This window comes from Cyclopterus lumpus, chromosome 14 (genome assembly GCF_009769545.1).
Source record: "Cyclopterus lumpus isolate fCycLum1 chromosome 14, fCycLum1.pri, whole genome shotgun sequence".
Taxonomy (NCBI): domain Eukaryota; kingdom Metazoa; phylum Chordata; class Actinopteri; order Perciformes; family Cyclopteridae; genus Cyclopterus; species Cyclopterus lumpus.
In genome coordinates, this window is record NC_046979.1 from 7,220,062 (window position 1) to 7,290,771 (window position 70,710).

A 70,710-nucleotide genomic window follows, 5' to 3' on the forward strand; every position below is an offset into this window, starting at 1 on the left:
GAAGATGAAGATAATTATTCCTTCTAGCACCACACCTGCTGCCAACACAGCTACAGGTACAATCGCTGAACTGAAGTTCTGAAGTCATCTATGCAATATGAACAGCCTCTGTAAAGTCACTTTGTAGGAGATGTGACTTTCTTTGTAATATAGCATTAGATTCATTTTAATTAATGTTTTGTTTCTAACCTTAAGAGCTCAAAACCACTGAGCAGTAGTTTCTACTATATTATACTGTACATTATATAGCAGGTTAAAAAGGACAAACACCAAAGAATAAAACAAACATGTTCACCATATGTACTGTTTGATTCTGACATTTTTTTCTTTATTTTTTGTCTGTAGTGCCTGCATCAACCACACCGGTACAATCCAGTGGCTTAACCCTGAAGGTTTCGACTACAGTGGTTACCCCACAGCTTCCTCCTGCCTCCCAGTCTCATTCCTCCTCTGCAGGTGTGGAGCAGCCCTCTGCCTTTTCTCATGTGCTGGGTCAGGTCTACAAGGTTTCCAGCAACACTCCACCTGTTACAGGAACAGGCCTGTTTGGATTGGCCAGTCAGATCAGCACCCCCGCTGCTTCTTCAGCTTCTTACCCGGTCACTGCCACTGCGACTGCTCCAGCCAGCAGCTCAGCGTCCGTCAGTAATGCCAACCCTCTGCTGGCTTCAGGGTTCAAGCCCATTTTTTCCGTCACCACTAACTCCACCTCCGCAGCTACATCAGCCACTGAGAGCAAACCTCCTGCCCAAAATTTCAAGTCCATCTTTGGAGCTGCCACTGCAGGTGCTGGCTTTGGACAGCCTCCACCCTACACAACTACAAACCCAGCTTCTACAGTTTCTTTAAGTAGTACATCCTCTATGTTTGGTGGATCTATAAGCAGCACCATGGTTACCCCATCTGGTTTCCCTGGCATGACCAATGTCCCCACTTGCACAGCCTCCACTGGTTCCATCACCACAACACAGCCTGCAGTCCAGCCTGCTGGGAAATCCCTCTTTGGAAACTGGTCAGCAGCATCCACAACAAGTGCCAGCTCAGCCCCAGTGCAGGCCCCTAATAGAGGGAGCCCATTTCCATTTGGAACTGCTACCACAGTTGCTGCTGTTACCACAACCTCTAGCAACGGCGCCTTCTCTTTTGGTTCCACACAGTCAGACCCTCAAGCAGCAAACCAGAAGGTATTTCCCTTTGGCCAGGCAGCTCCTGGCCAGAACACGACCACTGCTTCATTTGGAGGTTTTGCCATTACCAACACGGTCTCTGCTGCTGCGGCTGCTGCTGCGGCTGCTGCTGCTGCTGCGGCTGCTGCTACTACTGCTACTACCCAGTCCAATTTTACCTTTGGAAAGTCGTCGTTTCAAGCACCGGTCACGCAGTCAACCTTTGGCTCCTCGGCGGCACCGGCAGCACAGTCGGCCTTTGGCTCCACGGCGGCAGCGCAGCTGACCTTTGGCTCCTCGGCGGCACCGGCATCAAAGTCAACCTTCGGCTCCACGGTGGCCACGCAGTCAGCCTTTGGCTCCACGGCGGCACCGGCCACGCAGTCGGCCTTCGGCTCCTCGGCGGCACCGGCAGCACAGTCAACCTTCGGCTCCACGGTGGCTACGCAGTCGGCCTTCGGCTCCTCGGTGGCACCGGCAACGCAGTCCGCCTTCGGCTCCTCGGCGGCACCGGCAGCACAGTCAACCTTCGGCTCCACGGTGGCCACGCAGTCGGCCTTCGGCTCCTCGGCTGGCACCGGCAACGCAGTCGGCCTTCGGCTCCTCGGCGGCACCGGCAACGCAGTCGGCCTTCGGCTCCTCGGCGGCACCGGCAACGCAGTCGGCCTTCGGCTCCTCGGCGGCACCGGGAGCGCAGTCGACCTTCGGTTCCTCGGCCGCAGCGCAATCGACCTTTGGCTCTTCGGCTGCAGCGCAGTCGACCTTCGGCTCCTCGTCCGTAGGGCAGTCGACCTTCGGCTCCACGGCCGCAGCGCAGTCGACCTTCGGGTCCTCGGCAGCAACCTCAAAACCGTTCTCCTTTGGAGGCAGCAGAGCAGCCTCATCCATACCAGCTTCTAACACCGCGCCTCCTCCTTTCCCTTTTGGGTCAACTGCTGTCACCAAAGCAACCAGCTTTGGGACCCCAGTTAAACCTGCATTTGGAGCCAGCGCCACTGGTTTTGCTTTTGGTGGCACCACTGCTCCCTCAGCTGCACCGAGCTTCGGTGCAGTAACCCAGACTCAGAGTTCCACCTCCTTCACATTTGGCAGTGCTGCTCCTCAGCAGGCTCCCGCCGGCCCTGCTCAACCAGCACCCAGTGGATTTAACTTCAGTGCTAGTATGCCAGGCCCCCAGTTTGGAACCCCAGTCTCCAATAATCCTGCACCGCAGATGGGAAGCTTCAACTTTGGGGCTGCTGCTACTGACAAACCTGCTTTTGGTATGTTTTTTGTTGTTGCTTGTTTATATTTTTAACCCAGGTATAGTGAGATTTCTAGAAGAAGCACGATAAGTTGGTAAATCTTGAGAGAGTATGTTATCTTGCAGACGGCCCAACACTCTGGGGCATCATAGTTCACTATTTACAGAAAACCTTTAAATTAGGATCACTTGTTCACATTGTATTAATAATTGTGCATGGAATCTCCCCTGTGGTCTAATTTTGATTTTTGATTTATTTTGATTCAGAATAGTTTTTCAAATGTCTAAAGATGGCACCATGTTCTGGCTACCACCTGGCAACTATTCACTAACATTTTTAATATGAAACACAAGTAGCAGTTCAGCAAACTGGTCTTCTTGCTGAAGGTCACTGTCGGACAGAGCAAAAAAGAAAAAGCAGAGTAAGAGATGAGAGCGCACACAGCTTTTTAACATTAATATTTAGAAAACACGTTTGTGTTCTGACTGAAATAAATTATTGGAATTATATGAATGATAATGGCATTTCATTCAAAGTTAGAGAATTTAAAATCCATCCTTATTCACAACGCTTTATAGGCACCAGTTTGGTACCTCCATGTTTCAGTGTCTGTGGCTTGTTGTGTTTAGTCCATTTCTACCCTCTTGGTCAGAACGATATTTTGATAGTGCTCAAAGGACCGGTCTACATTTGTTTTTGTCTCAATAGAATGTATTTGTGTATCTGCATGTATTTGTTTTATTCAAGTTATGTACTTATTCTTTCTGTGCAGGGACGTCTACCCCATCTTTTGGCCAGAGTGCTGCTGCTGCAGGTCCAATTCCCTTTGGAAGCCCTGGAACTCCAGTCCAAAGCTTCAACGCTGTTCCTTTTGGTAAGTTAAAGCTCTTTGTTTTTGATAGAGATGGCCATTCTGGAGCCCAGCTCAACCCTGGGCAACCAAAACGGCATGGTAACAGGATTAGTAGAAGCTGTTAGATTAAGAGCTGCAGAATCGCTGCAATATTTAAAACCGATCCATGGACCAAAAAGCTTGAAATATATTTTATAATTATTGAATAATAGTGCCGCTAACTTGGTGACAAATGCATCCTATTTCCTTTTAACTAGTTAACAATGAAAACTTCCTGCTGGTTAAGTACTGAGAGCTGAGCAAGAAACTGAGCTTTCTTTTAATGCGGGACGCAGCTCTGTTTTCAGGCACGACAACCTCACTGGTTTCCAATCAATGGCTGTGGTGGGTTATGTACTGCTTTGAGGAAAGAAATGTTAATTTTGATCGTAAAAATGAAATGCCCTGTTTGGTTTTTACCCACAGGGTCTCCAGCGGCACCCTCTTTTCTCTATTGGAGCCGGGTCAAAGCCAGCTGGAGCTCGCCAGAGGCTGCAGGCGCGGAGGCACAACATCAGGAAGAAGTAAACTGCTGCAGGCGTCCAGCACCGCTTTCAGAGGACTTCAGCCATTGTTGCTGTCGCTGCTGTGGTTTATCCGGCGAACATCGCTCTGTTATAAGCCCAACACTCCCAACAAGCAGGCTGACACCATGCCCTCTGCTTCCTTCCTTTCCCTCCTCCCTCCTCCCAGTGGGGCGTGCTCGTCCGGAAAAAAAACAGGAGTTAGAAAAAGCACACTGGCTTTATGAGTTAATGCTGCCTGGATGATGACATAACCCAGTAAGGGAAAGTAGCAGTGAGGAGACAGAATCCATAGCAATGTACTATACTTGAAGAAAGAAAAGACAATTCAATAGTTTGATTTTGAACAAAAGCATATCCAAAGTTCTTTTTTTCCTTTATAGTATGTGGACACTCTCTTTGGTTCGTCTTAAGGAGAAAGTTGAGTCAGGCAAAGACATTTATTTTTTTACGTGAAGCGCTCACTGGTTTGTATGTTACAGAATATTTTGAGTGCATTATCTGAATGAGTCGGAATAGGGTGAAACGCACGGTTTGATTCGGATAAGGTACACAACCATGCAGTGTAAATGTAAAGTTATGAGACGTTTGATTTTAAATTATTTTTTAATTGGCTCTCTGACCCTGTAAATGTGTTTCTGCACTTAAAAGGGCGATAAATGTCTTACGGTAGTTGGTGCAAACCCTTTTTTTTCATACTCTTTGTCATTGCAAGCATTCCCAGAGTCCTCATGGACGGCCTTCTTTTTTTGATAGTGATTGCCAACACTGATGTAATTAGCAGGTCAATATGTGATTAGGATGACTACTCTTAACTTGTGCTGACTAAACCAAAGCCAATTCTTCAACTTTATGCCTGTGAAAAGAATCTGATCTTTATCTCCTCTTTTAATCCTGAGACGTTTGTTTGTGCCAGACTACCTCTCTTTACTCCAGGCATTGATTCTGTTACTTCACCGAAAAGAAATCTGACCACATTGACTTAGATTTGACCTTTAACTGCTGTTATTACAGATGTACCTTTTTTCTTTTAAATAAATATAGTGAGTTTTTAAACATCTGCAAATCAACACATCCACATCTGGGATATCTCTATTATAATGGATTACACCACATTAACATAACTTACAAAAAAATACAGTGATTGCAGACATTCTCATGATGATCCAGGGATTTTTTGTCATCTCTAATGTCGACGAGTTGAAGAATATTGTTCAACAAACATGTCAGTAAAACGCTTTGTCGGCCGTCAGTTATTTTTATCAAAATGATGTCTAATCTTAAAAATTATACCTCTTGTGAAAAGTGACTGGTATCTGATGCAGTTTTTTGATGGTGAACTTTGAATGAATAAAAAAATAGATTTTTGGACATGAATGTTCCAATAAGAACACAAATTCAAACTTCACAGTCCATTCTTCTACTTATCTCCCATGATATGTCACTCGTGTTTACCAACCATACTACATACTAATATTAGCAGTATATTGTTTTTTTATAGTTGGTATACAAGATACCTTCATAGTTTTACTTGTCTGTACTGTTAACAGGTAATAGTGCAATATGCCCGATATACAAATAAAATTGAATTAAGACTTTAAAATGCTGTTAATACACTTTTAAAAAGGTGAATGTTTCTCCAGGATTTCAACAATTCTGTTTCTTTTCTTGAGATTTCTGAAGATTTTTTACCACCTTCAACATAAAGGGTTGTGAGCCGCTTTAGCATTGTTATTTAGTCTGGATATGGGCTCATTTTCACTGTGTTTAAACATAAGTTTACCGCTTTTGTTTTTAGAACACAAAACTTTATTGATATGGCTAAAACTAGCACATTTTGGCAATGAGTCAATTGTAGCGATTTGCATAATACAAAAGCTTCTGAAACAGTCATTGTAAAAGGACATTCAAATGCAATTGTAACAGTCATTTAATAGCCTAGAAAATCTAAATAAATAAAAAAATAATTAGGTATGAAACACGAGTAAAACCCCTCTGCAGTGTAAAAACCAAACGCTGATGGAGACCTGTCACAGACAATCTGAGAGGTTATCCTAAGGTGTCATAAAGTAGAAGATCATAAATTCAGTGATTTTAAAACCAACTAGTATTTTTAAATCAATTATTTGCCGGACAAGAAGCCAGTGTAAAGACTTTAGAACTGGGATGATGTGATCTACTTGCTTGGCCTTGGTTAGGACTCGAGCAGCAGCGTTTTGAATCAACTGCATGCTGTCAAATATTCTTTTTTTAAGGAGACATCTAAAGACACAGTAGAAGTCGAGTCCACTGAAGATAAAGGCCATGGTCTCCACAACATGCTGTGACATTGGTTCTTTAATCCTAGATATATTCTTACGGTGATAGACAAGACTAGATTTACTTTGTAATTGTCTTAATTAATGTAGACATTTAGGTATGAGTCCATGACTGCACCGACATATTGGCCTGGTCTGTGGTTTTATCATTTACACTTGAAGCTGACTTAATAATTTATTTTCGGCTCCAAAAACAACAACCTCAGTTTTGTCTTTATTTAATGATATTTTGAATGCTAATTGAGGTGATGAAAATGTGAACTGTTAACAGGTGTAGTTATTACAAATGTAAGGTAATTTAAAGGTAATAAATAAGTAAAAACAATAGGTACTATGGATAATATGAAATAGACATTGAAGGATACATGTGTATATAGGTGTATATTCAATCATTCAGGTACTACTACATTCTAGTAGATATATGTACTCATTAAAGAAGCTGACTTATTCCACCCGTCATAGTTTAAACAAACAGGTTTAGCAAAGATACAGTTTTGTTTAGTTTTCTGCTCTTGCAGGGCACCAATGTTCCAGTCCGTTACGTGGCAGTAAAGGTGGCTGCCTCGGTTTGCCGGTAAACATTTAAATCGACGAAGAAGAAAACGCGCAGCTATTGACGCAGGCGCAGTGGCCTCAGTTGCAAATAGTAGCCAAGTAAAGACGTTAGCAGTTTAAAGTACGTGGCATAATACTTTAGGCATGGAAGTAGCAGCGCTGTTCGCCGTAACCCTGTTTACTGGGTGCACTGGTAATGCTGGTTGCATTAGCGGTGGCGCGACGGAAAGAAGAAATAAGGGAGGAAATAGAGCAGGCGGCGGAATTTGCCGGTAAGAGACACGTTAGCTAACGTAACTGTAGCCGACGCGATGAGTCAACAACTCTGAATCTCACTATGTGGTTTTTGACACCTTGAAACACTCACGAATACCGAAATATAGACACACACTAGTGCATTTATTCATAACGAGTGTGAACACCGGGAGGTGTCACGTCACCTGCTCGTTCACGCGGATTTACGAAGCGAGAAACTAAAGCAACTTTAAGCGACTGTCACCGTTGGCCAATGGGCAAAGGTTACACTGTAGGACCAATAGGGTGTTTGCTTTGTGTCTGGTCATTAACTATTAATTATGTTAACGTGGATGGAAAATTGTAATATGGTTCTCTTGGACCGTTCTGAGCTTCACAACGGTTGGAGAAAGTCCTCTTTATGAATAGTAGTTTTTCTGTGAAGGGTTTGCTTTGTACTTGGTAAACAAAACGCTGCACAATAGTTCAATCCGATTGACAATTGAAAGGGCAGAAGGAGACAAAGATCCATCTGAGCAACAGTTAAATAAGAGTAGAAGATATCACCAGTTATTGGGAAAATAAACTGCAAGCTTAGCTTCAAAAAGTGAGAAGATTTAAATAGGAACAGGTTCTTGTTTCAGTGCATCTGTGCACAATAGTGCAGCCTAGAATTAAAAGGCAAGTTGTTGCTTTAGGAAAAGCTATTCTTCATACTTTGACTGAAAAATGTTAGTGTCTGATGTCATTCATATTACTCCAGAGGCTTGTTACCGAATGCTACGAGATCCAAAATCCATGTCATCGCTATGTCCGTCACCTCCTGTGTGTCAGAGACCTTCTACAACAGTGACACGATTTTAGTTGAGTTCAGTAATCTCGTTATTCAAATGTATTTGTGTAATCTCAGCCTGTTTTCTTGTGTCTTCCAGCAGTAGGCAGTGTTGTGAAGGGCCCTGCATCCAAGAAACCAAAGCAGGAGAAGCAGCGCAGCCGTAAGGATAAAGCTACACAGCACACTTTTAGTCATCAGTTGTTGGCGTCCTCACTGAAGGTAAAGTGAAGCACACAATGATGCTGTAAAACACACACGAGTAAGAGCCTCTGAGCACAACGAGGATTGTTGGTCAGGGACATGTTTATAGTTATGAACGCCTCAGAGGCCCCCATTGTTAGTGTTTCTGTGAGTCTAACCTCATTGATGGATTGGGGTCGACAAATTGTTTGAGGCATCTCAATTTTATGTTCAAAATAAACATTAAATACTAAATCGATTTAAATTGCCTCCAAAACTGCACCGTTACAGGACATTCTCTTAGTCAAAAATGAATGTCAGTATATATCCACTTTATCTGCTTTACTTTCAAAATTGAGAGCTTCAATAAAGTATCTATCAATATGTCTTCTTAACACGTGCTGAAGAACTTCCACAGTCCACACTCACTTGTAATTGAATGCATTGATTCATTTAGATGGACCTAATAAACTGGCAACTGTATTTGTGATGCATTTTTTTAAAAAGGGATCAAATGGTGTCTTTCTTCAGGTTCCTTCAAAGTAATTATTTTAAAGTATGTTTGTGTTGATGTACATTTCAGAGCCACAGTGCGAATGTGACGTGCCTGGATTTCAGTAGTAACGGGAAGTACCTGGCGTCATGCTCTGAAGACCGCACCGTCCGCATCTGGAGCACCAAAGACTTCCTGGATCGGGAACACAAGTGCCTGAGGGCCAATGTGGAGCTGGATTGCGCATCACTAGTCCGCTTCAGCCCAGACTCCAGGTCTCTTGTGCAGACCCTCCTTGACATAAAGCATTCCTTTTCTATCTTCAAACTTCCCTTAATTATCGGAGCCAAATGCCTAAACTTAACCAACGTCAGCTGTTTAGATTTTTTGTCTTGATTTGTTGGGATTATTTCTTACAAACTCTTGACAGCTACTCGCGAAATCAGGATTTTGTGTGTTGGCCTGCAACTTTAAAATGCAGACTGTTTTAATACACACCAGTAATAAAGATAAATCCAGATCAGAATTCTGCGTTTGTTAAACAGAAATGGTGTTTGTTCAATTTGAGGTAATTTTTAGATAATCCCACCACCTCCTTCACTGAGTCACCTGTTTTTACTGCAGGGCATTTATCACTTGGTTGGCCAATGGAGACACCATCCGAATCTTCAAAATGATCAAAAAGGAGGACGGCACTTTGTCCTTCAAAGCTGCTTCTGAGGACTTCCCACAGAAACACAAGGCCCCCATCCTCAACATTGGCATTGCAGAAACAGGTACACGCAAAATGTTTTAAAGGGATAGATTGGATTTGGGGGATTTCTTGAAGTGTGAGGTACCATAGTCTGTGTATTACTACCTACAGTAGATTGCGGTTTGCACACTCCCAGTTTGGAGAAATAGACCGTATCAGCAAGGAAGGAAAGGATTGTACTGCTGTGAACAGGGGCAGCAAGTGTAAGCAGTGAACATAGCGAACACTGAAAGTGATATTTATTTATTTATTTATTTATTTATTTATTTTTTAAGTGGCTAAATCGGGTTTTCTGCTGCCCCCGTCCACAGCAGTACATTGCTTTTCTCCTGTGCTTGTATTCCTGTCTGTTTCTCCAAACTGGGAGTGTATTATAGTCAATACATTATGGTATATATGGTACTTGGTATAGGTTATGGTTCTTCTTTAGTATGCAACCATTCAACATATACGATTTAGTTTCTGTCCTTCATTCATAGCTTCTGTCCTTCAGTCATAGCTCTTCCACACATGACTAGGCAGCCAGCTGACATGATTGATTTGTTCTTCACATCAATAAACATGACACTACATTATTGTGGTATGTTTTCCATAAATTAAATAAATAATTAAGTGGAAGCATGTAGATGTTAAACAAGAGGATGGAACATGTACATGTCACTAATTCCCCCGTGACTTGTAAACGCACATCAGTGAGCTAGTGCTGCAACGGTAATTAATTATACTCGTACTACTAAAGTCTAAAAAAACATGTAATGCCAAGATGACCTGATTCTTTGTTTCTTTACAGGCAAGTTCATAATGAGCGCCTCCACCGACACCACCATCCACATCTGGGACCTGAAAGGAGACATACTGGCCTCTATCAACACCAACCAGATAACCAATTCTTATGCTGCCGTCTCCCCATGTGGCAGGTCGGTCCCGCCCCCTGCCATTGCTGCAAATGAAAACTGATCTCTACAAAGTGATACTTCCTTTTAAGGAAGTTTTCTCTTCAAGTATGATGTAGAAATGTAATCGGATCGAGTAATGGCATCAGTTGAACATACTTTTGCTTCAGGAGGCACTCAAAACCTATTATTAACTTTCTTTACGTTTTGTTTAACTTTTAAACTGAATTACATTTACTTGTCATTTTCATCAGCAGACGAGATGTATTCAGCCCTTCATTTGGTTTGAGAACAGTTGGGATTGATACAGGGCTGAATTTGGACTGCATTTGTGATTCTCAGTTACAGTACTTCTGCAGTATACTCTGCTGAGCAGCCGCATCACGATTTAAAATGTTACTTTTCCAACAACGGATAAAAAAATAAAAATGAAATCCTGTGTGACTTGCGTGGTGCTGTAATTGTGTGTGCCTCTCTGTGTCTCAGGTTTGTAGCGTCGTGTGGCTTCACTCCTGACGTGAAAGTGTGGGAGGTTTGCTTCGGGAAGGGAGGAGAGTTCAAAGAGGTGGCGCGAGCTTTTGACCTGAAGGGCCACTCGGCAGGAGTTCACGCATTCGCCTTCTCCAATGACTCTCGCAGGTAAATAAAGGCTTTTCTGATTACAATACAAAGATGGCCCACACGGTTGTGACCTTGAAGGAATAGTTCATCAATTTGGGGGAAACCTCTATTTGCTTTCTTTCTAGTACTCACTCATGTCTGTACACTAAATATGACATTAGAGCCAGCTGAATAACTTGGCTTACTGTAGATTAGTCTGTAAACGGGGAAACAGCTGTCCTTGCTCAAAAAGTTCAAAAATACACTTAGGTTTTTGTATGGATTAAAGAAACCAATATAACATGTTAATAATTAATAAACTTCAGAGTTGCTGGTAGGCCGATTGCAAATAAATCAATCAAATAATCTCTGTCCTCAGCATCTCTTGTTTAATATGTAACGAGTATCCTTTCCTTTTACTCATTAGAATGGTAACCGTCTCCAAAGACGGTACGTGGAAGCTGTGGGACACAGATGTGGAGTACAAAAAGCAGCAGGACCCCTACCTCCTGAAGACGGTTCCCTGTGCATCGTCTGAAGGCAGCCTGGTGGCCTTGTCTCCGGACGGACGTGTAGTGGCCATCAGTGACGGCTGTAACGTGGCCATGTACAGCGCCGCCACCGGCCAGCTGGAGGAGGAGCTGCACGGCGTCCACAGCGAGGAGATCAACGACCTTAGATTTGACATTAACGGGCGCTTCTTGGCGTGCAGCGGCGACAAAGCCATCCGACTGTTTCACAACACCCCGGGCTACCGGGCAGCCATCAGAGACATGCAGGACATGCTGAAGAAGGCCCAGAACGAGGCCATGAAGCAGAGACTGCAGAAGCAGATCAGTGACGCTCAGAGCTCCCTGGACACTGTGCTGGCTGCTCCAGTTGACTAGAAGAGAGGACTCTGACTGCTAATCTTTTTTTTAACCTCAACTCTGCCGCTCAACAATCTGGTCCGGGAATAATGGAATTTGCATGCTGTTTTAATAAAGATGATCTTTTTATGGAAAAATAAAATAGTTGTTCGGGTCTTTTTGTCCCGTTTCATTTCCAATAAGTTTGTTCTCTACTGTGTCTGTTTTTTTAATATTTGCCTTTTGCAACTTTCAAGTCGGACTCCACTCAAATGTGTTTTGCCTCTTGTTCATTTAATCTGCTGAAAGTTTCTCTGCGCTCACCTCTTTCATTACATCCCAGAAACTTCCACGGGTGTGACGTGTAAACTTTATTTATTCTTTTACCTTTACTTTTCTAAAGATATTCCAATCTTTTTAACAATGGAGCATCACACATCAAATTCCATTCATCTAAATCTATGATATTTAGTAACCTGGCCAATAAAAATTAAAATGAGTGTAGTAGAAGTGATACATTTATCATTTAGCTTAACTGACCCTTTAAAATTACATTAATAAAAAAGACCATCTACCACCTAAAGGCTGTAATTCTTACATGAGAAGATACGCTCTCCAAGAAACTTGTAAACCTAAAGTAGAATCAACACTACACATAGTGGTTTTAACAACTGCCACTTTATTTTTTACCTGTTAGCTAAATATATGATATGATATTCTATAATACAGGTGTTTACTTTTAATACTTCAAGTACATTACTGTAATTTTATTTTAAATTCAGGACTTTCTTTTTTTGCAGACAGTATTTCTACTTTTACTTTATCATTATTATTATTGTTGTTAATAATAATTGTATTTTTTTATATTGTCCAGTTTTCTGTAACACTTCTGTTTTTCTGTTTTGCATTGTTCAATAAAGTTTTTGCGGGGGAGTGAAAAAAATGGGTTGACCCGGAAGTGGTAACCGCGCAGAGAGACGCACGTGTTTTCCTGCTGCAGCTGCATGGACTGAGGTTGTGAGGAGATGTCTACAGAGATGGTGGCGCTCACCGTGACAGCACCGGGTCCGGTCAAACAGGCCGGAATCCTGCAGCAGAACCGGGTCTTCCTCGACTTCTTCTGGGACTTGGCCAAACCGGACCAGGAGGCCCGGCTAAAAGCGGTGGAAAACCTCATTCAGTACCTGAAAACCAACACCAAGGTGAGGCAGATCACGAGTAGCTGTGCGTGAACCCAGCGTGGTCATCCTCTGAAGTTGGGATAAGAACAGTAATAGTTAGTAGTACTTACAGTTGTAACGTCAGCAGTGGTACTTCTCTCCTCAAAGTAGTTGTAGTAGTGTATAAATACTCCGTTACGAGTAAGTCCTGCATTCAGACTCTTACTAGGTAAAAGCAAAAAGTACTAGCATCAACATGTACTAAACATACTAGGAGTAAAAGTAACTTTACTTATTATGCAGATTGCCTCATTCCTCAATTTTATATATTTATTATTGTATTATAATTATTGATGCACACATGTTGCAGCTGGTAAAGCTGGAGCCTATTTGTATTACTTTAATATATAATTTCTTATTTGATTTATATTTTCTATTAATAATCTGAATCTGAGAACTGACTTGTAAATGTAGTGAGTGTAAAAGTAGAAGTACTTCATAATTGTACTTAAGTATCTTACTTGAGTAAATGTATTTGGTTACATTCTGCCACTATACTATGACTGGTATATTATTATTATTCCCATACTGGGTAGATTAGCAGTATAGTACTACTTCATATCATATAAACACATCATGTTTATTTATGTAATAGTAAAATGTAACTGTAGTGGAGCACCAAGTACGATATTTCCCTCTGCAATGTCATTTTGTATAAATGATAAATTAGCAGAAAATATAAATATTAAAGCAAAGTACATGGATGTCATAACTGTACTTATGTACATTCCACATCGGCTAGTAACTACAGCTGTGAAACGGAAGTAAAATATTTCACTATGAAATTTAATTACGAAGTAGCATTAAATGGAAATACTCTGGTACTATAAGTTGTTTTATAACATAACCAGGAAGTTATTCTATAAACTCTCTGAACCCTGTTACGTATCTGTGTGCTGCAGGCAGATGAGTTGGAATACACCTTTAAAAGGCTGGTGGATGGACTGGCTCACACACGAGAGACGGCGAGACCTGGATTCAGTCTGGCTCTGGGACAGGTGAGTGGAGACGATTGCCAAAACCAGTTTAAGCAAAATTCATCTGCACAAAATTATGTTTCCGCCTGGCTCTCATTTTCAGATATCTGTGTGAAATAATCTCAAATCAAAGCTCCACTTAGTGGCCTTTTCAGCGAGTTCACCCACGACTCCCGAATCTTTATCTTATCTATGAATGCAAGACTTTGCAGTGGATTCTGAGCTGCAAACCACAAGTGATGCATTAAAGCAGTGAGCGCTCGACCATGAGTGTTAAGAAAAGGCTCGAAGCACCAAGTAATTGAACATTTATTGGCCTAGCGTGACACACATTTTTGTTTTTCAGGTCTTGTGTGCATTTGAAGACATCCCTTTACAGAGTGTACTGGACAAAATCAAAGTAAAACACAATTTGCTGACGGTGAAAAAGGTGAGTGCTTTAATTTTTACTCCGTAGTCTCCAAAAGCTTCACGAATGGGCTCTTGATGTCGAGGTCTTTGCTTTTTTCCCCCCCAGAAACTTTTGAGAAATGCTATGTTTGGAAACTTGTTTGGCGTCCTCGCCATTCATCAGTCCAGCCGCATCTCTAAAGTAAGTAGTCTTTTATTTCTTTTAATAGAAAGGGTTCAGATTGTTTTGTTTGCAGGATAAAAAGGGAGAGCTCATGCCTGAACCAAAGCCGACATGTTTTGTGGAACAATTCTTCTTGAGCTGCGGACTCTAATGCGTGTGACGGTTGTTGTGTTCTCTAAACTCTCGTTTTGTGCTTCTTCAGGAGCCGCAGGTGGTGTTGGGATGTGTGCAGCTCCTGCAGAGCCTCACCCAACACAGACAACACCTGAAGGACCTGCCCACTAAGACCATGACGGACATCCTCAGCGAGGTGATACAGGGTTTTGATTTGCTCTTGTCCATAGTCACTACAGGGAACTTTTACCTGGGTTATGAAACCCTGTTCTTGTGGTTTGGTTCTTTTATTTCTGCAAACTAAAAGAACACATCCTTCCTTCGTTCTCCTCTCATAAACTGATGTGTATATCCGGTCCGTCAGATCCCAGAGGAGGTGTTTGAGGAGGTTCTGCTGAGCGCCCTAAAAACTGACCTGGCATCAGCCTTCAGCACTCCGGAGCAGCTGCAGCTGCTGCTGGTAGCACTGCAGCGCTTTCCACAAACTCTCAAACCCAAGAAACTCAAGAAGCTGCTGGGCTCCTCCACCATCATCAACGCGGACAACATCCCCAAGTAAGAACGCCGCGATTGGTTAGGGGTTGTCCCTTTCATGCTGTTCCCACCAAATGTAAATCCCATATTCATGTTCCTTGTGCAAGGTGCAAAAGAGAGGAGGGTCTTAACTCCATGTAGATCCATGCAACAAAGTCCACCTTTCCACCATTTATTTCTGTCGTCAATGAGCACTATTGCCGCTTTTGTACGTGTTTATGGAAGTGCCACATACGAAGGAAAACCAATGGCCTTCGTGTCTGGGATCACAACTTCATTCAGAGGCGCACACACAGGTTTATGGGTGTGTCAAATAATTTAATCAAAAAATGTTCACTGCAAGTCACACATGCTGAATTCATCTGATTTATTACAGCAGTATGAATCGCGCTGTTAAATAATTTGCTTTGCGCTTGGTGAGAATACGACACGTCCTCTCATTTAATCATTTTGTGAACAACTCAAAACACAATGTATGCTCCGTTTCCCGTACTGCACCTGCTGTGGGAAATCTAAGCAACGTGTGATGGCCGTCTGTGGGTCAGTGGTTAGCAGGTCCGTCTTTCAATCTGGATCGTCGGTACAATCCCCGGCTGTGCTAGCCCTAGTCGATGTGTCCTTGAGCAAGACACTTAACTCTGAATTGCTCCCCGCTGTGTCTATTGTGTATGATTTGTAAGTCACTTTGGATGAAAGCGTTAACTAAATGTAATGATGTTGTCTGGCAGGTTGACGGAGGTGTTGAAGATGGCGGCGGGCTCGGTGAAGAAGGAGTGTGTCCTCCCAGCGGTGGTCCTGGACCTCCTGAAGCTCTCTCTGAAGGAAGACAGCTTCCAGCTCTTCTGGAATAACGCCATCATCAACGGCATGTTAAAGGAGCAGCCGGGGCCAGCTCAGTGAGTGCAACAAGGGACTAAGACATTGAACCTTCATCCAGGACTCGGGGCAATTCTCAACTACATTAAAAAAAAAAAATCAGCTGCCCGTGTTTCCTTTAACAGGCACTTCAGGATTACATTACATTACATGTCATTTAGCTGACGCTTTTATCCAAAGCGACTTACAATAAGTGCATTAAACCATGAGTCCAAACTCAGAACAACAAGAATCAAGCAAGTACAATTTCTTCAATAAAGTTAAACTACAAAGTACTATCGGTAAGTGCCATTTAAGTGCTACTGAAGTGCTATCGGTAAGGGACATTTAAGTGCTACTGCGGCATTTAAGTGCTACCTATTCAAGGTATAGTCGAAAGAGATGTGTTTTTAGTTTGCGCCGGAAGATGTAGAGACTTTCTGCTGTCCTGATGTCAATGGGGAGCTCGTTCCACCAATGAGAAGCCAGCACAGCAAACAGTCGTGATTTAGCTCGAAGTGAAGGAGCTACAAGCAGATTGGCAGAAGCCGAGCGAAGTGAACGGGCTGGGGTGTACGGTTTGACCATGTCCTGGATGTAGACTGGACCCGATCTGTTCGCAGCACGGTACGCAAGTACCAATGTTTTGAAGCGGATGCGGGCGGCCACCGGTAACCAGTGAAGGTCGCGGAGTAGTGTGGGTAAATTTCGGGAGGTTGAAGACCAGTCGAGCTGCTGCATTCTGGATGAGCTGTAGAGGTCGAATGGCATTAGCAGGTAGACCTGCCAGGAGGGAGTTACAGTAGTCCAGCCGTGAGATGACCAGAGCCTGGACCAGAACTTGTACCGCCTTCTGAGTGAGAAGGGGTCGGATTCTCCTGATGTTGTACAGCATGTACCTACAGGAGCGTGTTATTGCGGCAATGTTGGCAGTCAGGGAGAGTTGACTGTCTGGATTACATTCTTCTAACATGTACCATGTCCTGTTTGTATCCAGTTACCTGAGCTTCCGCCTGCTGGGCAGCGCCCTGCCTCTTCTGTCGACCGCCCAGCTGAAGGACGTGTTGTCTGGAGAGGTGATGATCCAGTACGGGGAGCATGTGGTGTCTTCTCAGGTCAGTGGGCTCAGACAGCTTTTTAAGTGGAGGCGAGCATACATCCAAGTGTGTTTTGCGATGGGATCCATGTCAAATGCAGAGTTGATCTTACCATACTTAATAATATTGTCCTCAATGGCAGATGGAACTAGCCATTTATTAATCTTAAAATGTACTCCATCTTGTCTGTTGTCTCACCAAGACGACCCTAATTAAAAGTCTTCTAACCTTCCCTTATTTTAATGCAAGTAAATAGTTTTGACGATGGTAGCTTGATATTGATCAGGAGTACTTAAAACAATGTGTTATTATACTAATTCAATTGAGTATGAACCCATTATTACTGGTGAAAAGAGAAACTGAGCGGCAGGTGGTGAATGACACAAATGCAACCATAAAGTATTTATTGACGACTAATATGAATCTCGTCTATTGTTTTTCCTCTCCTAGAAACCGGACCGCTTCAAGCTGGTCCCGGAGATGGACACCTACGTGTCGGACTTTTTGCAGGGCTGTCAGGACGCCGACAAACAGCTGGCAGTGATGGTGGGCTTCTCCTCGCTGTCCAACCAGGGCTACCCAGTGGTGCCGTCGGTGTGGCGGGTGGTGCAGCACCTCCAGCCAGCGGCTCTGCAGCAGTACGTGGAGTGGCTGAAGGACATGTTCCTGCAGCCTCAGCTGGACAAGCTGCTGGAGTTCAGCACTCGCAAGCAGAAGGACAATAAGGAAGGAAAGGAACAGTGAGTGTATTCGGCTGTTGTGTTGTTAAGCAGAGTGTTTATCTCTCTGGATGGGAACTGGGTGTAACCGTTGCGCTTTCCGTCCTTCAGGAAAGAGAACTCCATAATCCGCCTGAGGAGGTGGGTTGTTTCTCGGCTCTCCTCGATCATTGACAACCACCAAGTGAAGAAGGAGGAGGATCTCATCATGGGTGTGGCCAGGTGAGACCTGCCACTATTTGAGCAAAGTCTCGGTGTTGGTGTTGTTGAAGAGAAGGCCGTCAGCTGGTGTTATTTCTTTTCCAGGTTTGTCTTTTTCCACGCATTCTTCAGTGCCAAGAAGGCCTCGTCCAGCATCCAAGAGACAAAGGGGACGCTGTCTGTCCCACTGGATGATAAAACCAAAGGAGTGCTTGTCAATTCTTTCTTTGGGTGAGAGCTGAAGTACTCTATTCTGCCCTGTTTTGTCCAAAGAAAGTCCATGTGACTTGTGGTGTCACTGCTGCCTCACTGACTTTCTGTCTATCCGCCCTCCTCCAGACTCCTCCTGTCCATGCACCACCTGCCTCTGGACGACGACCCGGCCGAAGGCGTGGCAGTCAACCAAAAGCGCACGCTGGGCGTCACAGCCGACGGCACCATGTGGATCTACCACCTGGCCCAGTACACTCAACTGCTGCTTAGCCAGCCGAAGTTGGTCAACCAGCCCCTCAGCCCCGAGCAGAGAAAAGCCTGGGACAGGTAGGCCCACAACAACAGCCACCCACATGAATGTAGTCACACAGGTTTACGGATAATTGAATTTATTACAACTGGGATCTTGTTTTCGTTCTTTGGGTCATCATTTCTATATAACAACAACACAGAAGTCATGAAAGTAATTTCTCGTGCTACTGACGAAAGTAAAGTGTTTGAATCTGGCTCTACACGTGTGTTCTTGCAGCATGATGGAGTCGGTGGCAAGCCTGAAGAAAAAGGCAAAAAAAGGCCCGACAGCAGGGAACGGCGCGTTCCAGCAGCTCTTCCTCTTGGTCGGCATGCACCTCTTCAAGGTACGACATACTACCAGAGACGGGACTATCGTAGTACTGTTGCTATTGCAGCCTGAATGATGTACCGTCGTTAATTTCCGAGCAGCAAAACAACCGCTCGTTGACATAAAAACGTTCTCCTCGAAGGCCCCAGAAGAGCTGCTGGACATCATGAGGGACCTGCAGAGCTGCGTGGACATGGCTCTGGCGAAGAAGGCCAAGAAGAAGAAGAAGAAACAAGGTGAGGCCTCATGCACGATGGTAATGCAGCAGTACTTTTAACGTACAGGATTTCTTATTCACGTGCTTATATTACAAGCGTGCCCTCTCCACCAACTGACATGCACGTCTTTGCTTCTGTTTTAGAATAAATTAAAGCACCTTTTATGTTTCATGGTATAATTTTAATTCCGGCTCCCAAGTTTTGTGGTTTTGGTCCGCTTTCACGTGTGTTTTGTAATAAAAAATATGAATCCGTTACTATGTGTTTTTAGTTTCATTCCACCACTAGTTTATAGCTTACAAATACTGCTTTGAAGTGTACGAATGTGCGTTTGCGTTTTCCTTTTGGTGCAGCCACCGAGCAGCAGGAGGAGGAGCCTGAGTGGGTGGAGGTGATGGTGGAAATCCTGATGGCCCTGCTGTCCCAGTCGAGTCGACATATCAGACAGGTCTGCAAAACGGTCTTCTCCTCCATCTGCCCCCATGTCACTGCAGAGGCCCTCACCGCCATCTTAGACGTAAGTAGCGCATACGATCTCGGCACCTGACGTCACTGATGTTTGTATAAAAAAAATTTGGAAGACTGTTTTGTATGAACATAATGCATCAGTAAAAACAATCACAAGATGAAATGACTTGTATTCTTCTGGAGCTTTCAGTCATATCTTCTGGCCTTCATCAGGCTGTCAACCTGCTGCCACTAGGAACGGAACCAGATAACTGTCATAAAATGGGGAAATGTCTTGTTTGGAAGCTTTTTAAGTGATTGTAATGTGTTTAGGTCCTGGACCCAGAGAAGGATGACCAGGAGGACGGTACTGTGGTCGTCACTGATGACAACAAAGCCCGGAAAAAGAACGCAAATGAGGAAGATGATGAGGAGATGGAGGTCAGTTCCTCTTTTGCTTATTCACAATTTGTGCTGCTGCCTGTCTTGACCAGAACTCTTGAAAACTAATCTCAATCTCAATGGGACACATCCTGTTTAAACAAAGTTTAAAAAAACACCTTGTAATGTATATCTTGCTGATGTCTTTTATGGTATTCTGATTGATTTTTTTTCCCATTTATTCAATCAACAAAATAAATGCATTGTTTACTGTTACACTTTATTTTTTATTACTAATTTTGCAATCCTAAAATGTGTGGTTATGGCTCTGATAGGATGACAAGTCTGGCGAATCAGATGACTCGGATGAGGATGATGGTGATGATGCAATGGAAGAGGATGATGATGATGAGGAGGAGGAAGATGATGAAGAGGGGGAGTTGGCAGTTGTGGACCAAAGTTTCCGCTTGGAGCTGATGAAGGTCTTGCAGCAGCAGAATGCTCTGGTGGGTTTTCAGGCGTGGTCTCCATGTGGTTTCTGTGATATGCCACACATGGGCTCTGGAGATTACCAGTTATACCCCAGCATAAATGTCTGGCACTATTGTACCACTATTGTAAGTTTTTAGGTCATCGGCTGAAATGTAATGTTAGGTCAGGGCAGCATGTCGTCAATTGAACAGAGTACCATTTACTGCAGCTGCTTATATATATTTAATTTTCTAATATTGTAACCATGCCGGATAAAATGAGTCTTGTCGAGACGTTTTTAAACGTGGTAAACAACAGCATGATCCCAGTTTATGTTGTGTTCAAGTCCTCTGCTGTGTCGTATATATATTCAGGCCACAGAGGAGGACGGCAGCGACGACGACGATCTGGATGATGACGCCATGATGAAGCTGGATAAGGGCCTCGCGGCGCTGTTCTCGGAGCAGAAGAAAAAGAGCCAAGCCAAGAAGGATGAGAAGACAGAATTACAGAAAGAGAAGGCGCTGGTCCGAGACTTTAAGATCAAGGTAACTCATCCAGCACTTATACTTGTTTTCCTGTCACGCCCAGAGTCAGATAGTCGGACTGATATCAGTTTCATCTCTGTTCAGTACGGAAATATCTCCAGGACATGGTTAGCCTAGCGTAGCACAAAGATGAGAGGCTGGGGCAAATTGCTGGCCGAGCTCCATCAAATGGAGCAAATACACATTCCATAAGCCTCAACGCTGCATCTCCCTCACCCATTTGGCTTGTTGTAGGTTTTGGACCTGGTTGAAGTGTTCGTGGCCCGGCAGGCTGGCAGTCCGCTTGTTCTGCGTTTGGTGGAGCCTCTGCTCACCATCATCGACAGAGGAATGAACTCCAACAGTGACCAGCAGGAGCAGGACTTCCTCCGCCGTGCTGCAGATATCTTCAGGTAACGCTGAGGATTCACAGTGTCTGTCAGTCACTCACTTAATGTTTTTTTCCCCCTTTTTTTATTGTTTTGCTTTTGTTTGTTCTCTGCTAAATCTGCACGTCTGCCTCCGAGTTGTATTTCAGAGATATCAGGAATCTGAGGTGGGGACAATGTCTTCCACTTGGAGATATCAACATCTGGCAACATGGCCTCAACGCCTCCTTCGCTGGCAGTTACATCTAAATAAAATCAAAATGAATGACTTTTTTGTCTTCAGGAACCAGCTGTGTAGGTCCAAGGTTTACTGCAGGACTGCCGGTGACAGACAGGGGGAGCTCCATGACCTGCTGGAAAAACTGATGGCTAAAACCCAGAAACTGTCTGACTCCTCCGTCTGCCTCTACTACTTCAGGTACAGCTTACTGTGTTAATGATGGAGCTGAGTCGTAAATTAGACTAAACTCTCTCAAACACCATGATACTCCTATGTGGGGGGAAAAAAGGTGTGTGTGTGTGTGTTATATTAGATATTTAATGATCCTGTAATGTTGCTTTTGCTTAGAAAGCCTATTACATTCCCACCCCATCCAACATATTTTTCATTGTTTGTGAACACACTCTACCTCTCCCAAAATGTACAAAGTTACCAATCTTAAAAAATTGTAGATGGCAGAAGAAAGAATATTGGGCTGATGTATGTTTTGTAGTCCATCCCAAATTAAAGGATGAACAAAAGCACCCTACACATGCATGGCTAAACAATCTTAAGATCTACTTTCTGGCCTTTTCTGAGCTTTTGGATGCACCTCGCAGTCCTCGTGAGCAGATTGGCCTACCTTTTTTAGGTGTTGAAACCTTCTCCCACTGAAAAGTTTGGAACCAGCAGTTTTAGTTACTATTACTATTTTAACGAAGATAAAAACAATACAATTCATACTCCAAATGTTTTATTTACATTTCGCAAATACAGTGCAGAAAAGCAAAAGTGACCCTCAACCCTTCCCCAATGAATGGTGATATGTTCTACTCTTATTGAACTGTTGCTCAGATGGATGTTTGACCATCTCAGTGTTTTAGTTCTTAATGTGCAAAACAAAGATCCAAGGGTCAAGACTGAAATGATCTGTCCTGCAGTGCATCTCTGTACGTGGTGAAAGTGCTGCGAGGAGCTCCACCTGCTGGAGCCAAAGAGGAGCACAGCGCCGATGGGGCTGCAGCAAGTGACGTATGTTTCCACAGACTGATTAATTTGTTTTGTTAGTTCATTCACAGCTTGTTTTCATCTAATATTATGTCCAGCTTTGTCATTCTAAGTAATGTTCTGGGTCATGAAGTAGGTCAGTTCCGGATAACTTGTCCCCCGTTTACCCAGAGTGTCCTCCTCACAAATATTTCCTGTTTTTGCTTTGATTAGCAATAGATAATTGTGCACGATTTTCTGTCAAAATCCCAAAAGTCCCCTCCGTTCAGATATCTCGCACCTATTTTCACAGTTGCAAGAGCATTGTGCAATCGGATGTTTAGGGGATGTTTGGTTACGAATTAGAGTTTTGAACGGATTGAAATATTAACCTGATAATGGTGCTTCTTGTAAAGTTAAGGAACCACCAAGATTATTACAATTCATCCTGAGGGGGACATGCACCTTATTTTATTTTAGTTACTTGTGTCAATGTTGGCGCTAGAGGAAGCCATGGATTCACCAAAGTGGGCTCGATATCACAGTTTAGTGAATATGAATGTTTGTACAAAAGTTCATGACTATCAGTCAAATAGTTGAGAGATTTCTGTTAATTTATCATGACATTAGAATAAATAAATAAAAAAAACTGTTTTACTTGCTTACCTTCACCTGTCAGAAAGAAAAAATCTGACTCCTGGTGTGTTGTTTTCTCTTTCCTGGCATGTGTGTTTGTGTGCAGCTGAGTTTCATGGGCAACGTGGATGTAGATCGAGTCTCTGGCATCTTCCGGGACGCCCTGAGCTCCTTCATGGCCCGGAGGAAGAGCCCTCTGACCACTCAGATGTTCACAGACTTGTTCTCCAGATTCCCTGTGAGTACAGCGACGCATCTCAGAAGTTAGTTCACGTGGAGCAAGCGGTCACTAACGCAGCTTGTGCGTTATATTGACAGGTTTTGTGTGTGAAGCTGTTGGATACAATTGTGCATCACATCGCATCTGGAGCCCGAGTTCACCAACAGGTATAGGAGACCCTCCTCCTCCTCTTTATTACGAGCTCGTTGAACTGTTTAGTTCATTTGTACGTTCCTGCTGATGGACTGTGTGTGTCTATCTGTGTGTGTGTGTGTGTGTGTGTTTAGGGCCTAGCATGTGTGTTTGTGTTGCGGGCGATGCAGAGCAGGGAGGTTCAGCAGCTGTTGAGCGGCGCTCCGTGGACGGAGCTCTGTGTGACGGTCTCGGGTCAGCTGGCGTCGGTAAGTCAGCACAGCTTTACATCACCGTCCTGTGATGCATCGCGGGGTTAACACTCAGCATCCGTGATCACTGGGATGCATCGCTTCAGATGGCACGCATGCGTTCGTTCCCTCTTGTTGCTCTTGATTCTCCATTTCAGGCACTTTTTGTTTCAATTACTGTTGTGGTTGTTTTATTGTCTGTCCCTATGCTTATACAATATGATGCTTTGCTAATGATTAAATTGGCACAACCATAAACATCTATAGCAAGTGACATGCAACACATTAATGCAGCATTATTGATATTTATCCAGAAACCAGAAAGTACATTTTGCTGATGATACGTACTGTACATACTTTTACTTGAGGAAGGCGTTGAATGCAGAACTTGTAGTGGAGTGTTGTCAGTGTAGTATTTGTACTTTACCTCAAGTAAAGAATCTGAATACTTCTTCCACCACTGACTGTACGGCACTAAAATAACCGAAACAAAGTATCAATGGATTTCTTTTATGTGGACAGCACCGCTATCTGCATCTGACATATAACGATATGTGACAAAAAAGTTGCCTATTTCCACATCCAGACAAGGAACAACATTAGCATTGATGCAGTGTATACGTGACTTCCAGCCGTAGCTAATTTACAGTCCTTCTCCCTGGTCAGGCTTTTAAGAGATAAAACGTATTATATAACACTCTAATTCCTAGTCAAATAAATGAATAAAAGAAATGCACCCAGCAAGTCAGGAAATGTGATTAGTTGTTATGGTGATGTCTAAATCTTCCAGAAGGTTACAGCAACCTTTAACAGCTTGAACAAAGTGTGTTTCTTCGTCCGGCTGCAGTGGAAACGCGGTAAAACTCTTTATGAACATGATCAAAAGGCTTTATTATTCAGTTATTTAAAAATAGCAAAGTATGAATAATTGATGAACCAACTGCTAAACCTTTCTTTGTACAGTTTGGTAGTTTAATCTACAGCAAATATGTTTGCAGCTGATTTAACATGTATTTTTTTTCTATGCGTAATATAACATGAGGCTATAACTAACACCATCAATTCCTCACTTTAAGTTGAGACGTTTACACAAAAACATCCTTCAGGCTTGTGGGTTAGGGTTAGTTTAATCATTACATTGTTCTCAAAGGTTTATGAAATTGCATCGTACTGTGATAAACTATGATTAGAGGTGCACTCGCTGACCTCTGGTGTCCACAAGTGTAAACGAGTGCACCATTTCATGCTTCTGCATTTCTTCACCAAACCACCTCACCTATGCAGCTCACACTGGAGTCTAATTCTACAAATATTCTAATAATATTAATGTAGCCTGATCTTTATGTGCAACAGTGCATAAATAATGGGTATAAACCCAATGAATAGATATGCAAAAAACAGGGCACAGCTTCTGAATGTTAAATAGGAGGTCTTAAGCATAAGGTAGAAGCAGCTGCACAAAATGTAAAGTTTTAGAAAAACTCTTAAGCCAAGTCTTTTGATAACTCTTTTTCTCCCTGTCAACACTTCCATTTCATCAGTAAAGACCAATCACTGGCTTCCCGTTAATCTTTTTATTGTGGTGGCCTAGGGGTTACAACATCACTGTAACCATGTGTCAAACACGTATCATATCTATCAAATAATAATAAGAAGAGGTGGATGGCAATTACTTGATCAGCTGATCATCAGGCTAATATGGATAACGGTTTAACCCCAGTGTCTCTTTTCCTCTCAGAGTCTTGAGCAGGTCGATCAAACTGAGACCAAGGTGGTAAAGGATAAGGTGGTGAAAACCCTGGAGCTCTGCCAGTTCCTGGTCAAGCACGTCCACCAGCAGGTAGGTGTAGCCTGCGAGTGTGCGATAACTCATGAGAGCGTGACGCTTTTATGTGGTTTCAAATCCTTGCTTCTGCTGCCTGCACTTTGTAGAAGCTGTCGGTGGACCTGGAGCCCCTTCAGAAGGTCCTGCAGTCCCTGACCAGCACCATCGCTTTCAAGAAGACCGGCAAGCTGGAGGACAACTACTGGGCCGTGGTGAAACACTTTGGAGTCGTGTGAGTTATTGTGGCGTGAGCTCGAGGGTCAGTGGGAGAAATGAGGTTGAGCAGGTAAATAGTCAGGTTTCTGTAAGATCCTCATAGGCGTGACCGGCCAGACGGTTTGTTACAAAGCACGCACTTTCAATAAATACCTGGCAGCTGATTGGATGAACCATCTGTCAACCGAGCAACAGAAGCCAGTTTCCATTGACAAAAGCCTTAATGTGCCATTATAGAAATGCTCTACTGATCAAATTGATGCTTTTACAGCATCTACCCATACCACATCACAAGCCGCCATTGTTGTTTTGAATGAACAGTTACCTCTGTGTCGCATCACACACATAAGCCATGCCCACAGCTGCCTGTAGCGCCTCACAGGATGCTGACAGGTCCTTGCTCTGGTTAACCGGACACAAATGCATTACTTAAAGCCAGACAAGATATTAAGATGCATGCAGCAGGTCAGTAATCAGATTTCCTCCCTGCTTCGTCAAACATAGCTCACTTAATTTAACATGCTTTACTGAATATGACTAACGGTACGTACGTGACAGAACTTAAAAAACAATTCATAAGACCATTTGAAAAGTCTGCACACTGACTTATGCAGAAAATATTGCAGGACAGTTTGCACGCCGGCTCTGTCCGAAGCGTGCACGCTGTTCGTCTTGAATCTTTTTGCAATACATGATTCTATTCTTTTCTTTTACTTTTTATATGTCTTGGTCCATTTAGACTTGCAGTGCAGTTACAGGGCCTCTTCTGTAATGAGGGCACAGTTGTCTGTGTTTTACTTCAGGCAATTGTCAGTTTTAATTTCAACTGCACATTTGATTATTTTGAATACACGGATGCGTCTCTATTGTTATGTACATGTATACGTGTTAAGCTGTTTAGGAACCCTGTTATGTGTATACATGGCCAGGAAATTGACATTCTCCAGGAGAAATATAACTGGAGAATTCGGGTTTCTCTAATCTAACCCAGATTATGTTAACCAGGTTTATCATTTACGTGATTAAATGTGAGTACTGCAGAAAGTGCACATAAACTTACTCAATCGACCTCATACAGCAGGCTCTCCTAAATCCCCCGTCCAGGCTACCTAAAAACAAATCTACTTGTACAATCCATTGTCAATCCTGACCTATAGTATCCTCCTTGTAAAATAGTAATTATTTTAAATCATTATTAAAGCAGTTAACTGTTCGACACAATAATATAACCAACACATAAGCAACTCCATACAAAATGTTTAAAGTAGATGGCTTCAGCCCCGTGATATGTGTAGCGGAGCCATCATGTTGACCTCGGCGTGTGTTCATGTTCACAGAAAACCGAAGGTCGAAAAGACGAAGCCTGACAAGGAGGCCGTCCAACAGAAAGTTCCCAAGAAGAAGAAAGGCTTTCTGCCAGAAACAAAGAAGCGTAAAAGGCGCAACATACCGATTTTAGAGCCTGCGGCGGCTGCGGCTGCGGCGGAGCTGGCAGCAGCGGACAACTCGACCTCAAGACACCAACCGGGAGCAGACAAAGGACAAGCCATAAAGAAACATGACAAGAAAACAAAACAGAAGCGACCGGCCGATGGCGCGGCGGGCTCCCAGCCCAACCCGGCCAAGAAGAGCAAGGCGACAACGACGACGCAGTCTGAGAGCAACACGGCTAAGATGAAGATGAAGAAGAAGAAGAAACCCAAACAGAAGAAGGAGGGAGGAGGGCAAATGTAAAGTGGACGCTGCTATTTAAATGTGGATTTCTTTTTAAAGAGGCTGTGTTTTCATCTGTTAATTTTTCTACTTACTCGGCTGTCGGTTCAGTGTGGGCAATATGTCGGTATGTTTCAATATGAGATATTGTTTTACATATTGAATACTTGTGTGGGCATGAATTTAGATGGATAATTTTTCTAATGAGTAACGGCTATGGATTAGAGAAACAAATGTCTTGTACAATAAATTCATTTCTCTTCCTTGGATTTATCACAACTCTGTTCCTATTTTAAAATGGTTCTATCAGTTTTGTTATTCAACATTAATATGAAAAATGTTGAGCATTACTACAAACCATTTGATGTTTTTGAAGGGAATACTATGGTTTTCTTAATTAAGTTTGATAAATCAACTGTCATAGCAGTCAAACAAGTATCTAGGTTGCGAATACCTCCCAAGTTCACAAAGACTTTCTCTGGTGATAATAATGTCCTTATATTCACTTTAAACATGATCTAAGTATGTTATAACACTTTCCATCTGCAAACCCACAAACCTGCTCTACTTTTCACACCACCTTCTTAGCAAACGGCTGCTTAATTCCACGTCCAGCAGATCCAGCGCAACATGATTATTCATGAGTTTTCTTTCTGTCCACCTGATGAATGCAAGTCCAATATTAAAATGAGTTTTTTCTCTGTTTTTGGACTGAGCGGAAATGTTTGTCTCTTTAGCTCCGCTTCACCAGCTAGTTTGTCATATCGCTGCCGAGCAGGTAGCATACGCTACAAGATAATAAAGTTGTTGGCTGAAACTCACCATTAAGCTCTGTAAAGCCGGGCGAGCTGCAGATTCAGCTGATCATTCTCCGTAGTGCCGTATCGTATAGCACAAGATAAAAAGCATGAACCATATTGGTTCATGCTTTAAATAGACCAAAACAAGTGTACTTGTGACTTCCCAACTATGTTGCACTATGCATATAGTCAAATCTTTCCTTGAGACTATCTTATTAGTGTGAACAAAATATGGAATTTGTCACTGCCAAAAAACAGGTGTTCAAAGCATGCCGAGCGTATTCTTTATGACTGACACTAAAAACCATTACTGAAAGATGTGGATTTTTGTCACTGATAGAAATACAACCCCATTACGTCCTTATTAGAAGAACAGCACTGGCCTCTGCACAGGATTTGATGTTGCAAAGCCTTTGTGCTATAAATTAAGGTGAGAAAGCACACATAACCCTAATTCAGCTGTCAGAAAAATGATGCAGTGTACCACAAATGGATTCTATATACACCATAAGGCCATGCTGCCATACATCTAAAGGAGTGCCGGGAAGGTGGCAGCCCCATCCATCAGTTTGTCTCATCTTTAAGCCTCTCTCCACTTCAGGAGCCGTCAGTGGTGGATCTCAGGAGCCTGTTGTTTGGTGCTGTACTCACAGTAGTCCACATACATACATGCATGGTGGTGTAAACTCCTTGTGTCAAAACATGGTTTGATTCTGTAAAAAAAAAATGACAGGTCTGGCTCTAATCAATACGTTTTGAATCTTAAAGCTGCCATCATCAATATTTTTTTGTTTGACTTCGTCGCTCCTTACAAAGCCAAGATTATCACCCATGTTGCAGTTTAACTCTTGTCTGCAGAGCATTTTGGGCTTTAACTTCATTTCCAGCAACAGCAGGCAAGTTGCAGCAACTAGGTGGTAAACATTGTGGAACATTAAGAATCTAAAGTTGGTGGAGACCAAAAACTGCAAAAAATATAAGATTAATTATTGGACTTCTTCATGAGTGACCGTAAACACCAATGAAGATGGATATTACAGATAGAATGAGCATTGCACAATTTATAACACTTTATTTTAACAAAAAAAGCCGGTTTTGACAAGCTTTTTCAATAGATTATTAGTATACATATTAAAAGTCATATTTTGTATCAAACCATAGGTATTTCATAAACTCCTGTGGCCATATGACCATTAAAACCATGTTCCCTAAAAAACTGCTGCATTACTCAGTGATGTGTTTAATTACGTGTCAGTAATGATTCAAGTTTAAATTAAATCTATATGAACAACAGTAGAATGAAGGCAGAAAAGCTGTATGTACCGAATGGGATGGAAGAACTCAAGAAGCTTTAAAGTTGAGATTACTATCTGGAAAACAGATACACGCTTTAAACAGGGCTGATCTTCCGTCTCTGGACTACAGAGCAGTAGTGGAAGTACTTATCTACGTTCCTGGCACTGTACTCTCACAGCAACAGCTTGAACCTGCAGTACAAACCGACACTGGTGGTGACAAATCATCCACCTCGAAACCCCGACAGCATGGGTGACAATAGGACCAGCGGTGTCCTCTCTTCCTGACAGTGAGCTGCCATTTGTCATCGCTGTGAGTTGAGATATAGAGCACAGAACCAATCTGCTAATGCAGCTCAGAGGAATAATCGAGAGTGGGCTGTAAAGTTGAGGACAAAGTCTCATCAGTATGAGTAAGCTGTCACTGAATGTGAGCCTGACTCACCCCCTTCGCCTTGTGAAATATTTTGTATTCACCCATGTTGTGTTTTGGCCTTTGGAGTCAGATGCGCCACAGTATGCAGGTTGGCAGGCTGCTGGCAGGGTGTTAGTTCTATATTGAGTGCTACTGGAAACCATTAATCAGTGCAGCCGGTACCGTTCTTGCCAGAACTTGTAGAAACAACCTGAGTTGATTTATACTGTTTATTGGAGGAGGCCCAAAACAATCTCTTTGTTCAACACCTGCTGTGCAGAAATCTGCCTGTTCACATAATAGTAATTTTCGAGGACAATATCTTTCGTTTCACTGTCTACAAAACTATATATTTTATAATATTGACCGAAGCAAGAACAAGTTTGATTGTGAACCACCCAGAGGATTGCCGACTCAAACAAATGAGGCGCAAGGTTGATCTTCATAATTCTCAAAATTGACCGGAAATCAATAGTTCCCTGGACGACTTTAACACATTCAAAGGAAGCGAAGGACAAACAAGTGAATATTGTGTGTGTTTCAACCGATTTAATTAAAAAAAAATAGTCCGAACGATGTCTCAAAAACCAAGTTATAGCCAATCCATTCAACACCAACCCTCACCAATAGTGGGACTGAACATGTAATCTTTGTCCTAGGGGTGGCACTATAGGTGAAAGACCTGCTGTGCCAATAATAAAAGGTTAAGGTTAGTAAGTAAAGCTTTTTTTATATAGCACTTTTTAAAACCAGGACTTTGTTCACTTGGGATCACACTGCTTATAAATTGTACTAACTACTTCCCTTTTGCCTAAGGCGACACCCACGTTCCACACAACCAAAGTAATACTATAATAAACAGCGTCAGAGGACCTAATCCACTCACTTGGCCAACCACGTCTTTCTGCAGAACCCCGTGGGGCAACACAACCCTGAACTGGCCTCATTAATTCTAAATGAGGCTCTACACAATAACTAGGCTATTCCCAAATGCAAACTGAAGTCACACAAAAGTCGCTCCACCTTTGTTTCTCTCGTTCTAATGCAGATGTATGTGTGACAATAAATCTTTCTACGACTAATGACCTCTGTCATCTTCTAAATTCCCAACCACTGATTTCTGATCTTCATCTTTCCTAACTACGGACATTTACTGACTCATAACTAGCAACCTCCAGTGATTCCTAACTGACCTCAATCCATCCCAGCAACTGATCACCACTGACCCCCATTCATTCCTAGCTACTGACCTCTAATCATTCTCAATCATGGAGCATTGATTCCTAGGCACTGACCTTCACCCTCCACCACGAACCCCTTTCGATTCCTTCCTCCTACTTAGCTACTGACCATCAGTCGTAGCCACATACCTCAATCCATCCCTACCCCCAGAACTTTATACAAGCCTAACCATCGACCTTCATACATTCCTAACCACTGACCTTCATACAATCCTAACGATCGACCTTCATACATAACGACTGACCTTCATACATTCCTACCCACTGGCTTCTTTCCATTCCTAGCTACAGGGCTCCCTGATACCATCATCAAACTCCACCTTTTAGCAGATGGAAAAGTGTCTCACAGCCAGCTCATTTGAAGTATTCCCACGGATGGTCGAAATACAAGAATATAATAACAATTATATCTGGTTATGACTACTGCATACGGTACCTGGTCTCACTAGTTTTGAATTACATCATTTACAAGAAATCCATGTCTCATTATTACAGAGTGCTGTTCCAAAAAAATCTCCTAATTCATTTATTTATTGAGTGAAAACACTTAAGATGTTACGGATCCTAATCTATAATTGTTCCGGAGAAAACATACGTTTGAATACAGAATGCATTAGTCATCGTGCGTTGACTTACTTCCAATTTTCCCGCGAAGATAAATGGTTTCATTTTGTTGCACTTATGCCAACGAGATAAGACAGACGGGCAGTCTGTCATTGCATCTTTCAGGGCTGGAGCCTTGCCAAAGACTGCTTCATATTCCCAGGCCTTTTCCTTTCCTTGGACAATTAGGAACATGGTGTCCTGGTACATGGCCGACACACTGACCGATGCTGATTCACTTCCTTTGCCCTCCAACAAAACAGGCTCTGGTGCCGTCACGTGGGAGCTGTTAGGATTAAGAGTTATTTATGGATTTTATGGATAACCTTCATGCCAATAAATCCCACTGAAAGATTGATAATATGGTAGATGTTCTATATGCAGTGGAATCTGATTCTGTATTCGATAGACATGCTTCTACAGTCGGCCTAAATGGTCCTGTATGGCATAGAAATTGCGTAAGCAATGATTATTGGGTAAAGTGGTCCTTAAGCACGAGACCCTATATCCAAATTATATGGATCTCCCTGAGGAAGGTCATTTGTCGAGTAAATTGGGTGATGTAATGAAAATCCATCCAAACATGTCCATATATCTTAAAGGGCCATACGCGGTATTACATTGGGGACATTTTTACCAGTCAATTTGATATAGCCAAATGAGTAGCTTTCACGTCAACAGGCGACAAGAGTTTAGGGTTACTGACACATTTGAGAGCTTAACGTAACGTAAGTATTTATTTATAAACTTAGAATATTACATATTTCCTTTGATAAGGCAGATTATACGAACTCCAGAAAGATGATGTTACTGTAAAACATTCCAGCTTCCATAATGACATACATTTACAGTGAATTCATATAATAAATGACACATAATTTCTCTTTGACCCACCATGATACAACATGAAGCATAAAAAATAAATAGACGGGCTTAAAATGAAACCCTCTGTTGGAAGGATTCTCAATTTATTACATGTCAGAGAATACATTATAGCCTAAATACTCAAAAATTAAAATACTGTATTAGCACTAAAACTTACTATCTGACACATTAAAAAACATTATGTGCATTACTACAGCAAATAATCTTGCAGCCTGTCAGGCTAACTAGAGCTACCTACAGATGTCTAACAGACATTGGAGGACAGTACTTTAGGCAAATATGCTAAGTCACTTAATTGAAGGAAAAAATACTACCAAACAAATAAGCCATAGCCTACAGCCTATATGCAGCTTTGCACTGCCTAACAGCACCACAACATCCATTATAGTCTAACTACATACTCGTAGTGTGTCAGAGAGACATGCCAAGGAAGATCAGCGAGCCAATATGTTCTGTGTTGTGTCACCAAACTCTAAATAATTGAACACAATTGTGTGTCACATCTCAGGAAGAATTTAAAGTTTAAACATCTCTGAGGTTTAAACAACGTTTTAGGCTGGGAAAGAGGAAGAGGTCCAAAAGTCAAAGCAGGCAAATACTTGATACAGTCCCATAAGGAATTACCGGTTGTCTAAATATTAGTGTATTAGGAAGGTGTGTGGCCACATAGCTATCCTGTAGTACTACCTCTAGGCCGACTATTCTGCTTAGTATTCTGCATTAGTTTCTAAGTCATCTACAATCAGCAGAGATGGGGGTGGGAGTTCTTTGTGCCTTATTGCTTTTCCTGTTTATTCCACAGTCTCATTCCCTGAAGTTGCGCTAAGTTAACAGTCGAGAGGAACTGTCACGTGCAGTGCCGGTTCGCCCTCCACCGCTTCGGTGGCGTCCCCAATCTCTGCGTCCTGGCACGAGGGGGGCTCCTCACATCTCACGGGTCGGACGATGACGCACGGCCTCCCCGCACCCGCCCCGGCGCCGCGCGCGGGGCTGCGACTGTCGCGCTCGTATTCCTCTTGAGCGCGCTGGATCTTCCTCTTCCGAAGCTTCCTCTTGTGGAAATGGAACGTTGCCAGGGAAACGAGGACGATCCCCACGAGCACGGCCACCAGCACGAGGAGCGCGAGGGTGGAGGAGAACGGCGGAAAAAAGCTGAGATGTTCCGCACAGGTGCCGTTATTGGCCTGGAAAACCCCGGTGACAGCGGTGCATCGGCACCGACAGTCCGGAGGCCTCAGAGGTTCTGGCTGTCATCCGGTCCACCTTTCCCGGCCACTCTTGTCTCTCTGACCCCAGTACCCTTGTTGCTCTCCGGGCTCAGCGCGGTGACACCGGCCCGCGCATGTGGTTACCTGCACCGAAAAGAAGACGCATGAGATCCGCTCATCCAGCACCAGAGGAGACTACCTATCAGAACAATCAGAAGCCCGCCCACCCACACTCATTAACTGGCCCAGCTTCATCAGTAAGACACATCTCAACCATTTGACAGTAAATCACAATGTTTGATAAAACCTGCCAGCCCAGCATATGCTCATGATTGTGGAAAAAAAAGAGGTTACAATGTAGTAAGGACAATACATCATGTATTGTAACGTGTAGGCCTACGAGATTTAGCCAAACAGAAGCCATTATTTCATGCACTTCACAAAGCAGCCATTTAGGACACTGCGGCCAGAAGATAATAATCTATACATTTAAAGGTATGAAATCTTACCTGATGACATTGTCAGTACGAGGCACAGTCCGTGAGTGGAGAGCCGATGTGTGTAAATGGGAGAACAGGATCACGGTGACGCATTTCATACAATGAGATGCTGCTGCTGAGCTCCGATCACTCAGGACGCTTTGATTGCCGCAATCCGCTCAGTCTGCCACCAGGAGAGCACTGGCCCAGCTAAACACTGTAAGTATCGGGGGGGGGCGGGGGGATGGGGGACGGGGGGACGGGGATCCTCAGTATGCATCAAAGTGCGTTTTTAAAAACGTGGAAAGAGCGAGTGGTCTGGTTGTCCCCTAAAAAAACCCCGTCCCCTCCTCCTCCGACCATCCGCTGCTCCACTCAGCATCTGAATGAAGAGCTGCAGCTGCATTAAAGCTCCCGTATAGTCAGCTGGCAGAGATGGTTTTTTGTTCTCTCTCTTCAAATGTATCCATGTATTGCCAACACCTGAGATATTATGTTCCCCTCACTATATGAATACATGGGTATTCATACTTTCATCAAATACTAAATAATGTAAATTCGTTTTAATATTAGACCCTGATCGGTAACCACTGGCATTCTGAAGGGTGTGGCCAGACAACTGCTGCATGAATTGAAGCGTTTAAGCCTCATTATGAGGGGTTTAAATAATGTACAGCTGTCGTGCATTCATTTGAACCAGATTAATACAGGTATGAGCCAGTTATTAGCTTTTTCACAGAATCTTAGACAAGTAAAGTTGATAGGTATCACAACTTTACATCTGAAAATTACTTTAACATCCGTTGGATATGCAGTTAATTTCAAATTATAGCAGCTTTTTATGTAACTCCATTCTAAAAGTGAGCAGAATGGCTCAATATTTACACATAAAGAATAATAATAATAATAATAATAATAATAATAATAATAATAATAATAATGCATTCTATTTGTAAGGCACTCTTCATCCAAGAATCTCAGAGTGCCACAGAGCCAGTACATAGTTAAAACTAACAATAATACAAAATAAAAAGGTTTTTAGGCCAGTTTTAAAAGAGTCCAGTGTCTGTGTTGCCTTTAGTTGGTCAGGGAGACTTTTCCATAAGCGGGGCGCTGCTGAGCAAAAGGCCCGGTCGCCCATGCTGCGGAGCTTGGTGTTGGGGACCCGGACGTGTGAGAATACAACTCATAGACCCAACAATGCCTCCTATGGTTGCAAACTGCCATAAAATGGAAATAAGATGACTCAATGATACTAGAGAAGCAGGAAGTATCATAACAAATTGATGCAGAAAGGGCACATTCACAAATTGGTGCAGAAAATTAATCAGAAAGTCGGAAATGAAGTGTCTGGTGCTAAACTGTCTTAGGGGAGGAAACCTCAGACCCCTCTAATATGTTTTCCTCCCAAACGTTGAATAAAAATAACCCTCGGCCCTTTAATAACCGTTAATCTGCATAGATTTACTGTAGTCATGTATTCAGTATGGAATTATGTAAATTATTTAAATGAGGCTTAATATAACTGTTAAGCACTGGATTTCGCATTAAAACTAATCTTGAATAATACTAGTTACACCCTTACGTTTAGTTTTCGTGAAGAGATTACATCTTTTACTAAAAAAGTCACAATTCGAAAACCGATAATTTAGACCTCCACCTAAATGGAGCTCAGCTCCTCCCTGACTGGAAGATTGCTGCAGGCGGTGTGACATGTATTCCAAATATAGAAGTGTGGGCATTGAAGAGACATATCTACAATGAGGCCACACCTTGACCTATCTTAACGCATTGTGAGAACATGTCTCTTAACTTTCCCATGCAACAAAAAATATTTTCCATTTTGTGTTTTTATGATGTTGTGTATCTGCAGTACCAACGTTTCTTGGTATCATGAAGGATCTGCATCCCAATTCCACACTGCATACTAATTCTAAGCCTGGTTTGAGTATGTAGTGGGTTGACACAGGAAAAGTATGCACACTAATAAAGGCAGAGTTTTGAAGGTGGTGTTGATTGATGACTCACAGGATGCTCACAGCTGTGAAACATTAAAACACAATTCAGACGGAAGGAAAACAGCTTTGAGACACATTTTCTGATTGCTGTTACGATAACCATACAAAGCAATTAAATCATTCTTTATGATGTTATAAACCATAAGTGTTTAGAACAACTCTGTCACTCAAACTAAACTTCCAGGATTGTGTGGCATTATCTTACTCAGTGGGCAAAAGAGGAATGGCCTAATTTCTTCCCTAATTTCCCTGTGGCCAGTTTGCCCCATGTGCTGTGGCGGAAAGGTTGTTTAGTTTAATATTAATCTGTCTAACTAATTGGTCCTTTTTCTGACTTTGGCTTGTGCAATTTAAAATCTATGGCTCCCACTATGGTTCTGAAATATCAGTAGCCTAACTGTGCTGTGTATTGATAAATTCACGATGCTGTCCGTGGTGCTGAAGTAGCCGACAGATTTGTAATTGCAATTTTCTCTCTCCTGCCGTTGCGCCAGCTTTGTCTTGGATCTATATCATTCTCTTAAATATATAGCTTGCAGATAAATCAGATACTCATTTAATCGTACTTGAAACAACACACTCCTACAAACGCAGCCCCTTGCATAGAACATCAACTACTATTTCGCCAAACTCAGCGGGATTCATCCTCTGGGAACATTGAAGGCCGGTGGCGAATTTCAGTCAAATACAAGAGTTACAAAGATATTTCAGTCTGGAGGAAGGTGTGTGTGGTTCATCTAGAAAGGCATGAGGAAGTGCGAGGAATTGTCAATGATGCTCTGCAGCTTGAAGAGTACTTTCCTCTTGTACAGCTCCAACAGAGACTCAAGCTGCACCTCCCACCCGCAGGACAGAGTCAGCCTTCTTGATGTTGATGTTTGTCGATTCTGTTGATGTCAGCTGCTGCCACAGCACACAGAAGAAGACACTGACCACCTCCAAATAATCAACTCGATCGCCAGACAAGAACGGCAATATTGAACAATTCTGCAAAAACCTGGATTTCGTTCAATATGTTATTTTTAATCATAACTCTCTACAATACATGTGGATAGCCACTACAGCATAGTTAAGGGTCAAGAAAGGCTCTCGCTGTAGCCAGTGTTTGGTTTGTCCTTTCTGGGCTACCGTAGAAACATGCTGGTGCAACACGGAGGACGTGCTCCCTATCTGGATATGAAGGACCTGTTCTGAGCTTTTCTTTTCTTAATTGTTTATTTCAGGTAATTATACACTAATAAAAACATAGTTAGGAATATTATATTCAATTCATAGATCCCCTGAAATGCTACACACCGTCCCTTTAAGAAAACCAAGCGACATTCTGTGACAATAGTGAGAACTCAGACTCACCACACGACCATCCACCACCTCCCTTTCCACCTCGATACATGCGGGATAGTGTATGACATGAATGTGAAAACTGTTATTGATTTATGTATAATATAAAATTGTTGATCCTTCTATTCAAAACGTTTTTGTTTATTAGCTTTATTAAGTTTACTTTTAAGTCTTGAATTAATATTTACATATCTCACACTGCAGTGGCTCCTCTGTTGTTTAAATTACATCTCGTGGTGGGTTGCATCATGCATAATGCAAACACTTTTAATAACACATACAAGAGGAACGTTTAATCAGATAAAAGTCTGTGTGTTTTTTTCTTATATTGGTATCACGAAGCGTTTAATATTCTCACAGTAATTCCCCTGTACTTGTGGCCATGCTCCATCAGCAGCGGGGCTCCATGAAAAATGAATGGCCTCGGAGGAAGAGAGAGTCCCTGGATGATGAACTCACTGAAGATGAGTGCATACTGAAAGATTTATACAACTATTCATGCACAGTTTAAAGCCTGGCACATGTTTCAGGGCTGTTAAATGGAGAGTGATTATTGCACTTATTTTAATATTCATACAGGTCGGCTCAGTTCTCCAGATCAAACTGACCCCTATTAGACCACCTGACTGTCTTTGCTGTGGAAGGAAACCCTTGGAGTAGCAGTGTAGAAAGAGCTCAGGGCTTTTTTAAACAGATTAAGTCGCACACAGTGGTAAATATGTGTAGCACCTGATTAATAGTACAAATGGAGATAATGGTGCATACATTCAGACAGTTTCTCCTTGAAGGCCCTCGTGGTGTTGCCACACAAAACGTGACAAAGTAGTTGTGTGAAGAATGAAAAAATGGATGGAGAGAGACGTTTAAAGCTTGTCCAATTTCACACCTCTGCACACTGTGTGCTACGTGCCCATCAGCGAACAGCAGAGGGTTTTTTCTGTGCTTTTTCTGCAGCCAGGTTGAGGGAAAAGTAAACCACAATGTCGACGTTGAGCTGAAATATGTTGAAACACTCTGTAGAGCTGCAGGGAATTAGTCTCTGTGGGTACTTAGTCGTTTTATTTAGCAGCTGTAAACGTTTTTTTGATGGATCTCTGTAAAGATTATATGTTTCCAGTATTGAAGAAATGCTCAGATCTTTATAATAAGTAAAAATAGAAATACAATGCATTACAAAATGTGCTTGTGCAAAAGTATTACTAACAGTAAAATATAATTAACGTACCAGAAGAAAACGTACTCATCTAATTTGTTGAGTAGAAGTATAAACTACTATCTCCAAATTGTACAGTACATTGAGTAAATGCCCTTAGTTTCATTATAAACTATAACTGTTACCACCTTCTTCTCTTTCCTAATGACGCATTATGTATCTGCCTATTATTGAGCCACTGTATTCTCTTCCAGTGCCAGGCCTCTCTGACGGCTGCTTGTGTTAATCAGGATTATTAACTATAATGAGAAAGCTTTGTGGTTCTGAATGCTAAGCGTATACTGATGCACTCGCTGCTGTCCACTCAATGTGTGTGTGTGTGTGTGTGTGTGTGTGTGTTTGTGTGTGACGTTATGCATCTTCATATGAGGGAACTGATATCTTTAAAGCTGCAGGCCATCTCCAGACAGCAGCAATCCTCCTGATATTCCCTCCACGCACACACCATTGCTGTCACTATAAGTCTCTTGTCAGCAGAATTTCTAATAAACTGCACACAATCCAGTTTTATCATGCATGCACTCATGCACACACACACACACACACACACACACACACACACAGGCCAACTTTACTTTTGTGCCCCACTGAAATGACTTCAGGAAAGAATGAATGAGGCACGGGGAGAGAATATGTCTCTCCACAAACTGATTTTTCTTTTTTTCCCAATGATGACCCTGTCACCGAGTGTGTGGATTTATAATAGGAAGATTTTACATTTGTTCATCCTAAATGAAGACATACAGCCTCCCCTACTTTGTTCCGCCTGTAAATGGCTGTATTTGATGGTGATAGCAGAGCTACAGAAAAGGAGAGCGAGAGAAATGGCGTGAATTGAGCCGTGTCCAACGTGACCAGGACACCCGCCTGTAGAGATTGAATATACATATTTTTGTTCTACTTCAAACATGTCTCGCATTGAAGTCGTTCTGAGGAGTCTTGTCACAGCCAATATGGACAGGAGAAATGAAAGCCACTAATAACTCTTTCAACATACGTGTGACACTTGAAAACAAGGTGAACCTGTCCTTTAACTTCTTGTTGTCACTGTTTCTGAGAGGTGTTGTTCCAACTCTTCTCCATCTAATTGGTCCCACATTTCTCAACACCTTTTCACCAACACTCTTCTTTCAGTTCTCTTGCAGCCAAGACATTCAAACATGTGTCAGCATCAACTCGCTCCACTAACTTCACAAGAATACAAGAATCCGCAGTGGTGGAGGAAGTACTCACGTAATACTAAAAATACTCTGTTACAAGTAAAGGTCCTGCATTCAAGATTGTACTCAAGTAAAACTGCTAAATTATTATCATCAAAATATAATTAAAGTAAAAGTACTCATTCTACTGTATGGGCCATATTAGAATAGTGTATTACTGGATTATATTTGTAATATGTTCATTACTTTAATGCTGCAGCTGGTCAAGATGGAGCTAATTGTAATTCATTTATATACTACCGGGTAGTTTAACCGGTAATAATACATAATAATTTAGTTCATTTAATATTTTTAGTTTTTTTATCTGAATCTGCAAAGCAGCTAACACTTTAAATTAGTACAACATTCCCCTATATCAAAAAATGGAAATAATATGGAATAAATAGAAAAGTAGATTAGGAGCCGACGAGTACCTCAACATTGTACTTAAGTGGCCTACAGAGCATATAGTTACATTCCACCGTATATAACATATTGTTAGAATGTTATTACTGAGGCTTTAAGATGCATTTTACATTACATTTTATTTCGCTGACCCTTTTGTCCAAAGCGACTTACAATCATGTCGTACACTGTAGATACAGGTACAGGGAGCATTTTTAAAAACACGTCAACAAATCTGCAATTAAATATTAGATGTATAATCAGAAGACCATTAAAGGGTTTATTTCCACACTCCTGAACATGACATTTCTTGCCTGTTTATATATATATATATATATATATATATATATATATATATATATATATATATATATATATATATAACTTCTTTAAACATCCTCCACAATTTGTTCACTGACGTCGTGATATCGATCCATTCTTCAGCTGGTGGATGGTAGATCAGCAGCAGCAGCAGCCGCTCACCTTTTCCACCCACCTCCAGGCACTCCGAGCATCATCAGAGCCGTGGCTAGCATTTACACACAAGTTCACATGATTAAGCCCACACTTTGCTCAGTAGTGATCACACCCTCAGTTGATGAACAATTCTGTTCCTAAGCAACTGATCCTCTCCGTGTGTGGGGTTTGCATGTTCTCTCTGTGTCTGCGTGGGAAATCCTCCAGGCGCTTTCATTTTCCTCCCACAATCCACAGACACACAGAGCTGAGCTGGAGTGAACACTTTGAATTACCCCTACGAGTGAGTATGAGGGTGAGTAGGTGGGTGCGTGTGTGTGTGAGAAAGACTCCATTCCTTTGTGACAACTACGAATATGGAAATAAATGGTGGAATGATGAACGCTCAAAGGTCTCATGCATCCTTTTTCTTAATGATCCCTCCAGTTTTCTTGCATCTGTGGGGGTAAGAAAAGTTATATCCCCAAGAAAATATACAAACGCCCTCTATATGGCACAACAGATATGAAAAGGTCATCAATGAGGGAGCATGGCTTTGCTAAGTCAATGTTATGGTAATCGCATTAATTTCATTATGAGCAAAGGAATCAATGAAGCATCTTACTGTATAATATCTGACTGCTTCTTCAGTCTGTACTTCACTCGGTAAATTAACATCATAAAATACTCCAATGTACAGTAGAGTGTTGATGACTATCTGAGATATGAAGGTCAGTCAGATCTCAAACATAAAACAGTGTTTCACTAATTATTATTATTACTATATGTGATTTTTGTGTTTTTCACTTGTTTTTGCGCAATCAGCAATTTCCCGAGAGCAAAATTACTGGTATTTTCCCAAGAATTATGTGATTCAGTATTTTGACTTATTGATGGAATTTCCTCAGAATGAATTAGTTGTGTGAGAACATATTACATAGATAAAAATGCAGTTGTCCTTTTAGATGGCATGTTTGTGGGACGTTACGTACATTTTAAAATGTCCACTGGGCATAGAGGAGTTTTCTCTAAATGAAGAGCAAGGAACTCAAACCGAAGGTGGGAGAAACTCCCTCCCACACACACGCCTGCCTTTTTACCTTCTTCATTACTACATATATCAGTAAAGAAACTAAGTAGTTTTAATCAAGTTCTGTACAATTCTGAGGTACTTATATTTTACTTTATTAAAGTATTCCATTTCACGCTACTACATTTTGGGGACCAATATTAGTTATTTGTCAACATTAGTTACATTGCAGATTCAGATTATTTTTACAAAATAATAATCAACCAATAAATCATGAGATTAAGCCACCAAGCAGTATATAAAGTAATTATAACATTAAACTGATCTCACATGGCTAGAGCTCAGAACTAAAATGGCAAAATAACCTCCTCACTCAAAAACTGATTAAGAAATGATGGCTTTGAGAACATGGTGGTGATGGTGGAAATGTCACGGGGGTCACCAATATAATTATGAATCCTCCTCTCGGGACCCTGTCAGGGACATGCATCGTTGCCCTCTTCCTTATATTGCTGGTATTATTGCTCGACTGCTTTGTCTGTTCTGATATTTTGATTGTGAGCTCCTTTTCAAGCCAATCTGCAGTTATATTGTCACTTCAAGTGGCAGCGTTTATTTTTAATTCTATGATCGGTGTATCTTTACCTTTTCTGCTATATGTTGGCATAGTGAGAGACAATTAAAGATCCAAGTAACACAAATAGTCAATAATCATACATATAAAAGGAAAAAGATGTATATGTTGAAAGCTGTACAGTTTTATGCAAGAATGTGCACAACATATTGTCAGAGGAATGTGCAAAAAAACTGACAGTATATTGTATGTAGAATATGTGCAAGCAATGTGCTAAGGTTTTGACCAATAGTCTGTGTCGGGGAGGGGGGGCATATCCACAATCTTCTCTGCGTACCTCAAGGACCTGGAGGGACGGCAGATTGCAGACAATCGCCCAAACAATAAATTAGTATTTTGTGCATGCAATTTCTTTATTTAGGAACATGAATTATTCATTAGTGTGAACTTGTTTTTCTCTCTCCATGACCATTAGCTGTAGAAAATTGCATATTGTTTTTAAATGTTGACTATTATGAAGCAAAACACAAAGGCAATTTCCTTTTATGTGAAAACGTATTTGGAAATAAACCATATTCTGATAAAGGTAATTTACTTAATTTGTGCAGGGGAGGGGCTTTTTGTAATAAAGTCACTTTCCATTTCCTTGTCTGTGCTTAGTCCCTGCCAACCAGCATGGCAGTCTGGCCAGTAGGAGGTATCTGGTGCTCTTGATTCAAGTGTAGGACATACTGTCAGATGGAGGATCTGCTGCGGTTACTGTGGCAATAAAGACGCACTCATTCTGGATGGTTTTGTCCTCTGACTGTCCTCTTTCCTGTTTTAATAGTCAAAGCTGTTGTGACATTCCTTGTTTGTCCTGCTGTTGACATTCCTCTCTTACTGTCTTGAGCCTGGAGGCTTTAGTGTTTGTTAAGCTACAGAACATGTCTCCAACTCTTGCTCTATCTCTCCCGCCACCATCAATTATATTAACAGCAGCCTGAAGCTTCCTCCTAGCATGTTGCTCCATGTCGTGACAGGACACCGTATGGCTTCTTGCTACACTATTTCATTGCACTAATAGAGCTTACTCTCTATTCCACTCCAGGCTTTGCCCTGCAATCCAATTTGTCTTTCCAACAATGGCCATTTTTTTTTTCTGGTGACAATGAAATCATTTCATGGCTGTGCTGATGTCATCACATTTCTGTTTGTCCCCTCATCTCCTGGTGCATAGTGAAATGAATTATACAACACAATGGAAAGGATGGATGTTCTGCAGTCAACTTCAGGCCTATTTGCCAGGAGTTGGCTTATGTTTCTATCTAGCAGAAATAAAACTGAATTATCTGTGAGCATCCTTTAAGAATGATGTTTTCCTGCTTTCTTCCACTCATGTTAATTATGTATTAGCACTAAGAAGCTGGTGGAGTCATGTGGTATGCCAAGTTTAACCCTAATTGACACAAAGGCCAAAAATAGCACACCAGGTACTCCTGCGCTAATTGTATGTCATATTCAAGCCCCTATGCATTGTATAACCACATCATGTGAATCCACTGGAGAGACATAGGCCTTAAATAATAAATATATGTAAGAGAGCAGCTCAGGCTGAAATACGTTGGACAGGCAGTACTCATGCATGCAGCCCAGGCTTTGAGCTCCCCACAGGGATTGTTGAGAGCGGCGGGTGTTCAATGTCTTTGTGTGCATGGACAGAGTGTTTGTTTAAGCTGCTCAACTGAAGGTATTTCTGTGCATTTTAAATATTTAGTCAATATACTACTCACAAGTCCATATGTAGGCTACATTAAATGTGTTAGGAATAATCCCCATGCAATAAACATCCACAGTACCAGTAAATTATACATTCTTAGAAAGATATCTATCAAATATATATCTAAGCACGACGTATGTCTATACAGTCACATCCACCTACCTCATGTATAAAACAACCTGTTACATTAATCGTTACATTACCCTATGCAGTCTGTACCATTTCACTATTGTATTATACACATTTAATTGTTCATTGTGTATTTATCGAAATTGCTGGAGGATATTTACACACATTTATTTGTAAGTATATTCTATTTTGATCAGGATTTCCAGTTGCATCACTGGAACTATTCTGCATATATATTGCATTTATATTTCATAATTCTACAATTTATTTTTATTTTTGAATGTTTTTACAATTCTTGGTGTGTAACCGCCGCCCATTGACTGTAAACTTTTTTAAATTTCCTATTTGTATTTGCTTTTCTACTTATTTATTTAATTAGATAGTTCCTTGTGCCTGTCTCTGCTTCTGCTTATGTGATTCCCCACCCTAATTATCATATTTTATTTTGATTTGAGTTAGTTTAACTAGATGCTGTTTTTATTCTGAAGAACACAGAATGGGAAGATTTTATTTTGAAGGGGTGCTGAAGTAACGGAAGTAGCGGATGTGTGTCATGGCTGCAGGTCCTGAGCCCCTAGCTAGGCTTTCGCTTTCCCTCCGGTAAACGAAGTGATCATGGCGACGTTTTTCGGTGAGGTTTTGTCGGTGTATTCTCGGGCAGTGGAGGAAGACGACGAAGAGCTCGACGAAAACGAAGAAGACGAAGAAATCCACAGAGAACTGGAGGAAAAGAGGTAACAACCAGCTAGCATGGAGTCGGGAAAGCATGGAGATATTAGATTAGCCAAGTTAGTTAACTAACGTTAAGTGAGCATCACACGGAAGCTCGAGCTAGCTAACATGACACATGACATTTCAGTAACACCCCCCTATTAACGATATTAAACATAATGCACTTTCATTTAAACTAGTAGCAGCGGTTGGCTAGAGGGAAGTGGCTTGCTCTTCATATACATGTGCAGAGGTTATCTTCTGACCCAAACAGAGCAACTATTGTGATTCAAGGATTAATTAATGTCATTGTACAATTCAGGATTACACGTTAAAATGTATTTGGAGCGACTTCCACGCTACACAAACAGAACATGTACAAACATATATTCAAAAATACTTTGATTAGATTATAATATAAACAATAACAATGAATACATGATATGAGAGAATCACTAAAGTAGGAAATAAAAAGGTAAACAGAATGATATATACATGCGATATATATACAGTTGCGTTTATATACACAATGATCTGTAGTGTGATATGCATTTTTTTTTCAAATTGTAGTGTAAATCGAAAGCTTTGGTTAAGTACAAAAGGTAGTGGTCCACCAAGCCACAGCTAATGTAGCCTAATACAACAATCTTTCAGTAAATCCTACCTGCATGAAGGTGTTTAGTTAAAACTGTTTTAGAGAGTTCTTGATTAAACATCATGATCGTTTTGTAGGCCGTAGTTTTTGGTGCTGTTGAACTGCATTTGTTTTATACTGACAGGTCTTTCCATTTTTCTGTTCACCCATTTATATGAATAAGTGCAAGCTAAATAACAGAACCACCTTTCTGTTTAATGCAGTTCAACAGCACCACAAATGACAGCCTCCAAAATGTTCACACAGTTGAAACAACAACTCTCTGACAAACAAAATGCACCACAAACGTAACTCAACACAGATTCACCTTAAGGCCATCATCATAGCATTTGATAAAATTTGAAGAAAATTGACGATTGCTGCACATTGAACCTGGGGTTTTGGGGACTCGGGTTGTAGGATTGGTAATCCAACTTTGACTATAACTCTCAAATAAATATATAGATATATTTATATATGCAATTTTTACTTCTGAAATGTTGTGGGGTAACATAAAATGAAGATATAGTTATTAAGCAAATGTAATGTTTAGTGGCTGAGCGGTTGGAAGAGGATTACTAATATAGTATTGTGTGTATATACATACTAAATTAATAATAAAATATGAGGAAAACGTGAGGATAAATATAAATGTTGTTTGCAATCTGCTGGGCGAACCACATCAAAATACTCGATTTAAGGAAGTTGGATTGGTTATCTGCAGGTACCTGCAACCTAGAAGGAATCCAATAAAAAAGGTATTTAAATATTTAGTTTCCCCACAGTGGTTGCTCTCTCTCTAACCTATGTCACTTATTCATAAGGGAGGTTCATCTGCACTGGAGCCCTGAAGTCACTGAGTCGCTGAAATCTGGAAACAAGTTGCAGTGCTCAGATTTCATCCTTGCCGTGGGAGACAACGCTGCCAGTAAGTGGCTGCCAGCAGCTGTATGCTACATTACCTGTAATGAGTTTGTCTAACAGAACACCCAATATTATTATCAAATACAACTTTAATGTTCCCAGAGAGGAAATTGGAACATAAAGGAGTCCAATGATGTTTTTTTCCATCTTCTTTTAAAGATATAAGCTCAGTAACGAGCAAATACTTTGATTGGTAATAAACACAACATATCGAACATACTATTCTCTCCAAATCAGCACACTTTTTTTAACCTACATGTGCTATTAATATGACAAATAGCTACTTAACTGCTTCAACATTTATGCACCGTTGGTGCTTATGATTATTAACACTGATGATGGCTCCAGTCCATTCAGTGTGTCAGTAAACCAGCAGGATGTAAATGTAACCCAGCCAGCCATTGATGACAGAAGGGTGAAGATTAATGATTATCTTCATTACCGATTAATCCGCTAATTAATTTTCTCAAATGATTGTTTTGTTCATAAAATGTTGGTCTTGAAAAATGTCCATCACAGTTTGCTAAAGCACTAGATGATGCATTTCTTTAAAGCTGCCACTCTGAACATGGAAGCTGCTTGTCTTCAATTATACGCAACAGTTTTTTTCTCCCCGCACGGCTTCGTGGCCCCTCAACGTGGTAAAAACTACACACAAATGTGATAAAAACAAATACAAACTTTTTTAAAAAATTAATCATATAAATACGTCCTCTTACAAGAGACAATGCGACACAGCTGAGCAACCCTCTTTTTTTCAAATGAATAAATAAAATGAATGTTTCCAACGATCAAGTTAATTAGTTGAGTACCTATTAATATAGCCCGCCCTAAGTAACGTTTTACATCCCCCTTGCCAAAAAAGATGACATAAATGATTGTCAAAATATATATATATATATATATATATATATATATATATATATATATATATATAGAATAAATTGCGTGTGAAAAGAAGAAGAATCCTGTCACATGTGAGCTGTTGTTGAATACTGAGAGGATCTCTCTTTGCAGGGTTTCTGTCAGTGTACATTCCCACCTCTGAAAACTGGGATGCAGTGGGACATGCATCCGTGTGGAACGAGAGGAGCCGGGCTGTAACAAGCGAGGAGTCGGCATGTGTTTTCCACAGACACAAGAACAACCCATCGGTGAGTGACACACTGAGCAAAGCAGTATGCGTGTGCTGTTTGATTTATCCCACAGAAAAAGCCCCTGGGCGTTGTAACTCAATAATAATCATTCAATTTAATGAGTTTGTTGCTGAGCTTCTACTAAATATGTGTTGAATCTATTGAATATTAATAGCACATTTTCCCAAAAACCTTTCATAAATTGGTGAAAGGGACTCGGGGACTTTAGCAACAGCAGCAAACAGCAAAAACAAGCTGTCCAAGCTTGACCATCCAAGACTTCAATGCTGAATGGCCAATGGATTAGTGGTGAGAATCAGTACAACTGGGAAAGGATATAAAAACATATATAAACACGCAACCAGTGAACTGCTGGATTAGTTTTTGTTGGATCTGTGAAAAACTTAACAGCACTTCTAGTGTTTGTTTACCAGGAACTGAGGGTGGACGTGAACTAAGATTCAAATTCTATAAACGATCACATAAAACCCAAACCACCAACTATTTCATTTGATTACTGTAATTAAGCTTTTTTCCTAGCTATCGTTATTATTACTAAACTGACTCGGCTTACTCAAAATATAAGGTGACTTAAAAGGCAGATATGGTTTTATTTTAGGCAACCAAAAGCTGATGCCTGACAACCACTTTTAAAAGTTAGTGTTAAGCTTTGGAAATGCAGATGCATCTAACAAAAATAATTATATGAATAATAGAAACGGTAATAGTCTGTTAAAGCTGTTTATATAACTGCATGAATCCAACACTATTTCAGACACAACTTTACTGTATTTCACTTCATATCGTAACACTACATCACTTTTTTCCCCTGTAATGCTTCCTGAAGAATAAAACATGACATAAACCTACAAAAAGTTGGAAAGTAGGCCGTAACACACGGGTCCTTAAACTGCCGCAGCACTACCGAGATATAGCCGACCACTCTGACGTGCGTAGAGGTTTGTGTTTTTATTTTCAATTAGAAGTTGACGATACGACCTTTTGTAAACTATCTTTGTCGTGGATTTGTGCATGTGATTACCTCCTGATAATATCATGATATAGTAGTAATAATAATAGCGTTTGAAAATGTGGGCTACACCTTTCCGGCAGCTTGATGGGTATTAGACGATTAATCAGCTATCTGCTCCAAACCTGCGTTATTATATTGACCTGTAAAAAATCTACTATTCAGACAGCTGCAGGAATTGAATGAGCTGGATTTGCTGCTTTTCTTTGTCTTGCATCATAGTTCATTTAATATTTGGGGATTTTAAACAGTAGGTTGCACAAAATAAGACGTCACCTTGAGCTCTAGGATAAGAAGATCAGCATTTTTCCTGTTTTTTGATATTATTTAGAGAAAGCAATTAATCAAGAATTGTAATCCGCTAATAAAGCGATAATGAAAACAGTCGGTGGCTGCAGGACAAGCATGGTATTTCAATTAATATTAAGTTGATTCAGTTCTTAGAAGTGTATCCTGAGAACTAATTTCAAACAAAATACAAGACCTCTCTTTTCGCCGTCTCCTTTGAATGTCTTCCACCTGCTTGCGTCTCTTTGCGTGATGAAGGGCCCACACAGAGAGGGGTTAATTATTACATTTTAAAAGTAAATTTCCAGGTCAGGAAAAGACCAAACTCTTGTAGTAATGGTTGAGCTGTTATTTTTTGTTCCATTACGAAAAAAGGATGATGTTTTTTCTCATTTGTCATCCATCCGTCTAATCGTCCCTTTCTCTTTCTGAGTTCTCTTTCTTTTGCATTCTATTCCCTGAAGGTTTTGATATGCCGGGCGACGTGCTACATTGCGGAAGACCAGCTGTTTCAGTGGACGGAAAAGGTATGTTAATACAGCTAAATCATCTGAGGTTGTTATGCAGAGAAGGTTTAGGGCAGCTGTCCCTCTTCGGCCTGCAAACACACAGCAGATTCACAAACATGCAGGTATCTTTTAGGGTGATCCGCACCAGTTTCTCTCAACCTTTTTCCGTGTCTAGGGCCCCTAAAGTGATGCACATTTAGGTCAGAGGCCCCCATTTGATACAATTCTGCTTCAGGGATGATTTACATAGACAACAGGTGATGTTGTGTGAGGTTGATGGTGTCTCTCTCTCTCTCTTTCTCTTGTAGGTGTTTGACTGCCTGCAGCACAGACAGCTGAATGTGACTGTGCTGTCAGACAGCTCTGTGGCTGAGTACAAGACAGCAGACTATCTGTGCAGTAGCTCTGCTCCCTTCCTGCGCTCGCTCCACACCGCTGCTTACCGTGACCGGCCTGTCTGCCAGTCACTGGAGCAACCCAACATAATCACTGGACTTCCAGCTGCAGGTACTACTATTATTTTACACTTAAAATGTCTCTAATTTTTCAGACTTGCATTACTGGCCAGGTTTTTCCTCTTAAATAAGCAAAGACATTAAAAAAACCACCAAAAAAAAAACCATACACTTCAAATCTGCACAACTGATGATATATAATCGGGATATTTTGGAGCGTGACAAAGGAAAAAGGCGATAGACATGTAATTGGTCAATATCTATCAACAGCTGATAAAAAAAAAAATTCTAAAACACCCTAAATAATAAATATCTAAAATGAAAATGACAGGCTCGAACGCACTGCGTGCCAGCGCTCCTCATGAGAAGAGAGAATCAGCTGTCCACCTCTGTTAAAACTCTCTGGGCTTCAAGTCGACCTTTCTTTAAGACATTTTTTTTTATAGACAAGACAGATCGACTTAATCTTACTTTACTAGACTTAAAATGTGTTTGTGTTGATAAGTGTTGCAGTTACGAGCCACTTGCTAAAATAAAAAACAACAAAGAAAATGCAAAAGGTGACATTACTGGACCTCGTTAATTGTGAGCATGATTGGCTCCTTTTCAACTTGACTCGACATCCCAGACGTCATGTGGAGACCTGCAGAGCTGTGGTTCCTCCAAGTTTCTGATGCATGGAGAGATTAATGATAAGACAACATGAAACAAGTTGAAGAAGCTTTGTGGTCTTCTTCTTTTCAGTAACGCACATGGATCAATGAACCAAACATTGTAATTTCACAGTAGTAATGATAACTGGATGCAAATTAAAGGGTGTGAAGTATGATATGGGGGGGGCTCCCATTAATCCCTCGTGTGAACTATAAATCCAGCTTCAGCCAAGTTTGATTCTTGACTGTCCTTGAGCGAGAAACTGAATCACAAATTTCTCCTGATGTGTTTATGTGGGGGAAAAAAACTAGTAATTTGCTTTGGACCAAGCCTCTGCCAGCTGAATGAAATGTAGCGCCATTAGTGCCGCTCTCCACTCAACTGAGCTCACATAGTCTTTAATCCAGATTTACTCATTTTGGCACGAGTACCCTTAAAGACACTGAAAGTCCAAACAAAGAGACACGTCGTCAGGATAAAGAACTGGAGCCGGCAACACTTTAAGGGACTCGAGTCAAACGGTCGAGTCTTCAGAAATTCTGATGGTTTCATTCTCCTTCTTTTGGGTTGTTTCTTCAGTGCTGAACCACTGCGAGGTCCACAGCATCGCCACTGTTGTGTATCAGTGTTACAGTGACGTCACCGGCCCTGACTCTGTCACCATGGAGACCTTCAAACCAGCACTAACCAAGCTCGGCAAGTTGATTCAGGTGAGCTGCTTTTCTATTTCCATCTGAGGGGGCGATTAAAGGCCTGAGTATGACTAAACTGCATCTGCAGTGTTTCTCTGTTCTAATTTTTAACATTTTGATCTCCCGCTTTGTCCTTCTCTTCTCAGTTGGACCCGTCTCCAAGCACAGACGTCCTCCGCAAGTTTGTCAGAGCCACCAACATCCAGAGTAATCTTTACATCTAAAAATGGCCACATTGCACTCTGTGCAGTGCAAAGTTTATTTTATTTTCCTGTGGTAAAATACTGTCATTTTTTAATAAAGTAAGTAAAGAAAGCCTCTGTGTACATTTCAGTAGTTTAATGATTTACTACATTTATTTTGTTATCCTGCCTTCAATAAGGAGTCCCATTTAGTTTCCAAAAAAAGAATTATAATCCTGATGAATTTATGATTGACAAATAAATCAAATACATTGTGAAAGGGAGCTACAGTGTGCCTGCATCATGTATATCTCTGTAAACCTCTCCCCTCTTTTCATTATGAAGATGTCTTTCTCCAGAGATAACAGGTTATCAAGTTTATAGGTGATTTGATGAACAAGACAAATGTTCAACACGGCAAAAAAATATATATACACACACATATATGTGTGTGTGTGTGTGTGTGTGTGTATATATATATATATATATATATATATATATATATAAACCTAACCCCGTGAATTTTGTAGTTCATTAAAAAATATTTATAATGCAAGATTGGGCCCAGATTTAGCCATCAAAGGGCCATAACCTGTTTCAGTGCTGGTTGCCGATAAACCCGACTCCCATGTCTCAGCCAGAATAGGCCTGTGTCTGTAACAGCTACATCTGGGCCAGATATGGCAAAAATGAACTGGGCCAAAGCTGGCTCACATTTGGCCGCATCGAGCCGGAACGCAGCCTCAACACGGCTGAGTCCGCTGGCAACCTGGGAAGCAGCTTCCTCAGCTGGCAGACAAGAGCAGCGGTTTCACAGCTGGAGCTGTGGGACAGGCGACTTGATCAAGGGAATATTGATTTCTATGAGAATCTGAGTGAATTTGAACTAATACTGATACAACTTGATGGCTCACACATATCTGCACTCATTTTGTTTTGCACCGGTTGCACGTTATTGTTTTGAAAAGATATTTAGTGTAAAACTCTTTATTGACAAATATTTGAACTTGTTTTGTTTAGTTTTTCACAAGTTGCATTTATTGTTATTATCTTAAAAATATATTCAGTTCCAAACATGTTAATTGCAGCCACAATAAGCTATTTGCCAAATATGAGTTATTTTTTCACAATTTTATTTGCATTGTTCTAAAGAAGTGATTGCACTTTTATTTGTTTTTGTCTGGTGGAGCAATCTGGTTTAATTAAAAGTGATTGCAATTTTTTTAATTCTATTATTTGAAAAAGCACAGATGGAGGAGTCACAAAAAGTTGTTATTTCAATAACAATTCAGCATGGACCATTTAGTTACAATTTTGTTGGGGCACGGACATTTTTCTTCCTTTTGAGAACCACTGTGTTAGAGGAAATTGTTTCCCACAGCATGTACACACAAGAACAAGTTCTCCATATGCAGAATATCCCAATTTTTAAATAATGTGTATTATATTACATTGTTATTATTGCTGCATCAATGGTACTTTAATCACTTTAATGTTTCCGCTTGTTAAGGTGTAACTTAATCTTTACCTACATACATAACATATAGGTCGATATATTTCTGTCCGGATGGGGGCGGTAATGCGCCAGCGAGCTCTTTTTCCAACGCCGGAAATTCAAAGAAGACGAAGTGAGCGAAACTCAAACGAATCAGTTGGTAATTTACTGTCAACAGGAACTTTAAGTGGATTGTTTTTGTGTTTATTCGACCGCTCAAACTGCGAACATATGTATATATATATACGTGCATTGTGCTGTCGACAGACTCGCGCTCCCATCACGTCAACGTAATTAACGTCAACGTAAAACTAACGTTACGCCGACTGGAATCCCAAGAAGACATCCTAAGGGGCGAGTTAGCGTGAGGCTAACGAGGCTGACGGTAACAATGAGTGCCAGCCGCCGTGTGACGTCTACAAGCGGCAGGTGCAAAGCCTCCGTGAGCCGGAGCAAGGAGCACCCAGCGCCCAGAGGTGCCAGCAAGGTGCTGGCCGAGAGGAACCAGGCGGTGGTGGCGGTGGGAGCCTGGGTGGAGGGCGGGCAAGACTCCGTGGAGCACCCGTGGGTGAGTTGCTGGCTGTTGCCACGGCTGCTGACAGACCGTTAGTGATGACATGGTCGTTAACCAGTGGGTGGAAGAAGTATTATATTTAACTTGAGTAAGAATAGCAGCACTACAGTGTAAACATACTGGCTACAGGTTAAAGTGCAAAGTATCTGCATCAAAATATACTTACTAAGCACTCATTATGCAGAATCACATATATATTATATATCACTGTTAGTGATTCATATGTTCATTCATTCATTTGAATTACTTTATACAATATACTGCTTTATACTTTATAATAATGTATACTGCTGGGTAACTTAATCTATAGTAATACAACACAATTCATATGTTGTATTGCTAATTTATGTAACTGAAAGTTAACCATAGCTATTAAATGAATCTAGTGTTGTAAAAAGTACACTATTTGCCTTCAAACGGAGTATAACTACAAGTTAAAATTAGCTTGAGATGGAAATGCTCAAGTAGAGAACTTGTACCTCATAAATGAGAAGAAGACCGGAGAATCAGCAAATATGATCACTTTAAAAGAAGCTGAAACCAGTGGATTCTTGGCACTTTGTTTTCAAAATAATCAGTGAAATGATTCATCAATAATCAAAATAGTTGCCGATCAAATTTTGTCACTCGTCTAATTGATTAATAAACTGATGTTGCAGCTCTAATTGAATGGGCTGATATGGAAATGTTCACATGAATCTCTAGAGTCTGGATACTTCCTGAAGTAATCCAAACATGCCTCTTTAGGCTCTGGCTTCGCTAACTGAGGAGATCCAGTCAGAGAAGAGGAGGGAGACTGAAGAGGGTCTTCAGCGATTTCAAGATGAAGTACGCCATCGTGTGGCACAACAAGCTCAAGTCAGCAAGAAGAGGCAGCAGCATCAGAAAGACTCCATGGTAAAGATAGCATGTTTGTCACAGACGGTGGAGTATTAATGAAGTAGTAGTGAGGTATTCATGAAGTAGTATGAACTGAATCAATAAAGGGATCAGGGAGGGGTTTTACACACTTTCAACATTGAATGTCATTTATTTACATAATTTGTCTGTAAAGTGTGTTCTTCACTATGCCGTATCCAACCAACTGTCCAAATCTTAGTTTTAGAATGATAAAAACGGCGTTAGGGGAAAATCCTAATTTTATTAATACTGTTTATTGTTGTTGTTTGACTGACTAATCAAATAATCAACTAATCATTTTGGCACTTCACAGGGACGATGAAGCATAGATGTGCCCCCTGCTTGCCCGTACTGCTGTTGTTCCAGCTGGATTGACATTATTGTAAAAGTGTGTGTTTATGTCCAGGTAAAACCTGACAGGAGAACCCCACAACAGCAGCATCAGGTCCGGACCCAGCATGTGTCTGCTGGGGAGAGGCCGATGTCTGCGGGAGGTGCTGCACAACAGAGGGTGACTGAGAGGAGCACTCACCAGGTGAGAGGGTATTATATTATTCAATTCTAGAAGTTTTGGCAAATAAATCTCTGTTTAGTTTACTGTTTTGATGTGTGCAATTTCCAGAAAACTGTACTGAACAGATACTTGGCTTTATCATAAATCATTCTAATTATATACACTAAAGTGTTACCCATGGAAATAAGAGTAGCACAGACATTCCTGTTGCAATCAACATTGCAGGATAGTCAGAGCAGTGACCTTTTGTCCATAGTGTGTTCATAATTTGTCCACCAGAGAGCACTGGGAAATAATTGAATTGGGAAATGTCCCACTCAGCTCCAATCTTGGTCACAGTTCTTCAACCACCACATTTTAGATATCCTTATTTAAACTTTTGATTGTTTTATGTCGGGGTGTTAAAATTGACCTATGCTGTCTTTTTAACTTTTAATATCAGTATTGGCATTGGCCTCAAGAATGTTTTGCACGGCACACATTTCTTCAGCACATTGTGCAATGTGCGTTTGCTTTGGCAGTCAGAATAATTGCATTGTTTCCTTGTGTGAGTGATAGAATAATGTGACAGTGATTAATCTGTCGGATTATTTATTTCCATGGTTTTCCAGTCTAGAGGAGGCGTGAGGCAGGTCCGACTCAGACTGGCCGCCTGTCGGATGGTCCCGCATGGGGAAATGATGTCAGACCTTTCCGGAGGCGAATGGAACATCTCTCCAAGCAGACATGTGAGTGTCTGTCTCCCACACTTCTTCCTCTTTTAGAAACAAATTGTTTTCCGAAACTTGTTTGTGTGTAATAAAACACATTTTCTTCTGCACACAACAGAAAGCTGGAACTTCCGTGCTAAAACCAGACCAAGAAGTCGAAGAGCAGCACCAGGAGGAGGAGGAGGAGGACGAGGAGGAGGATGTTCAGGAAGAAGAAGAAGAGGAGGATGATTATCTCTTCACTAGTCAACATGAATGTCCCCTCGTTCAGCAGAAGGTTAATGAATACCCACAGTGCAACAGTTTCACATTTTCACCAGCAGACTTCATGCTGTTGCATATTGTTGGGATCAGAAAAACTCCCTCTTTCTTTTCGTTTCTTTGCTCTGTTTAGTGGTATCGGTTTTGAAATCCTTGGATGAGAAACATTCTTAAATCTGCTTGAAAATCCCACAAAACTTCAGATTTGGCCTTGAAATCAGTTTTTCCTCAGAATCTAAATTATATGACCAATTGTCTGTGTATATATATAGTTAAAGTGCAAACAAAAACTTATTGTAGCTTATCAGAATCAGCTTTATAGTATGTGTACGCATGCATGGAATTTAAAATATACATATATATGGACCCGATTTGCAAAATTGTAAACAAATAAAGTGTACAAAAAAGATATATATATTTTCAAATTTGACATTTGGACACAAGGCACATTTATTCCTCAAACTTTGAATTGTATCAACACTTGGTAACTTTATAGCAGACGAGGCATTTTGTGCGGCCAAATAATGAACTTTGTCATCAGATCGTAGAAGCCCTGATAGACCAGATGTCGTATGAGTTATTAGGAGTAGCTGTGTCCCAATTCAGGGGAATATGAGTCCTTCCTCTCCAAGTGAGGCAGTCCAGCAGCGCAGCACCTAAAACGTAGTAAACACTGTTTATAGGTCGCTCTCTTCAACTCATAAACCAAAATAGCTCAAACTTTATGACCTTAATATTGCCTTTAAACAGCTGACAGAATGTAATTACAAATGCATAACTGGGTCATGTTCCATTATACCTGAGTATGCGGTACAAGTTGGGATGTTTCACTTCATCACATGACGGATGACATGATGGCAGTGAACAAGGTTGATGGCTATATATTCATCAAGGTTGATGGCTATATATTCCTATATATACGATATACGATACTAACAAGGAACAACAATAATAAATGCAGTTGATGCCTGGTTTCATCTATCTGCACCCAAACTTCGATCTAGATTTGTTAAGAATGTAAATGGGGCAATCAGGTCTATTGTGTCTGCCTAATTTGCAAAAGATTGGCATGTAAGCCCCGACCGTAGCAATCCTAATCTTTACCATCATAAATCGCAGCTAACGTATTTGGACAAGATAAAGCTGATATTCAATATTTTTGTTGTTGCATGAAAAGTCCAGAACCAACAATGCCTTAGTCCGTCTCTTAATGCTTTCTGTCTCTGCCCCAAGCACATTGGCTCCTAATGAAGATGTCAACAATTTCAATTATAGTACAAATATTTATTTATTTATTTGTATATATATATATATATATATAAAGAAAGAAATGTACACTTGTATTGATCCTCATGGGGAAATTCTTCTCTGCATTTGAACAATATTTCTTTGTAGAATAAGAAAAATATAGAATTACACCAGACTTGTGGCGAGCTTGAAGGTTTTGACTGCGTGTTTGTTTCAGGTGAATGGACCGATGCTGTGGGATTCTGAGAAATCACAGCCTCCTGCTTTCAAGTCCATTGTCAGAGTCCCACAGGCCCTGTGGCCGCTGACTGACCAAGAGGAACTGAAAAGACAGGTAGACATCGTAGGACATGGGCATGAAGCTTTGACTTGACGCGTTGGAAGCCCTGTCAAGTCAGACCAAATGTTACAAATAGCACATCTCTCTGTCTCTGTCTCTGTCTCTGTCTCTGTCCCCCCCCCCCCCCCCCCCCCCCCCCCACCCCCCCCCACTCTCTCTCTCTCTCCCTCCTCCCCCCCTCTGCAGCATCAGTCTCAGTTCCTGATGCACCGCCGTCTGTACATGAACATCGAGAGAGAGCAAGTGAAGGAGAACAAACGGAACAGGAAACACCTGAAGAGGACGTCAAGGTGACGAGGCCACAGTATTTTCTCCTGAATCACTTCCTCCTATTGGTGCGATTAGAATAAATCAACATCAAGTACCAACAATCTGTTCCTTTTGATAGCTATTAAATGTTTTTTCATCAGCTTGAAGTAATATATAACGCACAACACTGGTGACAATATTTTAAAAATATTTCCTTATCTTGCTCAAATATGCCTCAATACTCTTTCTATGTATAAACTAACTAAAATAGTGTTGTATGAATGTAAATTACAAGTGATTATTTTTGCCTTAGTCTCCTCTGAATTGTTCTCGTCTCCCCTGAAGGTTCAAAGCCGAGAAAGAACAGATCCGTCTGGAGGAAGAGAGGAAGTTGGACAGAGTTCGGTGGCTCGCGGAGGCCAGACAGAAGCTGGAGGAGCGAGAGCTGCTGATTCAGGAGCGTCTGAAGCTTGAGGAGGAGGAGAGAGCTGTGCAGCTGCAGAGAAGGAAAAGAGAGGAGAAAGGGAAAGTAGCTTCAAGGTAATTAATGAAGACTAAAAGCTTGAAGGCAAACTCTACTCATTTTTACACATGGAAGTTGGTTGGTCATGGGGAGTAATGGTGCATTTGTGAAAGAAGTCGTGTAAAGCCTTTGTTGCTCCAGAGAAAGCTGGGTAAAGTCTGATAAAGTGAATTTATCCTTTCTTTTTTTTTTAATGCTCATAATCAGTTAGTTACTAGAGAAGATGAACACAATTAGTTCAGCACGGTGAACTATGGCTCACCTTGACCAAATGAGCTTAACTATGTGCACACTCAAAAAAGTGCAAGTGCCTCGTTGAAGCCGATGAACGGGCTGATTGTAACTCTCGCCAGGTTCATTGAGGCTCTCAGAGCTCAGTTGAAGGAGCGACTGTCTCAGGAGAAGCCGGAGAAGCCGGAGCCGCCTCCCCTCTGCTGCTGCGCATCATCTTTCTGGGACTCCCACCCCGACACCTGTGCCAACAACTGTGTGTTCTACAACAATCCCAAAGGTACGCGCTGCACCCCGGCCTCACCCCCCGGCTTCACCCCCCCAGACCCCCATTGAGCTATAGTAGGACCATACATGAAAACATACAATAACACTGACGGCAGCATTTTTCTCCTCCACAGCGTATGCAAAGGCGTTACGTTCAACAATGTTGAGTTTGGAGTTGCAGTAGAGGAAGCTGATGAACTGAACTTCCTCCTGTGTGTTTCAACATTTTGGGAAATCCAGGGCAAACCGGAGTCAGATGAGAAGATTGATATCAGTTTTGTTGTCCTTGTTGCATATGTATGTGTAAATATGAGATGGATTGCAATGATAAATCGTTTAGGCATTCGTGTTTTCCACAAGGCAAATGCAACTGACTTTAGGTGCCACCACGGGACCCAATATCTCAACATCTACCGGATGGTTTGCCACAACATTTACCTACACTATTCATGACAACAGATACTGTAAGAGTCCAATATATCTTTATTTATAGATAAATGCAGATGCATTTACCAATGTTCAGCTTCAACCATATTTATTTTGATGAGGATTTAAACTCATCTACAATGACTAATTATTATTTACTTTTTTACAGTTTTTAAGTTTTGTTTATTACATCTATTTAAAATGTCATACACATGTACTTCACAAGAATTTGATTTTAGTACTTGTTATTGATAAGAAAAATCTATACGTTAGCACACTTTCTACGCAGTTATGATTAGTAAATCATCAGGTAAGTCAGTCAGCACATGTGAAAACTATGAATCTGTACTGGAGGCCATGTCGACGTTCTTCAGGGCTGTGCTTAAAACATTTAATTAAAATGTATTTTTTTATTTGATGGCACTTACTATTTATTCTTAATAACAACAAGTGTGTAATCTTTCATACAGTGATCTCTTCTTGCGTTAGACACATTTTTATTTTACGATGGACTACTCTTGGGATGCGTACATTTTGTTATTTGAATGGTCGTAGTCTTGGCAATATTTAGATATGTTGAGGGTGTCAAAGTTGTCTATATTCTCTATGTATTACACTGGTATCCTTGTAGATCATTTTAATTTGACTGAGCTCGGTGAACATCAACTCTGCTTTGATTTTGGTCTTTTATGGTCGGGAAGTAATTTAATTGACAGTCTTAACTGAATTATTCAATTCAATTCAATTCAGTTTATTTTGTATAGACCAATATCACAAATTACAAATGTTCCTCAGAGGGCTTTACAATCTGTACACATACGACATCCCTGTCCCAGGACCTCACATCGGATCAGGAAAAACTCCCCAAAAATAGAAAAAACCAATGTGTTTCTATTATTTTGTCCACCCTATTTATATCAAGTAGGGTCAGCTGAATAACAAAAACCTCTGTATAATACAATTCAACAAAAAAAATGTTTCTGATGAATTGAAAGATGAAATGCTCCTTTATGTATTACGAAATATCTTGTATCATCTGATAATTGTATAGAATATGAAGCATTAGTGTAGATTAAACCACCCAGCAGCCATGTGGCATACAATTTAATGCAGCAGTAATATTAATCCAGAAAAGTCATATATAATAATAATAATAAAACACTGTCAGGGAACATTTAAACATAGTTCAGCAGCAGAAGACGTGCTTTTCCCAATGGTGGAAGAAGTACTCAAATCTTTTACTTGAATCAGAATATATCCACACCATAGTCAAGTGGTTGCTATAGTAAAAGTACAAACGGTTAGCATCAACATATACTAAAAGTACTCATTGTGCAGAATGGGTGATTTCAGAATAATATATATATTATATTATTGTGTTCACTACTTTAATGTTGCAGCTGGTAAAGGTGGAGATCATATTAATTAATTGATATATCCTGGGTAGGTTAATCCACAATAATACATCATAATTTATTTGTCAATGTTATGATTTATATGATACGTGAGTTAGATTTGATATTAATCTAAATCTGCCCAGTAACTAAAGCTGTCAGATAAATGTACAACGTGCAATATTTGACTGAACTGTAGTATAAAGAAATACTCAAGTACAAGTAAATATACTGAGTCACCTTCGACCACTGTTGTGTTCCTTCTTCTCCACTTAGCTGCCATCAGTGTTTAGTTGTGTTTGTCTCAAAGGGGTCTTTACTCATCCACATGCTGTTTCATAACGTGCATGCATGATTATGCTCTTTGTTGTTTTCTTACGCTATAAAGCACATTGCAACCCTTGTTTTGCAAAGGTATATCGTTTTCTGTTATAGTTGTTATTATTGTTTCTATTATTATTATTATTACTGTTATTACTGTTTCTGTTGTTATAACGTCGTTTAAAGGGTTCCCGACCCCCTTTGTTAAGAACCACTAGGGGAGCATCAACCGCTCCCTCTCCTCGCACTCAGCTGTGACGTCAGTGAAAGGGAGGTGGGAGGGAGGGTGATCACATGGCCGCGGACAGTCTCCGTCTGGAAAATCTTACGGAAGAACACATTTATAGGCTATCAATAATATTATTTTTATCACAACGGACGCCTTTTGTTGTTGTTGGTCTGAACCTAAACGTGGAGGGAGGCTGGCTCTCTCGCGCGTAATATAAAGAGCCATCCGGCACAGAATGGAGCACTTTACGCACCAAGAGGCTGCGCGCAGGCTGCTTTATTCTTTCGGTTAGCAGAACAAAACAAGGGCGCGTTTGTGGTCCCGGTTCAGCTAACGAAAAACAAACCGGTCATAAAACACCCGGTAAGTCGGCTCAAAAAACATTCCAGCCGTGCCTTTTTCTTTTTTTTAATTGTCCGCTCTCAGCCCAGCCGTCTGCTCTCCGGAGGACATGCCTGGAATCTGAGTGTTGTTGTTTTTGTTTTTTTGATGTTAAAGTTTGACACACGTTTTGATCGAACAATGAAGACCTCGCTGGCTCCCGGCATACGGTTTATCACGTCCTTTTCTCGAGATAGTTGGTAAGTTTCCATTATCGTTCATTCCGATTGTTCTCCACAAACAAGCCAGTTAATTAATGGCGTCTTCGTCACAACGATTAGGTCTTTATGTGGGTTATCTCTTCCCCCCCCCCCCCCCCCCCCCACACGTTTAGCTGTGAATGATTGGCTCGATAAACACACATTCTGTGGATGTGTAATGGTTTCCTGCAAACCCAGTGTTTACTATCTAAATACCGACACTCATATTGGCTGCTGCCGGTTACAAACGCGTTATACCGCTTGGGTTCCTTCTCATATGTCCACCAGACACGTTTGGGTTGTGATTTTTGCAGAACTACATAACACAATAGTTATATATATATATATATATATATATATATATATATATATATATATATATATATATATATATATATATAATTGAGTTCCCTCTCTTATCGACACAGATTTGACCTTTAACGAATCGATGCGGTGATCGACAACAAAATCCAGAATTCAAGGAATTTGGGAGAATACAAGGGACACGTTATTGTAATAACCTCTCGGTGTCTTATCTCTTCTCAATGTGGGGATCTTCTATCTCCTTTTTGTTGGCTTTACAGCAATTAAGACCCCAATAGTCCAGCAGTTTAGTGAACAAACCAAAAGCATTACATTATGAGAAATGAAAAAGTATGATTGATACAAATATATTATGACTAAATAATGACTTTGCATGTGACTATGACTTACTCTGCTACTATTGCTTAGTCCAAATAATGAAACTGTCATAATGTTGAGATAATCTGAGCAGGGCTGCAAATAGTTGCTTTTCTTATCTCCTCAAACATATTTGCCCAAACGTATTTTTTTCAAAACTCAAATAATTGTTAATGTACTATATTGTTACATCCACATATTTAAGAATCTGAACCATCAAGTGTTTGCAATATTTGCTTGAAAATTGACTGCAAAGATTCATCAATTATCAAAATAGTTCATGAGTACTTCAACTAAAGGTTGTACTTGTGCTTTTACACTTGTTATTCTTTCAGTAGTATTTTCAGCAGCCTGTTTGTTGCAAAAATACTTATGAGTAATGAATGGTTTGTGTAATTGAAACTCACAATGCCTCGCCATCTTTCTAGTGCATGTGATAATAAACTCATAATAAACGCCAAAGAAAGCAGACGTTGGAGAGACATTACACTCTGATGTGCCATAAACTCTGATCTACCTGTCAGTAAGGTACTTATGTACAGTCTAAAGTGAACCAATACAACAGGCCTGCATTAAGTCCTGTGTTCGTGAAGTTTATAATGTTAACAGGAGCAATACAACAATGTAAAAATACTCCGGTCCATTGTGATACACTTATGTCAAAGTACTGAATGATTGGGTCAGCTAAATGTAGTTTATGTTGTAGTAATTGAAGTATCAAAAGTAAACTGGCTCCTGTGGCTGATACCTTATTAATAAAATACAGATTCGTTAATCTTTAAGTAACATTCGGACCCCTCCAAAAGTGTCACATAAATAAACCTGAAGGGTCATGAGATGATTAATCAGGTACGAAAGAGGAACAAACATAAATTAAACAAAAATCTAGAACACTTTTCAAAAAAATGCATTGTATTTTAAAATCTTTTTGAAAGTTTTGAGCATGTAAACATTTCTTCATTTTTGTGTTATTTTGTATTCATGTAAAAGCTGTTTTATGACGCCAAGCCTTCACGTTATTCTACAAAAGATTAACAAGCAAAATCCTTTCACATAGATCTCCACTCATTTTGCATCACACTGTGCAGTATTATAATTAATCATAACTCAGAAAGACTTTGCCCCCACATCTTTATTATGTCATCTTTTGTTTTGCAGGTATCGCGGTTTCACTCTTGGCCTCACCTTCCTCTTCTACACGGCCTACCATCTTTCACGGAAACCTATCAGCATTGTTAAGGTAACCGTGACGATTCAATTCTTTCTTATCGACGGGGTCTTTGCAGGAACGTGACCGGTCTGGGTCAGGGGTCAAAAGCTGCCTGTGAGACATCAAGTTCCTACAGAAGTCATTCCTCTTTACTCATTAAAGAACAACATAAAGGATTAGAAAGAAGATCAATTCATAGTTGAAAACATCAAAACATTTTATTCGGAGAGTTAGATAACATCTTTATCTTCACAATTGAAGATTTTCTGTCCAATGTATCTAAACTCTTTATAATTTAAATATGCCTTTTGGTCGTCAATTAGGTCTCTCACTCTTATGATTCAGTCATCTTTTAAGAGAGGATTGTTTTCACCTCGTTCACTTGTTGCATTCAGTTCTTTATTGCTAAAAATGTCTTAAATAAAGGCACATGTTTTCCTCAAATGTCTGCACTCACAAGAACCTGCAGCCCCTGTATGATAATACCAATATCTAAACATATCTCGGGCTTTACATTACTCTGTCTGTGAGAGATTTCTGTGGGTCGTCTCACCTGCTTCCTGTTGTGTGTTTCTGTGTAATCAGGGTGAGCTGCACAGAAACTGTTCCGCAGTCGTTCGGCCTGCTGACCTTAACATAACCAACAATGCTACTTGGTGTGACTGGGCGCCTTTTGGTAAGTCCTTTTATTTGTTTACCAACTTTGACACGTCACTTATGAGTTGATAATGCAGACTAGCAATTGGAAATTGGGAGTGTGTACTATGGAAAAAGTAAAGTATACTCAAAACAGGGAGTATAAATTAATTGATGTTAAAAAGCTCTAGGAACACCCAAGACAACAAACAATTTGGATTAACACATCCCTTATACTTAAGTGTACTTGGCACTGAAGAACTGTATAATTCCTTGGGGGTAATTCCTTCCTAAAAGGGTTAATTATTTTAATGTTGTACCGTAGCTGCAAAAATAGTATTTTATAAGGATTGGTGTATATTGTATTAAAGTAGATGAGACTCTGTGAGAGTTGCTCGCCCTCATCAACAACACACATACAGTGTTGTTGAGGAGAGATTCTCCCTCCGCATGTGTGAAATCTGACCCGCCGTTACCTGCACACCCACACAGGTGTCTCCAACTATTCTGTCGAGTCTGACCTCGGGTCAGGTTGAGGTTGGGTCGGGCTTGGAGAGAATGCTGCTTCATGGTGCATTCACATGCTCAACAGATGGTCCAATTTCCAGCCTTCCATGAGCTTTTAAGTCAGAATGTAGAAACACCACAGACACTACAAAGAAGATGTGTAGTATTTAATACACATTGATAGTTCTGCGTGACAACGAGGAGCAAAGTAAACCGATCTGTGATGTGGTCCCAAACTTGTTCCCACTTGAACAACATCCCAGTGATCCGGGGTTCAATTCCCAGTTTAAGTTTACTGGGTGAGATGTGCGTATCCGTGGTGTGTGGGGAAGGTGCTAGGGGCGCTTGATGCTGCACGACTCCAACTGAAACTTCCATAATTCTAAATGATGACATGGAGAAAGCTCATTCATTTGTGTCGCCCCTCTAGGCCAGGACAACTACCAGACACTGTTTGGGGTCTTGGATAACTCCTTCCTGGTTGCCTATGCCATCGGCATGTTTTTCAGGTTCGTATGTGCCATTTCCCGCAGACATCGTGATCTCTGTGTGTGTTTGGGCTTTGTTGAGTCATACTCGTTTCTTGTGCAAACAGCGGGATATTTGGAGAGCGCGTGCCTCTGCGCTACTACCTGAGTTTTGGGATGGTGATGAGTGGATTGTTCACATGTCTGTTTGGCCTCGGCTTCTACTTGAACATCCACTCATTAGGGTACTACGCCGCCATCCAGGTAAAGACACAACAATCACCAAGCCGTACACTTTCTTTTGTTCCCTCACCGGTTTTAAACACAGATAACCCCTGACCCCCTGACCTTTCCTCTAAAGCCACCATTGGGACAGAATTTGCACACAACAAATTGACAAATCGAACTTCCAGATTGCTGTGACATTTTCTAAATTAGAAGCAGTGGATGCTGTTTGTTTAAGGCGTACACTAACAGAAAGTTAAAAGCGACAGTTTGTGGTTTTAGGGTTAAGTTGAACAACATCTGGGCCAAGTGACTCGATGGAGGTTGCACGTTTTGGTATTATCATGCCTGTGCAGAGACCAACAGCTGTGCTCTCTCACCATATCTGTTAAGCCACACTATAGCTGGATATGTTGCCCAGAACCTCTGCATGGATGGATAAACTGTCACAGACCATAACTCAACCGTAAAAAACATTTAAAAATGGACATTTTTACATTTCTGTTGGTCTCCAGATCTCATTTCTACTTCTGAAATATTTACACTATTCTCTAAACAGTGTTAGTTTGTGTGCCAAAAGATCGGCCTGTTAATTTGCAAACAGGTTTACATCTTGTCTCACTGTCTTTTGACTTTTGTTGTGGTACATGTACAGAATTATGAGTCTTTGACCAGCTAAACAACCTCTCATCCATTTTGGCAGGCAGACCTACTGCATGAAACAAACTCACGTTAGGGGAGAAAGAGGGAAGCAGAGATCAGATGAGCTGTTTATTGCTGACTCATCAACAAATGTACACCCATACCAACAGACACACGACAGGCTTCATTGGTCTTCCTTGACTCCAAAGGAAATGAATGTTGGTCTCAGTGTGGATGCACAACTCGGTACAAGTTAAGACACAGTCACACAAGTTTTGTTTCACTTCAGTCTTTTTTTAAAGTCCCTTTGTCCAGTGATAACCGCCCACAAAACCCTGTGCAGGTTTAAGTCACGTGAGAATCGGGACAAGTGAAGAAACCGGTTTTGGACACAAGCTACTTTCCCTTCCTGTGGAGACTAATAATGCTGCAATTGCAACAATTGTTTTTTTTTTTTTGTTTCTCCTCGTTCAGTCTCTAAAATGTCAGAAAAGAGTCAAACAAACAGCGGCCACAATTACCCAGAGCGCAGGGTGCGGTCTGCAAATAGCTTTTGCCTTATCACCATTCCAAAACCACAAAGATATTCCATTTGCACAGATATCAAACATTTTAACATCACTTTTTAGGAGGCTCATCCACCTGTAATTGTCACTGTCTCTTTCTTCTTTTTTATTTATTAACTTAATTTAAATTCTGTTGAAACCGCAATGACTTATCTCTTCAAGTGCAGTAAACTCTAAGGCGTGTACTTAGCTCATGAATGCAATGCTGTCTTGTAGCTCTGAAGTGTCAGATGAGCCTCAGAACATCACATGACCATTCCCTGGAGTCAAATTCAAAATGTGAATTCAACAGAATTTCAAAAACTATAATTAGAAACTTTACTCATTCTTTAGATGATAACACAAATTAAAGTGATGAGTTTGTGAGAATTTATTTGTTCTCTCTTTCTCAATCAAGAAATCACTGCTTTATTGTTTTGATGAACTACCCTTTTACCCTGTCGCAGGTGTGATCACTGTGAACTCAGTGGGTCAGTACAGCCCTTATTTATCATCATCTTTAAAAACATCTAGAGATCTCATGGTGGCTCAGTCAGGCTTTCCTCACATCTATCACATGACCCACCGCGGCATCACATGACTGCAGCTGTGTGCCTTTGGTGTTGGAATGTTAAGACTCACTCGTCTCCTCTTATTCTCCTTCTTTAAGTAGAGTTTGTGTCGTTACACCAGCATTAAGAGGCTTGTATGCAGGAGGGTAACACAGGCTGGTTTCTCCCTCTGTTTGCTTCATTCTGCAGGTCATGAACGGGCTCATGCAGACCACCGGTTGGCCTGCAGTGGTGGCTTGTGTCGGCAACTGGTTTGGGAAGGGGAAGTGAGTACTGCTCGACGTGCATTTCTGATGACTACACAGCATTAAAGATGCGTATTCTTTTGAGGCCGGTTGACTCACACGTGCACATTTGTCATGTTTTGACAGACCTAGGTTTGATTCATCTCAGACCATCAAACCCACATCATAAATCCAAACGGCCCCTCAAATAAACACGACTGCTCAAAAGTTTGTAATGTCCTGCTACAAAAGCTTGATTTGATCCAGTCAGATATCTGAGGATTAATAAATCTGTTTGAATGGTCTTGATCGTTAATCAATTATTGACCATTGAAGGAATGGTTTACTTTTGATGAGAATATCGTTATTCTGGGCGGGGTTAGCTTAGTTTAGTTTAGCATTAGGATTGAATGCTTTGCAGTTCACACATTGTGTTTGTTTAATCCATACAGACAGACATGCAAACACTTTAATTTGTGGTTTTGGGAGCCCACTAGCTGTGTTCACACATAGCTCAGCTAACGATGTCCAGAATCCAGCTCCGTACTCAACACACGGACGTGATAATGACCTTACTCTCACTATCAGAAAGAGAATAAGTGAACAAGCATCCTCACAAGCATGTTGAATTACTCCTTTAATGTGACTTTACGACTTAATTGATGAATTGCTCTTGTGTTTTGATCATCAGACGTGGGTTTATCATGGGTGTGTGGAACTCCCACACCTCAGTGGGAAACATCTTGGGCTCCCTCATCGCAGGAGCCTTTGTGTCCTCGCAGTGGGGAATGTCCTTCATAGTCCCCGGACTCATTATCATCTGCACTGGGATCCTGTGCTTCTTCTTCCTGGTTGAGAGTGAGTTTCTGTTCATCAGTGAAACCCTCACTTAACTCTTTCACAGAGGCATTAGACAAAAAGCCTGATGGAAGGTTTATATGCCAAAGACATTTATTTTGAAAGGGTGTGTCTTTGTTCCGTCGGACAAATCCCTGCCAGATCTGTCCGTCCAGGATCCTGTTTGACTTGTTGGTAAAGCAAATGTTTTTGCAGTAACTTTAAAGTAGTGGTGTTAGTACAATTACCTTGTTCAAAGCTGAGCAAACTATGTCAATAATAAGAAATATGTAAATGATCTATTCTTAAAGACGAAGAGCTCTAAAGTTCTTTGCAGGAATGTGCAAAATATAGGCTGGGTAATGTGCAAAAGTTCATATTATGAAGTATGAAATAAATCTGATTATGTGCATGTCGGGAAATAGTGAGGATGCGAGGATCAGATTAATTGAGATTAAAAAGATTGATTATTCATTTCATCCCTCAATACAGATTTAAGTGTGATAATTAGTGATGCTTACATGTTGTTGTCCCGTTGTCTTCACATTACATCTCGTGTCAAACCTAAATGTTGCTTTTAAGTCCCAATTGCATCTTTTCTTTTCTCTCACTCAGAACCTGAACAAGTCAACTGCACTCCTCCTCAGCACCACGTGAGTAAAAGCAACCAACTTCCATCTACCTAATTCATCCTGAAAAAGAATAATACACTTAATTTGCTTAACACCAGAAATGCAGCACATTGTGCCTTACAATAAGGAAATATTAACATAGAATGAACATAAAAAATGGTAAAAAAAAAGAATACATAGAATGCACAACATAAAACGGAAAAAAATAACCCTTTGCATAATACTAATAATACTTTTTTGCAGCATACACATATACATCAATAAACACTGTAGCAGCATCAGCAGGTTCCCATTCTATTCAACTCTGTTCTTTACTTTTTGACATTAGCGGTGGAGATTTGGAGACTGCTTGAACTCATGCATACTCTTTGTGTTTTCAGAGTGAAAAGGAGGGCGACGAGACGGAGTCTATCGTGAATAACACGTCCCAAATTGACATAAACGCTTACGGTTCCATCACCGTTGAGCCCGCGGAGGTCGTTGAGGACCACACAGAGGCCATCAGCTTCATTGGGGCTCTCAGTATACCGGTGAGTGGAGACAACTCTTTTCAACCATCCAAATGTCTTTTATGTATGGAATTGTATGATTGTATGACCACAGCTCCAATCGGCAACGGACGGAAATCACAGCAGCATTCCTGATATGATATTATATTGATTATTTGTATAACGATACAATATTGGATGATACGTGATACACTTTCGGTTTGATTAAATTCAAGGACTTGTGGTCAATATGAGACCATATCATACGCCAACATCAGTTACACTTATATCAACTCACAAAAAGCAACTCAAATATGAGTTACTTATTGGCACATTTATTACTGGGCTCAGTAGGAAGGAGGGACGCTTGGATGAAAGTCGGTGACACAGACGTGCCATGAGAACTTTCAAAATAAAAGCGTGTCTTAAAGATGATGTGTATTGATGTTTTCACTTTGCAGCGAGGATAATGGATCGTTAATCATTGAATGGATACGTATCAGTCCAGATTGACGTATCGTTACACCCCTAGTGAAAGAGACTGGAGACAGAGAAGGGGGCGGGGCAGGGCAGTTCATTGTGAATTATAGCACTGAGATAATAAAGGCATTTAAGGCCTTTTGAGATGATGACAGGTCCTCATGGTGTTTTCGTGTCTCACTCAGGGAGTGGTGGAGTTCTCTCTCTGCCTGATGTTCGCCAAGTTGGTCAGCTACACTTTCCTGTACTGGCTTCCTCTCTACATCTCCAACGTTGGTCAGTATTTACACACATACTTAGTTGTTTTCCAACGAGGAGAATATCATACATTATACATTGTAGTGTTATCCGAATAAATTAATGTTGATTGAATTTTTTTTTCTTCTTTCATTCTCAGCACATTTTGAAGCAAAAGCTGCCGGAGACATGTCAACACTGTTCGATGTGGGAGGAATCGTGGGTAAGCTTCGAGCCTCAACTGATCATAACGTTTGATCCGACAGGATTTCATTTTCCAAAAAGTTTAAGACAAAAGAAATGGAAGGAAATATGAAACATACAAAATATATGATGGAAATGCATCTTGTGCACTTTTGGTCTCTAGGGAAACAAAAATAATGGCCTTAATAATTCAAATTTAAAAGCTTAATTACTTTGAACAGTACTGACGTGGAAATTGAAATATATATAATTGTGTATATATAAAAAATATATAAAAATACTTTACAATGCTGTCTATCTGAATTTGTTTGGTTTCAATCC

At 41.0% G+C, this 70,710-nt stretch overlaps 7 protein-coding genes across 8 annotated transcripts in view; 6 read left to right on the forward strand and 1 right to left on the reverse strand.

Annotated features, from left to right (window-relative positions):
• The window catches only part of pom121 (POM121 transmembrane nucleoporin), an 8,577-nt gene extending 4,631 nt beyond the window's left edge, over window positions 1-3,946 (forward strand). Inside the window, 6 exon segments of the mRNA XM_034549917.1 lie at window positions 1-56; window positions 346-1,604; window positions 1,864-2,428; window positions 3,183-3,284; window positions 3,729-3,748; window positions 3,750-3,946. The exon segment at window positions 1-56 is cut by the window's left edge and continues 217 nt beyond it. Coding sequence (XP_034405808.1) covers window positions 1-56; window positions 346-1,604; window positions 1,864-2,428; window positions 3,183-3,284; window positions 3,729-3,748; window positions 3,750-3,830 — 2,083 coding nt within the window. The 3' untranslated portion in view covers window positions 3,831-3,946.
• Window positions 3,947-6,827: 2,881 nt separating this feature from the next.
• tbl2 (transducin beta like 2) lies at window positions 6,828-11,711 on the forward strand. The gene is given in 8 exon segments (XM_034551054.1): window positions 6,828-6,876; window positions 6,878-6,971; window positions 7,866-7,987; window positions 8,532-8,716; window positions 9,066-9,217; window positions 9,986-10,112; window positions 10,575-10,727; window positions 11,116-11,711. Coding segments are annotated over 8 exon segments (1,326 nt in total). The 5' UTR covers window positions 6,828-6,843; the 3' UTR covers window positions 11,576-11,711.
• A 774-nt stretch (window positions 11,712-12,485) lies between these two features.
• On the forward strand, window positions 12,486-27,553 carry mybbp1a (MYB binding protein (P160) 1a). Its single transcript, XM_034550232.1, has 27 exons — window positions 12,486-12,738; window positions 13,659-13,754; window positions 14,080-14,163; window positions 14,251-14,325; window positions 14,510-14,617; window positions 14,786-14,976; window positions 15,684-15,851; window positions 16,808-16,925; window positions 17,358-17,647; window positions 17,738-17,848; window positions 17,933-18,058; window positions 18,167-18,367; window positions 18,570-18,678; window positions 18,805-18,898; window positions 19,234-19,397; window positions 19,661-19,768; window positions 20,044-20,214; window positions 20,554-20,727; window positions 20,962-21,119; window positions 21,379-21,513; window positions 22,236-22,326; window positions 23,024-23,155; window positions 23,236-23,304; window positions 23,425-23,538; window positions 25,259-25,360; window positions 25,453-25,577; window positions 26,899-27,553. The coding sequence occupies exons 1-27, from the start codon at window positions 12,562-12,564 to the stop codon at window positions 27,293-27,295; spliced, it is 3,888 nt and encodes a 1,295-aa protein (XP_034406123.1). The 5' UTR covers window positions 12,486-12,561; the 3' UTR covers window positions 27,296-27,553.
• A 5,787-nt stretch (window positions 27,554-33,340) lies between these two features.
• Window positions 33,341-33,767, reverse strand: LOC117742814 (uncharacterized protein C11orf87 homolog). The gene is given in 2 exon segments (XM_034550450.1): window positions 33,341-33,721; window positions 33,723-33,767. Coding segments are annotated over 2 exon segments (426 nt in total).
• An 11,074-nt stretch (window positions 33,768-44,841) lies between these two features.
• On the forward strand, window positions 44,842-51,673 carry psmg1 (proteasome (prosome, macropain) assembly chaperone 1). The gene is made up of 7 exons (XM_034550907.1): window positions 44,842-45,058; window positions 46,494-46,597; window positions 47,611-47,747; window positions 49,512-49,574; window positions 49,865-50,063; window positions 51,245-51,375; window positions 51,504-51,673. Exons 1-7 carry the CDS (start codon window positions 44,940-44,942, stop codon window positions 51,579-51,581), a joined length of 831 nt encoding a protein of 276 aa, XP_034406798.1. The 5' UTR covers window positions 44,842-44,939; the 3' UTR covers window positions 51,582-51,673.
• A 1,468-nt stretch (window positions 51,674-53,141) lies between these two features.
• On the forward strand, window positions 53,142-60,917 carry ccdc15 (coiled-coil domain containing 15). The gene is made up of 10 exons (XM_034549495.1): window positions 53,142-53,602; window positions 54,356-54,505; window positions 54,915-55,043; window positions 55,634-55,750; window positions 55,851-56,009; window positions 57,459-57,575; window positions 57,768-57,871; window positions 58,176-58,370; window positions 58,707-58,864; window positions 58,986-60,917. Exons 1-10 carry the CDS (start codon window positions 53,426-53,428, stop codon window positions 59,033-59,035), a joined length of 1,356 nt encoding a protein of 451 aa, XP_034405386.1. The 5' UTR covers window positions 53,142-53,425; the 3' UTR covers window positions 59,036-60,917.
• Window positions 60,918-61,253: 336 nt separating this feature from the next.
• slc37a2 (solute carrier family 37 member 2) overlaps window positions 61,254-70,710 on the forward strand; it is a 14,181-nt gene continuing 4,724 nt past the window's right edge. Inside the window, exons 1-12 of one of the 2 annotated variants that reach the window (XM_034549494.1) lie at window positions 61,260-61,584; window positions 61,720-61,802; window positions 63,642-63,723; window positions 64,279-64,369; window positions 65,267-65,345; window positions 65,432-65,567; window positions 67,477-67,553; window positions 68,203-68,369; window positions 68,964-69,001; window positions 69,361-69,510; window positions 70,134-70,224; window positions 70,346-70,408. In XM_034549494.1, coding sequence (XP_034405385.1) covers window positions 61,744-61,802; window positions 63,642-63,723; window positions 64,279-64,369; window positions 65,267-65,345; window positions 65,432-65,567; window positions 67,477-67,553; window positions 68,203-68,369; window positions 68,964-69,001; window positions 69,361-69,510; window positions 70,134-70,224; window positions 70,346-70,408 — 1,033 coding nt within the window. In that variant the 5' untranslated portion in view covers window positions 61,260-61,584; window positions 61,720-61,743. Of the gene's footprint in view, window positions 61,803-63,641; window positions 63,724-64,278; window positions 64,370-65,266; window positions 65,346-65,431; window positions 65,568-67,476; window positions 67,554-68,202; window positions 68,370-68,963; window positions 69,002-69,360; window positions 69,511-70,133; window positions 70,225-70,345; window positions 70,409-70,710 lie in introns of both variants that reach the window. The other variant, XM_034549493.1, reaches the window with a different exon arrangement.

Excerpts from the sequence above, each read along its gene's own strand:
- mybbp1a (XM_034550232.1), top strand. The coding sequence starts at position 12,562 with ATGTCTACAGAGATGGTGGCGCTCACCGTGACAGCACCGGGTCCGGTC. Across the intron at positions 18,059-18,166 it reads CTTGTCAATTCTTTCTTTGG|ACTCCTCCTGTCCATGCACC; the intron begins GTGAGAGCTGAA and ends GCCCTCCTCCAG. Across the intron at positions 18,679-18,804 it reads TCGGCATGCACCTCTTCAAG|GCCCCAGAAGAGCTGCTGGA; the intron begins GTACGACATACT and ends TTCTCCTCGAAG.
- psmg1 (XM_034550907.1), top strand. The coding sequence starts at position 44,940 with ATGGCGACGTTTTTCGGTGAGGTTTTGTCGGTGTATTCTCGGGCAGTG. Across the intron at positions 49,575-49,864 it reads TGTTTCAGTGGACGGAAAAG|GTGTTTGACTGCCTGCAGCA; the intron begins GTATGTTAATAC and ends TTTCTCTTGTAG. Across the intron at positions 50,064-51,244 it reads CACTGGACTTCCAGCTGCAG|TGCTGAACCACTGCGAGGTC; the intron begins GTACTACTATTA and ends TTGTTTCTTCAG.
- ccdc15 (XM_034549495.1), top strand. The coding sequence starts at position 53,426 with ATGAGTGCCAGCCGCCGTGTGACGTCTACAAGCGGCAGGTGCAAAGCC. Across the intron at positions 55,751-55,850 it reads ACATCTCTCCAAGCAGACAT|AAAGCTGGAACTTCCGTGCT; the intron begins GTGAGTGTCTGT and ends TGCACACAACAG. Across the intron at positions 58,865-58,985 it reads GTTCTACAACAATCCCAAAG|CGTATGCAAAGGCGTTACGT; the intron begins GTACGCGCTGCA and ends TCTCCTCCACAG.